Here is a 72,089-nt window from a genome sequence, read left to right as displayed (position 1 = left end):
AACACTCATGGTGTAAAGAGCACTTCTTATTTTCCTCCATTGTGAAAACTGTCCATTTATGCCATCCCTTTCCCCCCTTTCCTTCAGTCAGTTACCAGTCCACACATGTACCTTTCCCCTTATCCCCTGACTGCCACATTTATTCAAGAGCCTTTGGTAGGGAACTTTGTCAAATGTTTTTTGGAAGTCCAAGTATACTATGTCAACTGGGTCACTTTTATCCACATGCCTGTTGACACTCTCAAACAACTCCAAAAGGTTAGTGAGGCAAGACTTGCCCTTGCAGAAGCCATGCTGCTGCTGCTTCTTCAGCAAGGCCTGTTCTTCTATATGTTTTTGTCCTTAAGTATGCTTTCCATCAATTTATCCGGCACAGAAGTTAAGCTAACCAGCCTGTAGTTTCCTGGATCGTCCCGGATGCCTTTTTGAAAATCTGAGTTACATTAGCTACCTTCCAGTCCTCTGGTACAGAGCCCGATTGTAGGAACAAGTTACATATGTTTGCTAGGAGATCAGAAATCTCACAGTTGAGTGTCTTCAGAACTCTGGGGTGGATGCCATCTGGCCCTGGCAATTTGTTAATTTTTCATTTTTAAAGACAGCTTAGAACATCCACTTGCATCACCTCAAATTGGCCTAGGTAATGTTCCTTGTAATGTTCCATTACTTCCTTGGTAATGTTCCACTTGCATATAATCTGAGCTGGATCACACTATGGTCACTGTTCCCCAGTGGTTCTATAATTCTGACATGTCACACTAGGTCCTGGGCACTACTCATAATTAAGTCCAAGATTGCCTTCTCGCTGATTGGTTGTACAACCAACTGTTCTAAGGCACAGTCATTTAGCATGTCTAGAAATTTGGCCTCTTTGTCAATACCCGCATGTGAATTTGCCCAGTTTGTGTTAGGGTAATTGAAGTCACCCATTATTACAGCTCTGCTCTTTTTGACGGAAGGATCATTTAAGAGCCCCTGGTGGTGCAGTGGTAAAACTGCCACCTTGTAACCAGAAGGTTACAAGTTCGATCCTGACCAGGGGCTCAAGGTTGACTCAGCCTTCCATCCTTCCGAGGTCGGTAAAATGAGTACCCAGAATGTTGGGGGCAATATGCTAAATCATTGTAAACCGCTTAGAGAGCTCCGGCTATAAAGCGGTATATAAATGTAAGTGCTATTGCTATTGACAACTCTCTGATTTGCTTCCCCAACTCCAGGTCACTCTCAGCGTTTTGATCCAGAGGGGGATAAGCATGTCCATAGTAACACATTTACTTTCAGTCCTTGTATTGTCACCCATAATGATTCTGTGGAGGACTCCAGTCCTCCAAGGTTATACAGTACTATTCCACCCACAGTCTGTCCCTCCTTGTCCTTTCTGTAGAGTTGTATCCAGGAATAACAGTGTCCCACTGGTTCTTACCATTCAACCAGGTTTCCATTATGTCCACTTTATCTATGTTTTCATTAGCAACCAAGCACTCCAGCTTGCCCATCTTGGCTTGGAGGCTTCTGACATTGATATATAAACACCTGTACACCAAGTCTCTGGCATTGGCATGTGCCATCTCCCTTACTGTCATTTGACCTTTTTGATCAGTTGTCACATGCTTGCTTCCATCTGCTCTACTTAGTCCTGGTTCTACTCTGTCCCCTTCCGGTTAATCTGAAACCTTTTCACCCTCACACCTTTGGGGATTTTGCTTGCTGAACCAGATACCAGCCAGTTCCTGTCAGCATTCCCCCAGGTGTCATTTTAAAAGCTACTCTGTGACCTTTTTTATTTTAAACATCAGCAGTCTGGTTCCATCTTGGTTCAACTGAAGCCCGTCCCTTTTATACAGGCTTTGCTTGCCCCAAAATATATCCCACTGCCTAACACATCTAAACCCCTCCTCCTGGTACCACCGTCTCATCCATGCATTGAGACCCCTCAGCTCTGCCTGTCTTGCATGGAACAGGTAGCACTTCAAAGAACGCTATACATTGAGCAGGTAGCACTTCAAAGAAAGCTACCCTGGGGGTCAGTATGCTACCTAGCAGCCTAAATTTGGCTTCCAGGACCTCTCAATTACATTTCCTAACATTGTTGGTGCTAACGTGCACCATGACAGCTGACTCATCCCCAGCACTACCTAACAGCCTATCTAGATGCCGTGTGCAGTCCGCAATCTTCACTCCAGGCAGGCAGGTCACCATGCAGTCTACACACGGGTCACAAACTCATCTCTCTATTCCCCTAACAATCAAATCACCCACTACTAGGAGGCCCCCAATCTCCAGAGGAGCATCCTCAGTATGAGACGGTATGGGCGCATCACCCAAGGAAGGGGAGCATTCCCCTCTTCCACAGACTGTTGTCCTACTTCCCTGAGACCTTCAGTCTCCTTGACAGCAGAGTAGCTATCAGCCTGGCAGTGGCATACCTCTATTACATCCCTGAGGGTCTCATCCACACACCTCTCTGCCTCCCTGAGCTCCTTCAGGTCAGCCACCTTGGCTTCAAGGGAACAAACTTCTTCCTTGAGAGCCAGGAGCTCTTTGCACTGAGCACACACCCATGACTTCTGCCATTCAGGCAGACTTCTGCCCCTCAGGCACCCAAGGCTTCTGCCCCTCAGACAACACTCTGTACAATACACTGCTGGCATTCTAACTTCTGGTATCCCCTGCTGACATTCATAACTGGTTCTACTGGCTATTTAGAATATATAGAGCTTGTTTACCTGAAAACTAAGTCTTAGCTGCAGCTCTCAACTAGTTAAAGGATTTAAGTCCTGTCTTCACCTTCTCCTGCTCACTTCTTCTCGTGTTGAGTGTCTCCTTTGTTATGAAAGTGGACCACCTGAGCACCTCCCCACATACTTCTCCACTGAACTCCACACAAAATGCCTTTGATATCTGTTAGCAAACTCCTATTCCCAAAGCTCTGGGTAGCAAAACTCCCTTGATGCAAACCTTGCCTTCTCAAGAGCTGCTTCCAAACTAAGCCACCTCAGGAATGTGGCCCCTCCCACAAGCTAGATGACTCAGCCTCACCCATTGCTTCTCTAGGCACAATCTCCACCCACAGCGTCCTTTCTCACAAGCAGTAAGAAAGGGCAAGAGGGCTAGCAGGAAGGAAGCCTTAAAAAGCTTACCTCCCCGTAAACAACTAAGGGCTCCTTCGGCAGGTGGATCACCTGCCTAGATGATTATCGACTGTTGTGATTACCGTCATCCCAATCGCTCCTCCTCTCAGAATTCACTGTGAGTGCATGGTGCATTATGGGCCCCCCTCCCCTCCCCGAAGCTGGGATCCCCGCAAGCAGCCATGGCTGGCAGATGATCACAGAAATGGGGTTAGGAGAGCACTTGCGTTTTAGAAGGTGGCTGCGGAGACGAGTTTGCTGCCACAGTGCCACCGGGACTGTGATTAAGCCCGATCCCAGAGGTACACAAGTGCAGACAAAGCCGTGCTGGGCTTTCTTAGCCTGCTTTTGCCTGCACATCTGAAAAGCTTCACTGTCTCTCTAGGCATAGCTGCAACTGCAACTGCAACTGCCCTGTCAAGAACCTCTAGCCAGCCAGAAATCAAATCTTAGAAAAGACTAGATATAACCAACTTACCTTAACCTTTCTCCTGTGTTTTCTTGGTTATTTATTTGCTTGCTTGCTTCTTTAGAAAAGAAAACAGAAGCCGGTAATCATGTGGGCAGCTGATCCAGCCACCCAGGGAGGACTTGCTGCTCATGTTCAGGGAGAGAGGGCTTGACCTGCTCTCCCCAACAAACCCCATCTGGCTCGCCACACTGCTCATGTGGAGAGCGTCTGTGTTCTACCCAGGTTTGGGAGCTGTGTGTACTCCTAATTTTTGGTTATGTGGAAGCAAGGTAGAAGGAAAACCTGAATAGAAGTGATTGTGTGAAAGCAAGGTAAGAGGAAAACCTGGGTAGTATGTATGTATGTATGTATGTATGTATGTATGTATGTATGTATTCATTTATTCATTCATACATACATACATACATACGTGTATATCCCACTCTTCCTCCAAGGAGCCCAGAGCGGTAAACATGGTTATGTTTATCCTCACAACAACCCTGTGATTTAGGTTAGGCTGAGAGATAAGTGACTGGCCCAGAGTCACCCAGTGAGTTTCATGGCTGAATAGCAATTTGAACTCAGGTCTCCCCAGTCCTAGTCCAACACTATAACCACTACACCTTGCTTCCATACAATCACTTCTATCCAGGTTTTATCTTACCTTCCACACAACTGAAAATTGGGAGCACACACAGCTCCCAAACCCAGATAGAACAAAGTAAGGCTATTCACACAACCACTCTAAAGCGGGCTAAGGGAGCCCAACCCACTTTTGAGTGGTCGTGAGAGCGCCACTGAGAGCTGTGTGGCTCCCAGTGGTTAGCCTGCTTTATCCCCCCACTTTAAATTAGTCAGCGTGGCCGACTCATTAATCCTAATCCCGCCTTTAAACGATTGCCACATTTTGGTGATGCCACGACTCATGAGGAGACCCCTGACCGGGAGGCTCCAACAAGCCTCCCAGCCTCAGTCTCCCCAGAATGCCCCTCAGTTGTGTGTACTTGTGTGGGGCATTGTGGGACGGCCTGGCAGCCCCCGATCCCCACTGCCCTTACCGGCTCTGTGACAGAAACGGTAGTCATGTGGGTGGCCAATCCGGATCATGGATCATGGCCAATCCGGATCATGGATCATGTGTAGAGCCTCCGTTTTTGATGGTGTGAATGACTTCAATCTCTAGCACTGATCAGACCTACTTTTCATGCTTTAAAAAATGGCTTCTACCATTATTGCCAATGTTATTTCTCTGTTCTGCCAAGCTCACCTCCAAACAAATTTTCCAACTGAGAAACTGGATATGTGGCATGAAGGACCCTGAAAAAAAAGAAGTACTTAAGTTGTGTGACTGTGTGTGTGTGTTATGCAACAACTGGGGGGCAATTCTTTGTTTTGACTGCTCATCTTTCCTTTGACCAATGAGGATTTGCCAGTTGTTGGGTGTGTTCAAAGAGCTTGTCTGTTACTGGAAAATTCTCTGCCTAGAACCACCCAACACCAACAAGGATATTCTCAAAGTAGCCATGCAGGTTCAAAGGAGTGGCCGTGTTCTGACCAATGTTTTCAGTTAGGGGACCATTTCCAGATCATTCATGTGATTCCTTTTTTCTTACTATTAGCTAGTTATCTAACATACAGAAAGTTCACAGTCTAATCAATGTATGTTCTCAGCAGCTAGTTATTTCCTCACTGTTTTGTTACTATTAGGACTCTGATCAGAATTATGTAAGTGGCTGGTTCACCATTTCCCCCTCAGATTAAACTCACTTGAACTAAAGCCCGTTTGCCAAAGGATTCAGAACACAGGGAGATCAGAGATTCTGGACAGCTGTGAGGTGAGAACACCACCTTTTTCACTTCCTCCTTACCTCCAAGTTAACTCAAATGCATTCTTTGTTACTTTGAAGATTTAACTAATACAAAGATGTGTTTGGTTTCAAACAGGTGTGAAACCAGTCTTGCTTCTGGGCAGTGGTCCAGAAGAGGGAATTATTGGCTTAACAGATTTAATTCTTGCCTAGCAAACCAGTGCTACACATTTTTACTCAGAAGTAAATCCTAATACAACTGGACTTTCTTCGCAGTATAAGTGTGGAAAAGATTGCAAATTTAGTTAATGAATATCCCACCACATCCAGTTTGCTTGAGACGAATAACAAACCAAGCATAAAAACTTAATTACAATACAAACAAGATTAACTTGAAGAATTTTAAAACAATGTGTTTGATACTGTCCAGGGAGTATTTTCTATACAGATAAAGGTGGGTTTTGAGAAGATATTTGAAGGAACAGAGGGAGGTAGCACAGGAAGGTAAAATGAGAACTGAGAAAGAGGTTTCGCAATAGGAGGAGTGCCACAGGTTGCAAAAGTGCACCCTGTTGCAAGCTCCTGACTTAGCGGAACTAGGTAGTGCAGCATCCTTACACGAGTGCAACATGTTTGCACTAGCACAGTGTTCATCTAGATGCCAGCCAATTTGAGGCTAGGATCAGGAAGACTCAGGTTCAAGTCCCCTTAGCCATGAATTTCATTAGGTGAAATTCATTTAAACTGCAACCCTTCCAGAATAGATGCCACATGTTCTCTAAATACACACTTTTCTAAATTTGCAGACCCAAGACAAACTTATTTAGTGCACAGATCTCAGCTGCCCTGTATATCTTTTTCTTCTTTAAGTAACATTGGACTTATTTTCAGTTCTCTACAGAATCAGTGACCATTGTAAAAGACACTTTTAACAGACTAGTAAGGTAAAGTGTGCTGTCAAGTCAGTGTCGACTCCTGGTGACAACAGAGCCCTGTGGTTGTTTTTGGTACAATATAGGAGAGGTTTACCATTGCCTCCTCCCATGCAGTTTGATGCAGTATGAGATGATGCCTTTCAGCATCTTCCTATATTGCTGCTGCCTGATATAGGTGGTTCCTGTAGTCTGGGAAACATACCAGCGGGGATTCGAACCGGCAACCTCTGGCTTGCTAGTCAAGTCATTTCCCCGCTGTGTCACTAGCAGCCTAATCTTATTAACCTGCAGTCACTATGGGAGAACAAGCAGGAGGTAAAGATGAACAGAGCTATTATCCTTGACAGACAAACCCTCCAATCCATGTGGAAAGAAAGGGGCCATCGCTGAGGTCATAAAACAGACCTTTTCAATTACGATCTACCAAATGCAGTTCACCAGCCATATATTGTGTCCTGCCAAGTGTAGGACAACACCCCCTCCCTGTTTCTGTAGTCCTAGACAGGCAACAAAAACAGGATGCTTTTTGAGCCATGGTAGGCAGCCAGACCTCGCTATAGGGTTGGGTTTAGGAACATAGGAAACTGCCATATACTGAGTCAGACTGTTGGTCTATCTAGCTGAGTATTGTCTTCACAGACTGGCAGCAGCTTCTCCAAGGTTGCAGGCAGTGTTGACACCATTGAGACACCTAACTAGCAGCAAGACCAAGTTGCGTGAGTTTCTGGGCTTGGAAAGCAGTTCATTGGATGGATCAGGCTGTTCACTTTCATTGTGCACATAATGTTCAGAAGTGGAGTAAAAGGCAAACCTTATTAGCAATTTAAATTTATATCCATTCTCTCTCTCTCTCTCTCTCTCTCTCTCTCATTTTTATACTGCCCCAAACTCACATCTCTGTGTGCTTTACAATAAAAATACCATTAAAACAAAATTAAAACAATCTAAAATTTATAACATGTTAAGTGTTTACTATTACAATTGTAAATCTAATCAAAAGTCAGGGTGAACAGATGTGTCTTGACTAATTTTTTAAAAGTTGTCAGAAATGGGGAGGCCCTTATTTCAGCAGGGAGTGTATTCCAAAGCTTCGGGGCAGCTTCAGAGAAGGCCCGTTGCTGAGTTGCTACCAGATGGTCTGGTGGCAACTGTAGACGAACCTCTGTAGATATTCTTAATGGGCAGTGGGGGTCATAGTGAAGAAGACGTTATCTTAAATACCCTGGGCCTAGGCCATTCAGAGTTTTATAGGTTATAACCAGCACCTTGTATATTGTCCAGAAACCTATCGGCAGCAAGTGTGGTTCTTTCAATACAGGAGTAATGTGGTCTCTCCAAGATGGCCCAGAGACCAACCTGGCTGCCGCATTCTGGACCAACTGCAGTTTCTGGACTACGTACAAAGGCAGCCCCACATAGAGCGCATTGCAGTAGTCAAGTCTAGAGATTACCAGCATATGTACTGCTGTTCTGAAGTTGTTTATCTCAAGAATTGACACAGCTGGTGTATCAGCCAAAGCTGATAAAAAGCACCTCTGACCACCGCCTCAACACCGCCTCTTTGACACCAAAGAGAGGTTAGGATCCAGAAGCAACCTCAGACTGCGCACATGTTCCTTCTGGGGAAATGTGACGCCATCCTGAACCGGCAGATCAAAATAGTCTCTGGAGTTCCAACCCCACACAATGAGTACCTCCATTTTATCTGGATTCAGCCTGAGTTTGTTATCCATCATCCAGCCCATTACCATCTCCAGGCAGGCATTTAGATCATGACTTCTCCCCATGATGTTGATATGGAGAAATAGATTTGGGTGTCATCAACATACTGATAACACCCTGATGATCTCTCTCAACAGTTTCATGTAGATGTTAAACAACATCAGAGACAATATGGAGCCCTGAGGGACACCATATGAAAGTTCCGATTTTGAAGAACAACAGTCTCCAAGGGACATCATCTAGAATCTGCCTGAGAAGTAGGAGCAGAATCACCGTACTGCAGTGCCTCCCACCCAGAACCCCCTCAGACGTTCCAGAAGGATACTATCGTCGAAAGTCTCGAAAACCGCTGAGAGATCCAAAAGGACCAACAGAGTCACACTCCCTCTGTTGATTCCCAATTGGAGATCATCCATCAGGCTGACCAGGGCAGTCTCCATCCTTCCTCTGAAAGCCAGTTTGATATGGGTCTAGATAATCAGTTTCCTCCAAGACTGCCTGGAGCAAGGAGGCCACCACACTCTCAATCACCTTGCCAAGCCATGGAAGGTTGGAGACAGGCCTGCAGTTGTTTAACTCAGAGGGATCCAATGTAGGCTTCTTCAAAAGAGGTCTAATAATTGCCTCCTAGAGACAAGGAGGCATCCTGCCCTCCTTCAAAGAAGCATATTTAGCACATTAAGAATCACAATGTCTAGAATAAGATCATATATCTTATTAGGCACTCCACAGTATATCTACACATTCAATTCAGAACAAACAGCCGTTACAGAACTTTAGCTTTTACTGAGTAAATAGACTGGAAGTTTGCGAAGGGAGTTCTCTGTTTGGCAGGAGATTACTAGAACACCGCCTTCCCAATGAACTAATCAGAAACAAGCAGGAGATGTGAACCTTTGCACTTGTAGAAGACAGGAACCCATAAAGGGAATGACAGCATTGCAAAATACGTCTTTTTATAATAGCTTAAATGAGGACCACACCTCTAGGAAGACACAATTCTCCCACTTATACAAGTCATTCTAAAAGCTGCTTTAAAATATCACAGTAGTCCTATGGGCCTTAGAGGCTATAATCACAAGCTACAGACCTTTTATGTACACACAAAAGGGATTGCATGCACCCTGTGAGACATATGCTTTCTTCCCTCGTTGAAGCAGCAGCCATCCTCTTCCCCATGCCATATCACAAACTCTTTTTGAAACCCGAGTGCATGCCAATCTTCTGCATGTCTGCTTGGAAATAAGTTCCACATTGTTCAATGAGGCTTATTCCACAATAAATACGTATATGATTGCATAGTTTCAAAAGCAATTGTGAAGGCTGGAAGGCTTCTGTTGAAGAAGCCTAAGCCCAGGTCCTTGTAAGACATGTGGAGTTAGTTACATAATTCTTTGGATTGTGGAGTAACTGATATATTGCTGGTGAGTACATCAGCACAGCATTACTTGCACAGTTAAGGCAAGGGGTGATCATTGCTTTTCTGAACATTTCATCAGTCATAACATCCAAACCATCTGTCCCATCTGCATGAAATATGGCACAGTGTAACTAGATGACAAATGCCGATAGCCAGGGAGTAGCCAGGGTGTACCTACACCCCTAAATTTTCCTCTGCCTCTGTCCCACCCCCTAAATTTTTCTTTGCCCCACCCCAGGGCATGTAATTTTAAATTATGGAATGTTGCCTTTAGAAGGCCAGATAAGCTGCCCCCTTTTAGGGATTTTTGTTCTTTTTTGCACCCATTCTTTTTTGTGGCATCCCCAGGCAGTATGCCTGGCCACCCTATGTCCAAATACGGTGCAGATCCATTGATAAATTACATGCAGCAATTTGAGACAACACATTCAAGAGGACCTCTTACAATGTATATGAGGTGGGCAGATACGAGTGGGAGGAGGTGGTCCTTTGCCTCAAGCCATTTAGGCCTTGAAAAGTCAGCCTCAGAACTTTGAGTTGCACACAAAAACAACAGTTAACCATTGCACAGGAATGCTATAATATGGTCCAAGAGCCTTGCCCCAGACAAGACTCTTGCCACTGCACTGCATTCAGGAACAGCTAATTTTTCTAATGCATCTTCAAGGGCAACTCCATGTAGAGTTTGTTGGTAGCTGTCCAGTCTAGAAGTTATGAGGTTATGGATAACTATGGCCTGGTCGGATTGAATCAGGAATGGATGCACCTGCTACATCATCAGAACAAAAACTCCTCCCCCAGGCATTGGCCACCACTTGACTATCGAGGCATATTGCCAGGGAGGGATGTTCATAAACAGTTCATGCACTCCCTGGGGAGGCATACAGGGAGGGTACCTTTCAGCAAGCAGGTAAGGCACTCCTTACCCTGTTCGCTCCTTCCGCACAGCTTTCCCTCTGCTGGCACTCAATTTTGAAAGAGACATGTGGGGCTGCAGTGTTCCTTCCTGCAGCCCCAATCAGCATTGGCAAATGGCGGACACGTGTGTGCCCTGGCCATGCGTGTGCCTATGCCAATTGGCGCTGCAAAAAAGAACGCTGCAGCCCTATGTGCCTTGTTCAAAATTGAGCACCAGCAGAGGGAAAGTGGCAGGGAGGGGGCAAACGGGTAAGAAGCGCCTTACCTGTTTGTTTGTTTTTAAAGGCACCCCCCACAGACATGGCCTGTCAAACCAGCTCAAATGCCAGCATTTGAACAGGTTTGGCACTCCAGAAAGGGAGCACCAACCTGTTCATGGGCATCCCTGTTGCCAGGTCCAGGAGCACTTTCAGGTTGTAAGCCTCCGTCAAGGGGAGTACAATCTCAAGAATAGGCTGCCATACTACTGCTGAGTCAGTGGCCCTCTTGACCACTGACTAACCAAGAAGGTGGGGGCAGGGTTTGTTCTTTCATGTCAACTTACAAAGCCCCATTTCTGGGCCTGGCTCTAGAGCTGCTAACCAGCTGCAATGGAAATTTCATATGCTCCAATGTTCCCTTTTTACTAGGGGCAGTCCTTATTGCCTGGTACTTTGCCCTGCTAGCAGAGTATCCTTGTTTTGCCTCTTGAGGGGTTGCTGGGAATAGTTTTTAAAAAGAATGCTTAGTAACGCTGCATTTGAGTAAGTTGCACAAACAAAATTTCTGCCCATTGTTTCCAATTAACCTAAGAGTAAACCCATTATTTCCAATTAACACAATTTGCATGAATTTGCATTTGCACAACTTACATGAATTGTGCAAATGCAACGTTACTAGGCTGACGTACTCTTACAAGGTATATCAGCCAGTACTTTTAGGGATAACTGGGGCCAGAAGGGTTTGGTTTGGTTTACTTCATTGCGGTCCAGCTTTCGTCTCAAGCAGATGGTGCTTTGATCCAGGCCGAAGTAAAAAAATAGACCCCTGAACCTTCACACAGTGGTGATTATCATCACTTTGCTGCAGCTGGGGAGCTGAAAGGGACAGCTTGCCTAAGGTCATAAGCACGTTCATGGCAAAGGTGAGATTCAAACTGGAGAAGTCAGCAATTGTCTCTTAGTTCTAGAGTTCTTCAAGTTCCACACTATCCCTGCTCCTTTGGAAGTTAGATCGTTGAAGTGGAGTAGGTAAGCATATTTCAGCTTTAGTGCAGATACCAATAAATGCATGCCCATAGACACAAAATGCCAGTGCAGTGATTCCCTTCCAGCCCTCCAAGAATAATAAATAATACATGCAGGTGACTGTATCTGGGCTGTTCTTTAATAAAGACAGCCCGATGGCATTTAGTGCCCCTGGGCATATGTTTGTGTATAGCTGCACTAAAGTTGAAATATGCTTACCTGTCCCCTAAAGAGATTTATGTATACAAAAAAGTCCCTAGGCGGTTCACAATATCAATATTCAATATTCTTTAGTTTTCTTCTTAAGTAACTGGTTACTGCAGGTTTAACACAAAGCTTAAACACAGTGGAACCCTTTTAACACAGTGGAACCCTCACAAGAGATAAAGGTTGGGGATTTGGGCAGCAATCTTTGGTACAAGAATGGGGACATTACACAAGCATGTCCCTATTTTCATTTGAGACACCTTAGAAGGTATGAAGCTGCCAGCTGTATGCCACACTTTGGAGATTACCTCCTTACGAGGTAAGGCTACAACATTTATGGCTTTTTTACTTTAGGAAAAAGGTGATTAAGGAGAGACATGATTGCTGTTAATGTAACTATGCATGGTTTGGAGAACATGGATAGGGAGAAATTCTTCCTCTCTCACACCAGAACCAAGGGTCATCCCATGAAACTGATTACCAGGAAATTTAGAACACACAAAAAGGAAGTATTTTTCCATACAGCCATTCATTAATCTATGAAATTCTCTGCTACAGAATGCGGTGATGGACACGAGCTTGGATGGCTTTGAGCAGGGCTTTCCATATGAATGAAGGACAGATATATCACAATTAGCTTTCTGAATCCATCAAGAATCAGTTTGCAAGATCTAAGATCTTTTCTAGCATAACCACCTTGCGCTCTGGAAAAAATTGCATATCTTCGTCTCTCAAAGCATCTGATGGGTCACTGTGTAAAACAGGGAGATAGACTAGATAGGTCTTAGGAATGATCCAGCAAGGCAGTTCTTATATTGCTTTTTAGGTCACCGAAAGGCACTATCAAAAGTGTGGTCCTTACAGGTGAAACTCGAAAAATTAGAATATCGTGCAAAAGTTCATTAATTTCAGTACTGCAAATTAAAAGGTGAAACTGATATATGAGATAGACGCATTACATGCAAAGCGAGATAAGTCAAGCCTTAATTTGTTATAATTGTGATGATCATGGCGTACAGCTCATGAGAACCCCAAATCCACAATCCCAGAAAATTAGAATATTATATGAAACCAATAAAACAAGGATTGTAAATAGAACAATATCTGACCTCTGAAAAGTATAAGCATGCATATGTATTCAGTACTTGGTTTGGGCCCCTTTTGCAGCAATTACTGCCTCAATGCAGTGTGGCATGGATGCTATCAGCCTGTGGCACTGCTAAGGTGTTATGGAAGACCAGGATGCTTCAATAGCGGCCTTCAGCTCTTCTGCATTGTTTGGTCTCATGTCTCTCATTCTTCTCCTGGCAATGCCCCATAGATTCTTTGTGGGGTTCAGATCAGGCGAGTTTGCTGGCCAATCAAGCACAGTAATCCCATGGTCATGGAACCAGGTTTTGGTACTTTTGGCAGTGTGGGCAGGTGCCAGGTCCTGCTGGAAAATGAAGTCAGCATCCCCATACAGCTCATCTGCGGAAGGAAGCATGAAGTGCTCCAAAATCTCCTGATAGACGGCTGCGTTGACCCTGGACTTAATGAAGCACAGTGGACCAACACCAGCAGATGACATGGCTCCCCAAATCAACACAGACTGTGGAAACTTCACACTGGACTTCAAGCATCTTGCATTGTGTGCCTCTCCATTCTTCCTCCAGACTCTGGGTCCTTGGTTTCCAAATGAGATGCAAAAGTTGCTCTCATCAGAAAAGAGGACTTTGGACCACTGAGCAACAGACCAGCTCTTTTTTTCTTGAGCCCAGGTAAGACGCTTCTGACGTTGTTTGTTGTTCAGGAGTGGCTTGACAAGAGGAATATGACATTTGAAGCCCATGTCCAGGAGTCGTCTGTGTGTGGTGGCTCTTGATGCACTAACTCCAGCCTCAGTCCACTCCTTGTGAAAGTCCCCAACACTTTTGAATGGCCTTTTCCTGACAATCCTCTCCAGGCTGCGGTCATCCCTGCTGCTTGTGCACCTTTTTCTTCCACACTTTTCCCTTCCACAAAACTTTCTATTAATGTGCTTTGATACAGCACTTTGGGAACATCCAACTTCTTTTGCAATTACCTTTTGAGGCTTTCCCTCCTTATGGAGGGTGTCAATGATGGTTTTCTGCACAACTGTCAAGTCAGCAGTCTTTCCCATGATTGTGATTCCTAATGAACCAGACTGAGAGACCATTTAAAGGCTCAGGAACCCTTTGCAAGTGTTATGGATTGATTAGCTGATTGGAGTGGGACACCTGGAGCCTAGACTGTTAAACCTTTACACAATATTCTAATTTTCTGGGATTGTGGATTTGGGGTTCTCATGAGCTGTACGCCATGATCATCACAATTATAACAAATTAAGGCTTGACTTATCTCGCTTTGCATGTAATGCGTCTATCTCATATATCAGTTTCACCTTTTAATTAGCATTACTGAAATTAATGAACTTTTGCACGATATTCTAATTTTTCGAGTTTCACCTGTATAAAGGAAACAGTTGAAATAGTGTTATAAGAATTACTCAGTATTTACAGGGAAGTAGATTGCTACATCATGGGTTACTGGCAAGAACATTTGAATCCAATCATTATGAAAACCATGCTCTTAAATTACTATACACAAATTGCCAAACCATTTGTTCAGCATGAATGGGTTTTCAAATACCATTGCTTAATAATTTTTTTTAAAGTGATGTGGAAGTCATAGTCACTTGTTCAGACAGAAATGATAGGAAATATGAGTTTCCAAAATGATTTGTTAGGTTAGTTCATTTGCAACAATATTTAAATAAATGTACATGTAATCACATATTCATCTTTCTCCTGCATCTGTTGACTTCCGTATGTCTTTTTCCAGATTGCAAACTCCTGTCCTCTCACCTTCTACTAAGCACCAGCTATGTAGATGGTGCTTGGAACCACTCCTGGTTTCAATAATACTAGTTGTAGGAATTACCACTTTAGAAAAAAAAGTTGGTGCTGAAAAGTAATCTACGCTGACTTAGTAAACATCCATGTGTGCAGCTATTTACAAAGTAGAAGAGGCCCAATTAGATACTTTTAATTTGTGCAGGACCAAGCTTGTGACTGGGCTAAGACTGCTTGAAGGACTAATTGAATGCATCATTTCACCAACTAACAGCTCTTTCCAAAGATGCTGAAATCACACATACGTGGAGATTCAGAACCAACCAGTGTTGCCGCTAACAGGGATTCCCAGACGTTGTTGACTACAACTCCCAGAATCCCCAGCTGCAATGGCTTTTGCTTGGGGATTCTGGGAGTTGTAGTCAACATCTGGGAATCCCTGTTAGAGGGAACACGGGAGCCAACACATAGCTGTCCAGCCTCTGCTTGGGTAGGGGAGCAAAGCCCCCTGCCCCAACAGTTGGTTCCATTTTCAAGCCACTCTTACCATCAGAAAAAATTTCTCCTAAACATTCAGTCAACATCTCCCTTCCTGTAACTTAAGCCCATTAGTTCTAGTTCTAGTTCTGCCCTCTGAGGCAGCAGAGAACAAATCTTTGCCATCTTAAGTGCAACAGCCCTTTAGGTATTTAAAAGTCTATCACATCCTAGATGTGACAGCACACTGAAGCAACAGCACACTTCACAAGTAAACTTCCAAAGGTTCTCAGCAGGTGGTCACCAACCACCACTGCTCATCTCCTCCTACAAATGGTACTTGAGCGCTCTTTGTCCTTAAAGGATTGAAAGTCTTCCTTCCCACCTAATGAAATCTGCTGTAGCTATCTTCCATGAAGATACTCATGGTTGAAAAGATCCTGAAGTAGTTCAGAATTCTTTCTACCTCTACTGCCCCTAGCCGTCGACGTCTTCCATGCAATTTCCTCCCAATTACAAATATAATGTTTTGAGCTCCTTGCTACTGTTGTTCTTGCTGCTGTGTCCCATAGGATTTGTATAAGCTGCCTTACACTGAAGGGAGACCATTGGTTCATATAGTTCAGTACTGTCTGCTCTAACAAGCAGTGGCTCTCTAGACTTCAGGAGGGCAACTTTCCTAACCCTACCTAGAGATGGTGGAGACTCAACCTAGGACCTTCTGCATGCAAAGCAGATGCTCTAGCAATGCACTATGGCTCCATCCCCTGTGTCTTGTTAAAGAACTCTTCATCATCAAGTCTAATGAGGGAAAGTATAGAAATTTGCTTTTCCAGTTGTCTTACCTTGTCTTCCCACCCTGAGCCATTTTGGAAGGGCGGTATATAATTTCCCACTTCTTGTTCATACCCTTACCTCACCTTTTCTAATGAGTCTTTCTTGAACATTGCCTGAGGTTCTGTGATGTGTTGCAGTTTAGGAGATTTCAGCCCTCTAGCGTAGCAAGAAGCACAAGTCCTGGTGAGCTTGCAAGCAATCTCTGGCATCTTCAGCAGCAGCAGCTGGAATAATATGCAGACAAGCTACTGCCTCCCCAGACCTCAACAGCCACACATTTGTCCTCCCACAGAACTGGCCATGTATGCAGTACTGACTAAGGTGATAAGCTTACAAAACTTGATGAGGGCAGAAAAGACGACGTGTCCCAGAATCAGACCTGGTTATTGCCTAGACCAGCCTTTGAAACTGAATCCAGACCCCCCTCTTCCCTTCAAAACAGATACTGTCAAGACCGCCTATGCTCACCCTCTGATCTGTCCTCAGGCAAGAGGGCACTCATCAGCCTGAGCCACTGTAGATCAGGTCTACTATGAGAGCCAGTGTGGTGTAGTGGTTAGAGTGCTGGACTAGGACCTGAGAGACCTGAGTTCAAATCCCCATTCAGCCATGATACTAGCTGGGTGAGTCTGGGCCAGTCACTTCTCTCTCAGCCTAACCTACTTCACAGGGTTGTTGTGAGGAGAAACTCAAGTATGTAGTACACTGCTCTGGGCTCCTTGGAGGAAGAGCGGGATAGAAATGTAAAAATAAATAAATAAATAAAATAAAAATACTATGTAACAAATATGGAGTAATCTCAGTATTGTCAAAAGGTCACTTTTATTAAGTCTTAGAGAGCTTTAAAATTTTCCTTGAAAAAAATGTATACAATGCTTTAAAATAAAACTGTCATCACTTCAATGAACATTTCCAAGGACTGAGTATTTGCTGCCAAACCCAAACACAGAAAAAGAAAAAACAAACAAAATCCCCCCAACAAAATGCATTTCTGTCCATAGTAGGGTAGCAGAAAAAATTCCAGCATGATTACTTTGAAGTATACTTAAGACAACTACAACAAAATTACTACTTAGTAGGCTGTAACTACTTATAGGAATCTTCATAGTATTTCACCATGCACTGCATATGCTCACAAAACTGCATTTCTCTGTAGGCTATACCATATTTACTATTTATTGTAAAGACTTAAATATGGAGGACACATCGTAAATGCATTCCTCATAGGAAGTTAGAAACAACTGCTTATGAAAAATGTTACAACACAATTAAGGGCCGGAGCACTGTACGTTTACAGCTCAAGGAAAGAAACATTTGGTCCACATTGTAAATTACAGTAACTAAAGCCTGATCCTAGAGTAAAGCACATTTCTTCCACCTTCTACAAACACGTTTGATTGCATAACATGTCCCACAGTTTATCTTTAATAATTTACATGTATCCATCTTAGTCACATTAAAAAAAAAATTAAGCAGTTATAGAGGATATTTAGAATCCTGCAGAAATTTGCACCATGGTTACAGACTGCATAAAACTGACTACCTGGAACAGTTCATTATTATTTACTCTAAGTCTGGTGGCCCCATAGAGTAGTCAAGATTTGTTGTTGTTTTTTCTTCAAACTCTCTTAACTGGCATGATTTAAAGCATGATTACTTTGAAACACTCTTTCACAGTATTTCCTAGAGAATTTTCACCAGTATAAGAGTACATGTCCTCTTGTATGTGAAATCAATTTTAAAATATCATCTGGACATTGAATATGTTTTTAAATATAGGGAACCATGAAATGTAGCATGTACTGGAGAACAACCAGCCTAATCCATGTTTGACACAACAAATATTCTGTTTATAGAAAGAAAAGGAGGTGCATGTGATATACAACAGATAAGTATAGACAGATTTAAGATATGACTTGCTTCAACCCAATACTGTTTAAAAAGTACAGTAATTCAAAATATATATTTCAGGAATTTTTCTACAAAGCAGGAAAAAAGGCAGTTTAATCTCTCCAATTAGGAAAGTGATTTCCAGTATCTTCAAAATACTACTGAGAATTCCAGTCAGAGCAGGGGTTGTTTTGGGCAGGCAGGAGGAGGGAACAACTTTATGTACTTCTCTCTCACATCTCTTTCATTAATACTTTGTTTATATTTATAACCAGCACACCATACTAAAGGGCCAAATGTTATAATAGTAATGGCTCTTTTATAATGTGGGTTGCTAAGCAGGTCTAAAGTGTGTATGTGTGGTAGAGTGAGGATGGTAAATGCAACTTTAAGCAAAGAAGCTGGGAGTGAAAACTCTTCCCCAGTTCTTCCCCTGCTCCTCACTACCCCACCCCTTTTTCAACTAAGTTCATTTCTGGTCTCTCATCGCAATCAAGGTTTTCTCTCCTGCCTGCCATTCCCCTCCTTGAATCGGCTGCTACTTTTGCTTTTGCTTTGCAACTTTTAGTACAACTTGCATTCTAGGACATAGGTCTGTGGCCTTAATATTTCTTCTGGGCATAAACAAAAAGTTACAGTCAAGCCACCCAAAATGTTATTTGTTTTGCTTTTTCAAGTATTAGTTCAAATTGAGATTGCAAGCTTACTAGTAATCATTATTGACAAGGTTTGGTGAGTTTAAACAAACAAATTCTTTTTCACAGCATTTCATAGACAGTCCTGCACAGCAAAGATTATAATATTCATATAACTAAAAGAAAGACCAGCTGATTGAGAACATGAGCTGAATTACAACTTCAGGCTCACAAAATAAAAAGATGAGCTGTAAGGAGACAACTTAGATCAAGGTCTTGTGGGCTATATGGTAGTTACCTTTATTCACTATGAAAGAAGCTTATCCATGACAGAGATCATATTTTACTGAATGGAAGAGTGAATCACAGACAAAGTATCTTAATATGGCAGCAGCTATAGGGTCCCAAGTTTGAATAGATTTTGTCCACAAGTGTGGTTTAACTTAACAATTCTCATAAATACACATACCCACTATTTCTTTTGTGAGATTGTACCAAAAAATCAAACTACAAAATTGGATTGAGATGGGCAGTAATTGGAAACAGAGAACTGCCTGTCTTCTAATTCTCCTTACTGATTTTATTGACTCAACAAAGCTGTTCTCATGAGCAGCCAAGCCTAGGCTTAGGTAGCCAAACCTGGGCTTGGCTGCCCTTGAGAACCACCAGGATCCATGCAGATCCCAGCGGTGCTGCAGCACCAAACCCAGCACCAAAGCCTGGCTCAAATGCACTCTTAACCTGGCTGCCAGGTTTGTGTGTCAGAGTGAGCTGCTTGCTTGCAGCTTGCGCTGACACAGAGAGGGGTGCCTAGAGTGCCCATCCCCTGGGGGAGTTCCCCAGTGCACCACACTCAGAGTGATCAGTCTTGTTCCGCACTGCACGGTGCAGCGCTGATCATGTGGGAGAGTGCTCCCTGTTCTCAACAAGGACAGGATGCAAAGGCAAGGTTTGCAAAGCCTTTCCCCCGCCTGCCAGGTCGTGTGAATGGCCCCAACAACTTCTACTCAAAACATCCCAAAGAGCACTAAAAGTTCCTTTTAAAGCACCTATCTTCAACACTGTTGTAAAGCACCTTAAATTCTGATTGAGCATATTTAATACAAAACCATTTTAAGCACTAAAAGATAACACTGTGCAACATCCAAACTAAGTTAGTCATGACTAACTTATCTTATTTATTTTAATGGTGCTTAGTCATGACTAACTGTTGTCCACTAAATTTGAAGCTGTGGCCCGATCAGCACAATTGTTTAAACCTAGATTCAGTGTGGCTTGCATTACATTATGTTACAGGCCCAAGATGAATCTGAGATCCCGCCTTGGCATGAACTTAACTTCCATGTTTTCACTCTAACCTGCATAATGTATACATAAGGGGAAGAAGGTCATTGCTTGATGGTAGAGCACCTGCTTTGCAAACAGAAGTCCAAAGTTCATTCCTTGATATATCCAATTAGGACTGGGAAAGACTGCCACTTGAAACCCTGGAGATTTGAAGCCAGTCATCATATACAATACTGAGCTTGATGGACCAATGATCTGATTCAGCAAAACAGCTTCATATGTTCATATGATGAGATCTGGTTTTGCCTATTTGTTTATGATGTTTTAATATCTCTCCCTCTCTAGCATGATTTTAAGCAGCAACTCTTGTTAAAATAAGATTTCTTCAAAAATAGTAGCAATACTGTATAAAAGTGACTAATCCAGTTTCAGGAAGTGGTAGAGGGGCTGAGGCAAAGCTATACAGAAACTAAGGTCACTGCTTTTTATTGCTCTTCTGTATTAAGTTTTTGCTTAAAATGCATGATTTTTCTAATAAACTATATCCTCGCAGAAGGAATTAAGAGATTCAAAACAAGGAAAGCACAAAATGCAGCAGAAATCATGTGAAAGCATCACACACACCCTCTACAATGTGCACTATATATGATTCCTTCTACCTGAACACTTTGTTCTGTTGGGGCCTACACAGAAACCAGTGGCCCTTCATCTTCACTGCTGCTGTAGAAGGATCAGGACTACTCAATACCCCGCAGAATGGCCCAAATGGCAAACACAACATCCATTTTTTTTATAGTCACATGATTAGTAATAAAGAGCAGCTGTACTATTACCAGGCATAACCGAAGCAAGCTGAAAAAGTGACTGCATTAGATAAAAGAATCAAGTGCTATCAGTATCTTCAACTGCTGTGCAGATTTTGCTGTAGATTTCCACTATGTTCTGCCTAAAGAAGAATTATATATGTAAATCATATGTGAGGACAAATAACCCCAAGGTTTAGCCAAAATATATCAAAAAGCCACTTGGAACAAATATAAAGATTTTTTTTCATTGTATTAGGCTGTTTTGGGGAACAATTATTTCAATGAAGCAGCTATTTTGATCCACCATGGTTTCCAGACTATTCACACTAGATAACAGGTATTGCTGTGGAGTAATCTGCAAACTAAACAGCATTTGCTCATTCTTGATTTCAAGTACAATCGTTCTTTTCCAGAGACAGAAATACTCAATGGGGTTGCCTGAAAGTTTTTAAGTTGTTGTTGTGTGCACCTTTGAACAGGCAATCTTTTTTGGTGCAATTTCTGAGCTGCAAAAAAAAAAGTTTAAGAAGTTGCATGCCTTCCTAATCAACAGCAAAAGCAAGGTACATTTTATCAAATACTTGTACACACAATGTTCATGATACTTTCTCTACTGCGTCATTTTTACAATTCATCAATAGTTGTCGTATTTGTTGATATATCGCACACTTCAGCAAAGTTGCAATTTTGGAGGTCTTTATAGTGGTTTTTCAGGTTGGCATACAAGGAAACAGTTTCCCCTGAATGTGGAAATCGCAACAGCTTCTCATTGAGCAATATCTGAATCTTGTATTCCTCCTCAGGAGGCTTGGCATGATCACAGTGATAAAGCACGAACAACAGGTTTGCAGCATAAGGGACAATGCGGCCACTACGAAATGCCCGATGCATGTGCCTACGATAGTTGTAAGCTTTAAGAGGCTCCTCATCCTTGAAGTAGCCCATGAGTGCAAGAAGTGGTTGAAGAGTCTCTGCATGTCCAAAATTGAGGATCACAGGTGAAGAAATAGACTTTGCACTGGAGAGAGAAAAAACCAAGCAAAAGAACATTAATCAAAGGAATCCAGGAGGCAAGGAGTTTATGGACACTCTGATGCCAATGAATTTGTACAACCCCCTTGCTGCTGCATGGAGGTGGCTGTTCCCTGTGCAGGCAATGTTACTCGAATCTCTTGCACTAGGAGACTCTTCTGCTGCAACTGGAACATGCAGGGATTTCTAGAAGAGGCATGGTGACATTATCTGGGACATCTGGGAAGTGAAGTTCCTTCCAGTGCTTTCCTCATGGGGATATTGCTGCATGCCATTCCCATGCACTCCAGTTCCAGTAGCCCCCACTTCCAAGTTTCAGAAATGCGAATAACTGCGGAGATGTGCATGCTGAGAATGGCCACCTCCTCCTGGTCCATGCATAGCCCTAGTAGTCAGTCTACTATATAGCTAGCAGAATGGAGCTGCCAGCTACCTTATTCCGAACGTTACTGTCCATGTAGTACACAGGCCATAGAGGATGTGGGTCATGTTTTATTATACTGTAATTTTTATAGGGATTTGCATGAATCATCAATTTTACCTCTGATTAAGGACCTACCAGGCAGAGGAGATGAAGCATATATTTTATTTCTCTCATCAGACCATCAAGCCCCCGTTACTCATAATGTGGCTAGGTTTTGTGTAATAGCAATGAATATACGATGGCATCTAATGAGTAATCTAATCTACTATACTACTGTATATTCATAAAGTTATTGTTGCTATATTATTGTACGGACCTGATTTTGTGCTCTCCTTGCCCCCTTCTTGCTTCTGTAGTGGTCAAAGACTGTAATAAAGTTTATCTATCTAGTTTACCAGCTATTGTGAGAAAAGCTATTGGCCACTGTTAAAATAAAAATGCTATGTTACTGTTCAGATGATGCCTGCCATTAGAGACATCAGGAGAAACTAAGCCATGTGGTTTATGTGTGTGGGGTGGAAAGAACTGCGGGACATTAGTTGTGTGACTTCAACTCCTGCAGATTTGGAGAGAAAAAGACCCTTATTCTGCCACTGCTGTCAGACTGCTTGATAGCAGGGGCTCCCAACCCGTTGGACTACAACTCCCACCATCATCATCAATGATGGGACAATGGCCTTCCACCACTGTGGCTAAGGATGATTGGAGTTGTCCAACATCATCTGGGGCCCCCAGCTTGGGAATCCCTGCTCTGTTGCATAAACAAGTTGTTCTAGTAAGAACTAATCTTCCTACTTTCCTTCCACTGCCCCTACAACAGGACCAAATTTGGTCTGAATGGGTTAGGCAATTCACAAATTAGCACAAATGTTCATGCACCCACTGTCTTGAACTGGGGTGGATAACATCACAAACATTCTATTCTGTTGGCTCTGATAAAAGTTAGGTTTATGCTCTGGTGAACTCCCACCTGGCTACTGCAAACTTCTTATCCATTCTTCCTCTTTCACACATCAGTGATCTTAACTTTGTCTAGAACTCCACCACCAAAATGATTCCTCTGTTCCACTGCTCTCATATGTCACCACCAGCTTTCTTCTTGATCTAGAACAAACCGCTTGTCCTTGCTTTCAAAACTATCCATGACCTTGTTCCACCCTATCTTTCAACCCTTTTTTCTTGTTATATCCACATCTATGAAAGCTGTTCCTCTAGCATTACCACACTCAGCTGACTAAAGGTCACTTGCTCCCTAAACTGGCTCCACTTCTTCTCTCTCACAGTCCCTACAAGGGGAACTCTCTCTCTTGAACATATGTCACCTCTCCCTTCCTTTTAACTCTTATCTGGATTTGGGGTAGCTTTCCACCCCCAGCTCTATAAAAGTGTGTAAACAAGCAAACCACTGCACTCTCAGCTATGATCTTGTGGTAAAACACTTTCCTGGACTCTGGAACACAATATATCCACAAGTATGGCCTCTCACCAGTTATTATATATATGTTATCAGTAAAAATTTGACACGGTAGAAAATTACCCCAAATTGAATGGGCTTCCTGCGGTGCGGCAGTTTCTATCCCATTTCCATTATAAGTCAATTGAAAGTGTTAACTCGGTGCGTGGCAGCTGTGAAAAAGGCAAATTCCATGCTAGGGATCACTAGGAAGGGGACTGAAAATAAAAATGCCAATATTAAAATGCCCTTATCCAAATGTATGGTGCAGCCACATTTGGAGTACTGCATACAGTTCTGATCACCATATCTTAAGAAGGACATTGTAGAACTGGAAAAGGTGCAGAAGAAGGCAACCAGGATGATGATCAGGAGCCTGGATCACCTTCCTTATGGAGGTGAGGCTACAGCATCTGGGGAGTTTTAATTTGGAAAAGAGGCGGCTATAGGGAGACATAATAGTGTATAAAATTATGCATGGAGTAGAGAGAGTGGATAGAGAAAAATTATCTCTCTCACACAACATTAGAACCAGGGGTCATCCCATGAGACTGAGGGCCACACCATTTAGGACCAACAAAAGGAAGTACTTTCTCATACAGCACAGAATTATCTATGGAATTCCGATGGCCACTAGCCATTAATCACCAGCCATGGGATGTGGTGATGGCCACTAGCTTGGATGGCTTTAAAAGGGGCTTGGACATGGTGAATATGTCTACGAATGGCTACTAGTCTGGTGGCTATAGGCCACCTCCAGCCTCAGAAGCAAGATGCTTCTGAATACCAGTTGCAGGGGAGCAACAGCAGGGGAGAGAGCATGCCCTCACCTCTTGCCTGTGGAATCTTGCCAGAGGCATCTGGTAGACCACTGTGAGAAGCAGGATGCTAGACTAGATAGGTCTTGGGCCTGATCCAGCAGGGCTGTCCTTAAATTCTTAACTGGGAGAAAAACTACCCAGAAATGAATGGGTTTTCTATGGTGGGGTGGTTTATATCTCATGCTCATGTTAAGCCATCTTGGAATGGGGGAGAACACCCTGTTCCTCTTTGGAAACTTCAGTTTTGTTTTCCCCATGATGCTATTGTTTCAAAACTAGTCTGAGGCCATTCTGTGCTCCTGGGTTAGGGCAGATGAAACCAGCCCCTCCCACAATGTCAGACCTAGTGTTTGGAACAAGTAAAGCATTCAGAAGCATCTGACTTCACAGAAGCAGGGATTTTAGCCAGCAGCAACCACATCAGCTTCAGTAAGCCTGGCATCAGTGGATCAACCATCTGCAGTACATCTCTAGTCTTTTCCCATTTTTTCTAGTGAGATGCAGTCCAGAAGTGGTGGGGGTTGGTTCCAGGTGGAGAGCGCAAGATGTAATGTAGAGGTGGGATGTGTGGCATTGAACAGTCTGCTGAACCTACTCACCTGCCAGTGAAGGCACCAAGATAATGGGGTACATGAAAAATAGCAATGGTGGTCTACAACCATTCTATCATTTACCCACTACACAATGGTGAGGTGGGGTTGGGGTCCTCCATTGAGGCCAGACCAAGGGAAGCTTAGTCTAGCAATGAGTGAAGCAACTTCCTCCCCTACAATCTAAGCCCAAGAAAGGACCAATGTGAACCCTGAGGGAGGAATCCAAATACTGCCTGGACTCCTGGAGAGTCACTGCTAATCAGAATTGACACTGCTGCTTTAGAGGGACCAAAGGTCTGACTTAACAGGCAGCAGCTTCCTATGTTCTGATGGAAACAGCTTGACCTAATAGAACTGAATGTGCATCTTGGCCTGTTAGTTCTGTCTGGTGTGTTTCATTTCATAAGTGCTGCATGGACTGTGGGCAGTACACTAGCAGTTTTCCTATTTCTGTGCCAGAATGCAGCTGAGATGATTTGATGAGATCACAAGCAATTTAAAATTTAAAAAAATTAAGATTTGATGAAAAAGCCGCATAACAGGAGAGAAGAGTGATTGCCAAGCTGGCAACCATTAGCGGTATCTGGACCTTGTTTGCGGCTACATTCCTGGGTCTGACCAATAGTTCATGAGCAGCTGTTAGGTTTCTGAGGCGCTGTCCCTTCTGGCAACACATGCCAAGCAAGCCAAAGAGGAATGGTCTGAAAATATGATGGTGCTGTGATGCAAAAACATCGTACCCACTGACAGAGAATGTTTACCTTGGGAAGCAAGCTGGAGGAGGACTGCAACAAAGACAAGTAGGCCTGAAAATTGTGCAACAATGTTTACAACCATGGATCAACACTTGGGGATCAACCATGGATCAACACTTGTTGAAGCATGTGTAGAGGGGTGATTCAGATGAGCACCCTTCTCATGTGATTAAAGGATGTGCCAAGAGCGCATTGGTGCATCCACCAATGACATCAAGACAGGAGCGTTCTTGCCATAGAACTGATGTTCTTGCATGTGCAGGGCTATGTTCATCTGAACCTGCCCTCAGAGAATTGTGGTGAGGAATAAATCTCATCCTGCCCACCCCCCAATAAACAGCTGACAGATGCTCTCCTGAGCAAGGGGTTGACCTGTGTAGGCACTATGAAACACAAGAAGCCAGACATACTCCCAGAGTATGGAGCCTTCTTCATGAACCCTGTCGCCTATAAGATTGTTGTGGGATGTCTGGTTACAGTTGCCACTGGCTTGTTTAGTGACAACCAAAAATCAGGCTCTCTCTAAGGCTGCCCCATGACTTTGGACTCAAAACAAAACTGGAGCCTCTGAATCTCTGGTTGCTTTTACGAAGAACCTGAAAACACACCTGTTTAATCAGGCTTTTTTGGTTCATAAATTTTTAAGTTTACTGATATTTAATTTTCAAACTGTTTTAATTGTTTTAGTGTTGTCTTGTGCTTTCATATTTGCAAATTGCCCAAATCTGCTAAACAAATTAAATTAAAAAACCAAGTATATGTAACACATTCTTCCTTCCCTCTGCTTCCCCATAATCTATTTTTCATTGCAAGGAACAGAAGCCTATGTAATTCTATAAGGCTCCAAAAGTAGCATAATATAAAGATTAAAAAAATAGTATTAGTTGTATTTTAAGAAATTGTCTGGCGCCCAGTCCAGTTTCCGCAGCACGTGAGAACCACCAGGAGCCGCATGGCAGCAAACCTTCTTGGGTAGCCCGCCACTTAACCCGGGTTTTGGGCACAAGGGCACCCAAAAAGTAGGCTAGGTGATAATGTGTCACCACGACACAGCTCTGCATCAACTCACGAGTAGCCCCCCCAACAGGGAGACTACAACAAGTCTCCTGGAATCAGGAGGCTCCCCAGAATGTCCCGCACAGTCACGTGGGGCATTCTAGGACTTCCGGGAGCCAGTAGGCCTCAAACCGGCTCAGTGACGGAGCTGGTTATCGTCTGGGCAGCTGATCTGGCCACCCAGGGCGAGCTGCCTGATTGTCTGTGGGGAGAGCGGGTCAAGCCCGCTCTACCTGCAAACCCCCTTTAGGCAATTCACACTGCTCGTGTGGAGAGCCTTAGTGACTTTCACAGCATAAGACACTGTGTACATTACATATTGTATGAGGAGTAATGTGAATGGGATTTAGATTAACCCAAGACTAGATGAAGAAAGCTGGACAAAACCCACTTTTGGAATTTACAAAATCGGCGTTTCATCACAGTTAATTGTTAAATTATAAAAGGCTAATTCTGTATTTTCAACAGCTACAAACATACAAAGGTCAAATAGCAAGCCAGGGCTAAGATAAAATTTAAAATTAACAGTGGAAACCAATGAGCTTTTTAGGTTACTATGTAATACCAAAAAGGCAATACAATCCCACTACATGTTTGACCTGACCCATCTGGCGTATAGAACTTTAAGGTATCTTTACACCAAGTGACTGTTTTTAAAAGAGGGGTTGATGTAAAAGAAGCCATGCAGAATTTGGTGATGTCCTCAAGTTTTAAAACTGTCCACAAGCTGTAGGTCCTATCTTAGCACAACTCCCCACTTTATACTAAAGATCATGAAGATTTGCAATCAGACTGCACTCTGCATATGAGAAAGTAGGAAAAGCAGCATCTTTTGCTAGTCAGGTCATTTCCCCTTTGCACCATTAGGTGACTCTTGAGGTCTAATACCTGTTCATATAAATATCTTCCTTCCCACAAACACACATATGACTGGCTAGAGTTTTTACTAAGAAAATACACATTTAGTGAGTCAGGAGGTACACATCAGGTCTATGCCTCCTTACCTGAAGCCATCCCTCTCCATGTTGCTGCTACTTTCAATATTAAGGAGTTCTCAAACCAGTAATTAGGTTATTGACTGGTCATATGCAGCACAAGAACAGACGAGGCAGCTCTTAGATAACTTTATTAAGCACATAAAATGATAATGAAACCTAGACCAGTAAGACAGCACACTTTCCCAAACAATAATCAGAAATTGATAATTCAAGTTACTTCAGAAGCAGAGAGATTTCTAGAAACCAAATCTAAATTGCTTTCCATTTAGTAAACTGACAGTGCAGACAGATACCTGTTCTCTCCATTTATGCAAAAGGGATTGTTGGTCATCTGTACAGTGCCCACATTCAAAACATTCCCAAAGGCAGGCAGTGTTTGATTGGTTTACAAAAAAGGTGTTTCTCATAAGTATTATGTTACTGAGTTCATGCTTATCTTCCACTCTAGATTGTGTGGCTTATGCAACAGAATGCAAAATCAAGGTTCAAGACAATAAAGCAAGAAGTATCTCAAAAACCAAGGGCAATTTTGCTTTTACATGCTGAGCTTTAAGTTACATCCTTTTTCATTTCTACTTATTTCAAAAGAGGAAGCTTTACTACTACAAATTACAATGACAATTCTTTTTGTATTAAGCAGGGGGAGAGAAACAAGCCTGATCCAGCCCCAACAAAGCATCCCTCCAGTGGCTGCTGCTGGTTTCTACCTTGTGTTTTGTTTAAGACCATGGGCACTTTGGGGACAGGAACCATCTTATTATTAGTATTCTTTTTCTGTATCAACTGCTTTGCAAACGTTTTATTGAAAAGTGGTATATAAATAATAATAGTATAGCAGTAGTAGTAGTAGTAGTAGTATTTCTAAGATTAAGATGCATGTCCTGGAGACAATTCAGCCGACAGAAAACTTCTGCACCAAGTTACCATGCTTTATTTTGCTACCAAGTCATTCCCTTTACTTTTGAATCCCGGAGGTCTGCTGCTAGTCACAACAGTCAATTAAGCTAGATGGACTGGTAGCCTGAATCAGTATAAGAAAGCTTCATAGTTGATAAACAGAAATTATTGTTTGCTGAGCTTCAACATAGTTATACGACACCAGCATTTCTTCTGCAGTTCTTGATAATACTGTGGCAGCAACAGCAAATATATGTTGCTAACTCAATCCTTTTAAGTATTTATAAACATCCAAAAAACAATATTCTGTTGCTTTCTACATAGTGAGGTTTGGTTATTTACATCCTAATAACTAGTGGTAATTGAGGTAGAACATGACATCCCATTCCCCCTACATCTTATCCAAGAGAGCCTTCTATAGCCACAAGGCTATATTTGGTTTGTAGCCATTTGGTTCAAAGGAAGTAACAGTCCAAGGAACAGTTCCTGTTCTGGACCAAATAGAAAAAACTCATCCATTTGCATTCTGGTAGTCTGTAGTATAGTGTTGGGAGATGAACACTGGCACCATTGTTACCAGATTGGCCCAGAAAACAGCACAGTTTTCCACCCTCCCTTCAACCTAATCCTGGCTTAAGGTCCAGTTGCCCAGTAACCTCTTGCAGTTTCTTAAACATGGCTCCTTGACCAAGCAGGGAGGTGATAGAGGGAGTGAATTAGGAGTCCGCACAGACTGATTGCTGTGGTTCGGTCTCAATTTGGACTGAAATGCAGGTTCCCCCAATCAGTTCGGTTGAACCCACCGGTTGGGCCAGTCGGATAAACAAACCAGCTTGAACCAGTTCAAAGTAGTTCACAATCAAACCTCTCTAACCGGCCCGGCTTGCAGCAGATTCCCTAGAGAAAATTCTGAACAGAGATATGAGAGGCCTGCACAGAACTCATTGTTCCCTCTAATGGCCTGGCATATCAGCTACATGTGCACACATGGAAGGGGGAAATGTGCTTCTATTAAATGTACTCTGGGGATTCCTTTGCATGGGTGTGTTGAGTACACGTGAGGAAAGATTAGGCTCTGTTACAAAAACAGAGCCGTAAACCAATATCCATCTAATAATCTCCGGACACGAAAGGCTTGGCAAAATAAAAGCCACTTGTAGAAGATAATCAGGCTTAGAATTTGGCAAACATCTGAGGGGAGCTCCAAAGCTGCAATGAGGAGAAAAACCACCGAAAAGCCCTCTCCATCTCTGCTCACAGTTTGTACTTGAGGCAAGAGAGGAGACTATCATCTTACCATACATGCAATGCAGTGGGAAAGGGGGGGAGAATATAGATTATGGAGTTATATTTGCCTCCTTCTTCCATATGAAACACACCATATCATCATCATCAGGTTTGAAGTCCAATGCCTCCTTGTCCCACAAAATCATAATCACATGGATGTCATTTCAGCTTCCACATGATCACATGGAAGGATAAAACCATAGAAGAGTCACTGTATTTATCTTCAAGCTGATAAATATACTCAACACCAAAAGGGGTTCAGGAGACCCTGAAACATACATATCAGGGAAGACATGAAATTCTTGCATGTGCATGTTCGAAGTATGGTATGTGTACAGATTTCTAAAAGAAGTCATCCCCAATAAAGCTCCTGAGCATATCTGGGAAGCGCTGCTAGATGAGAGGCTTTTATCAGAATAGAAAGTAAATAAACTCAAGGCAAACACAGATCTTTCTTTCCTTCAGATTCTTTGAGGCATGAAGTGATGGTGGCACAATTGCTTTTGGTGAGCCTGGGACATTAGGAATGAGAATTACTCAATGCTCTCCCAGATTTTTCACTTTACTAAAGATGAAATTCTACACTCTGTTAATGTTTAGACAATGCCACACAAAACCATGTCCTTTACCATTTAGATATCTGCAGGTTTCCCAACACGTGCTGAATGCTAAGCACTAATGCCAATATATTTTCCTTGAACCTCATAGATACTCAGAGCTTAAGCATAATGGGTTACAAGACATCTGCTTATAGTTCTGCCTGCTGCTTTTCTGGAATCACTCCTAAATGATATTAAAATAAGATTTTTAGTCAATACCAATGTACCTTTGTCAACAACCACTACTGACATGCCAGCCAGAAGGGTACTGCAAGCTTATATTCCATAATTTTGAGCACACACACCCTGCCCTTCCAGGGATAAAAAGCTATTATTTCTACCTGCAAACTCAATAACTGATGCTTATAATTTTGTAAACAACAGAAGAAACCCTCACTAAACTTAAACATCAAGGCCCGAGTTTAGAGACAAAAGCAGCTATGGTCCTTTGGGTTAACCAAAGGGATCAGAATCTAAACAAGTGGAGAAAAATGGGATTCCTGATGGACAAGTTAACATTCTGTCATGTTAATATGGGAGCAGGGAACAGAAAACAAAAAAGGGGGGGGGGAAGAAAAGTGAAGATGTAAGAGGACTGTACTTCAGAGCAGCAAAAAGCAAAGTATTCCTAAAGCCCTAGCTCTGTTCATGCAATAAGAATTTGCCTTGGGAACAATTCTCTACTGGCTTTAACAGGAAGCTGGTCTTAACCATGAGGAGCAGAAGGTAGAATCAAAGAACAAAAAGATCTCTTTCAGAGATGAGAATCCTCCAGGTTTTAGGAATTAACTCCAGATGACAAATATAATCCTACACTGAAAAGACAGGCAATCATCCCAACAAGGAAACATAAAGAACACACATTGTACAACAAGGCAGAGGAGAATCCAACATTATCTCCCCAACCAGCATCTGTTCTGGGGGAGCCATGCAAACATAAGCAACACAATCCACCTGCAGTGATGGAACATGAACGAACACATACACACACACACCCCACACTGAATCTGCCTGTTACCATGCGAATCACATAACAAATCCAACTTCCCTGTACTCATGTTAACAAGAGTCTACTTGCATGGTCAAATCTACAGATGCCATACCAGTTCCTTGTCTGCGACTACACATCACTTCTACAAAACGATTTTAGCATCTCTTAGGTCTGGTGCAGACGCAACGCTAACCAAATGTTAATCACCATTTAGAAACTGGAAATGAGCCGTGGAATTGTGTTCCCTCCCACTCTGCCCTCTTCACTCTGTTGCACAAGTCCTCATTCTCCACTCAACAATGGTTTGATACTAATCCTGATCAGTCTTCTCAAGCTTCAATTCAAAACCACTCACACATTCTAAATAATGTTTAGTGTTATGTTTGCGCCAAACCCTACAGTTTCTTTACCTCTTCCACCAAGATAAGGATATTCTGTGGCAAAATTAAGCAGCTAGTGATAAGTCCCATATTATTCACAGATAATTGCATTTTCTTTTGTACTACTCAGTGGAGGGTACAATCAAGGAATTTAGTCATGTCAATGTCACAAACATTTTTCTTCATTTTTTATACAGACGAATGAAGGAGCACAAACCATTGAATGACACTGAATGTCTCCTCCCTTTTCATCATCAAGTTGTATACTGGCTACACTGATGTGAAGATTGTCTCCAACTTTTGCTCCATTTCCCCTGACCTCCTAGGAGCACTGTTTAAATTGCCCTTCTTGTAGCTTTCTACTGGAAGACAGAAACAAGGTAACTTAGCACTCAGCTTTCCTCTTCTAAGAGTCACAAGGTGATAACAAGACTGGCACATTCATCAAGTGTGATAAACTACTTCCACAAATCATATAAAGCATTGACAACAGGTGCAGTAGAATTTGGTACTAAAAGCCCAACCCTTCAATCCCATATAGACCTTAAGGCTGCCCTATCCTGCCTACCACCTGCTGCTCCAATGATGACAAAGTAATCTCTTATCAGTGTATTTTCATAAACAATGAAGAGAAGGAAGCCTATATTCCAACATCAATTGACAATGCTCAGCAAAGGAAGTCCTTGGGTTTACAAATATGTGTAAATCATTATGAGTATAGCACTGATCTCAGAACAAGATTTAAAAAAAAAAAATTAGATAGACAATGCTACAATATCTATAGCTTACAAGGAGGACCAACATTTGCCTTGTAGCCATAAACAGCACCCACAGTTGGAAGCGTAATTTGATTTGTATCTCATTCTACAAAACTGAATTGTTAATAGTTGTGGCAATTCAGTCAAGTCTAAAGTTTACAAAGAACAAAGGGAACATATTTTTTCAACCTCAGCTTTGCAGGTGGGCAGTCTAAACTGTGATGTAATGTATTATAAAACAACAACACCCTTTCTTACTTAGGAAGCATGATAAAAAGCAGCACTAAGTATTCCATAAACCATTTGGGGAGGGGGCTCTCAATGCACTAGCTGCCATCTTGCATAGTGCTACGAGGTTGGAAGAAGGGCTGAACCCTTGTACAGCAGCAGGAGCTTAGCTGCACTGAATCCTTGCTCCTGCAGAGCAGCATGGAGAGAGAAAGAAGCTATTTTGGCCTCTCTGCCCTCCCTCCAAAATGTCTTTTCACTGCCAAGCATACGTTCCTGAGGGCTGTGCAGCCCTCAGAAATATATTCCTGGCAGAGAAAAAGTCTTTTGGGCGGAGGGCAGAGAGTCAAAAACACTTTCCCCTCCACCAGGCTGCGGAGCAAAGCCTCAGAACAGCTAGGCTACTGCCGCTCTGCAAGGATGGAGCCCTTCTTCTACCCTTGTAACACCGGCCCGTACAAAGAGGTTGAACCTTTGATTAATATCTTGTCTAGCAACAAAACCCCGGAAGAAAACTATATTCCTGGGGAGGTTTTTAAATGTAATGTTGAATGGTAGATACCAATCCTGGTCAAATTATACAGGTATATTAACCTAATTGGGTACATTTCTGAAAGGTAGAATAACGGTATAGAAATTCCAATTTTTAAGAAGGGGGATTGCAATCTCCCCTTAAATTACTGACCAAATCAGCCTTAAAAATTCACAAACTAGAAGACTGGGTCATTCTGAACAGCATCCTGGTTGAAGAGCAAGTGGGCTTTAGATCCAGATATTCTATTCTAGATTCTAGTTTTATTTTGGCCCATTTAGTTAAAAAAATATATGACAGAACGTAAATCAAAGATATAGGTGGCATTTGACTCAACTGACAGAAACATGCAGAACGTTCCAAGTTCCCACCCTGGCATCCAAAGACAGGGCAGAGAGAGAGTCCCTGCCTATAACCCTGGAGAAGCCGCTGTCCATCTGTGTAGACAATTCTGTGCTAGATAGACCAATGCTCTGACTTGGTAGAAGACAGCTTCCTGGGTAAACAAAGTTGTGGACCAAACTAGTTGGACGTGGGACACCAAGACTAATACATTCACATACATGCTCCCCCAAAGTACTGGCTAATAATAATAGCAAAACCTTCTGGTGTAAGACAGTGTTACCTCCCAGTCTTTGCAGAAAATTCACTCTCTAAAGCTATTCCCCCACACACCAAAAACCTGGCTAAGGAAGCCCAGCCCCATTTTCGGTGTGCGTGTGTACTCCCAGAAGGCATGCAGCTACTGGCGGCAGCCAGCCTGCTTAGGGAGCCCACTATTTAGTCCAGGTTTTGGGCACGAGGGTGCCCAAATAGCAGGCTAAATGCTATACACAAGTAGCCTCCTGTCTGGCTTTGGGAAACTCCCCATAATGCACTGCGTACTTATGTGGTGCATTGTGGAAGCTCCAGGGCCTCCAGGCCCTCAAACCGCCCAGCTCCCTCCTGGCTACCGGCAGACACCAGCAATCATTTGGGCGGCCAATCCAGCCACCCAGCAACATGGATGGGATCATCTGAGGGGGAGGTAAGCTTTTCACCGCTTCCTCCTTTTGCCCCGTCTGAGCCCATTCTCCAAACGTGAGAATGGGATGTCTCTACCCTGGTTTAGTCATAACAGGAAATAATGGCTTCCTGCTATAGGGACAATTCCTAGAGAGGTACAGGTTTCTGTGCTCCCTCTCCCTTCTGCTCCTCTTTTTCAGACTCAACAGGGAGACTGAAAGTTTCTGCTTTTGATTTTAAACCAGGTATCTGGTCCACATATTCAAATTTTTGGAACTGTGGTTAGTTTTAACTATGGTTTGTTCACAAACCAGAATTTAGAATTATAGTTTGATCTTTGCTTGTTCAAACAATCCATTAGCTAAACTTCTCCATAGTTTCTGAGGTTTGGGACCAACATGTGCAGGTGCAGTTAGATCATGAAAGTGATTAAAATCAAAAATATGTTATTTGCTTATTACCTTGAATTAGCTATGAAGTACATATTTTACTTTGAATTAGCTACAGATTGGGCCCTTTCTCATGATCAGTGAGAAGGGCTACCAGGCGCAGGGGAGGAAGGTTTCTGAAACTTACCTCCCACACAGATGATGGTTGCGTCCATGCTGGGTACGCATACTGTTCACCTAGATGGACAACGTCTACCCCCGGCAGCATGGAGGGTCGGGATGATATGTCCCGGCCCCTGGAAGTTCCATAATGCACTTCGTGAGTGTGCGGTCCTTTTGGGGATTGCCCTGGCACTGGCCAGGAGGCTGCTCTTGTGTCGGCTCCATGCAGTGTCAACAGTTAAGATCACTTCGGCTAACAGACAGGCTACTTTGGCAGATTTGCCACTAAGGCGCTACCAGCAGTTTTTACGCACAGCCAAGCCCGATCTTGGCTGCGCGCGAGAACAGCCTCAGTGTATATTTTACACTGCCTCAGCCTCAGTGTATATTTTACTCCCCTTGCCCACCATATTCCATTCATCTGCAGTTTGATCTGGGACTAGCCGTTAGACGTTAAACAGTCATCATTACCTTGACTGGCTCAGATGCAACACTAAATCATGGTTTAGCGCTATGTGAATGAATCTATCATGGAGAATGAAATCTCCGCTCTCATGTTAAGAAGAAACTGCAGTTTCATGCTAGGTATGAACTTTGGGAACTCGTTTGAGAAAACAAGCCGGGATATCAAACCAAAAACAAGCCATTATTTGATATCCTAGTTAGTTCTATCTAGGGATGGGCCCAGACTGGTCCGGAGGCCATTGAAATAGCCTCCGGAGCGGTCCGGACCTGGGCGGTCCGGTCCGGGTGGGGGGGTACCTTTAAGGGCAGCAGGAGGGTTTACTTACCCCTCCCGCCGCTTTTCCGCTTGCCGCCGTAATCCTAAGTGTAATTGGGGCGGCAGGGAGGTATCCTGCCGCCCCAATTACACGTAGGATTACGGCGGCAAGCGGAAAAGCGGTGGGAGGGGTAAGTAAACCCTCCCACCACCCTTAAAGGTACCCCTCCACCCCAGTGCCGGACCGCAGTAGGTGGTTCCGTGCACACCTCTAGTTCTATCTAGTTAGTTAAACTTCTCTCCTTAGAGTTAATATGTACTGCAGAACTGCAGTTAGTTCTTCACAGTGAAGGCAGAAGTTTTCACTCTCTTCTTACACATGACAAGGAAGCGAGGGGAAGTGTACAAGCCCATAGCTCCCTTAAGCTCGTGTGCTAAAGCATGGTTTATTGATATCGATAAACTGGGTCAACGTGCAACTAGAATCACTATAACAAGTCACTTAATCCGCACATGTCTTTGCCCGTTTGTAGAATTCAACCATGACTTACCTCAGGTGGGTTATGAAATGCTTACTGAAATAGCTGGAAAGGCAACAAGGCACTTAACATTATGCTTAATAAAACTGTATTCAAAACTTCTACCAACATCTTGGGTTTATACTGCCATCAACTGTTATGAGATGGAACAACACCAAGTTCCTCACTAGCCTCAAGCCATACATAATGAAGGAGATCCATAATCAAGATCTCCTCCCATAAAAATAGGATTTTTAAAAATACATATATATTCTTACTAATTTGCAGTCTCACTTGGCTGCCTTGAAGATTTGGAAAGATGCACAAGATGGGGTAAACCCTTCCTCCTAGGTCATAACCTCACACTCCAAATGCTACTCGCTCCACGGGAGAAAATATACTGGAATCATACAACTATATGTATGTTTTGTCACAGAGCTCATAGCAGCATGGGGGGAGGGAGGGAGGGAGTATAAGCAGTGTTATTGAGACTGGGCAATGGCAGGGGATTGGAAAGATTAAACACACTTGCCTTGTGCCACTTCTCTAATCTTCTTCTAATTATAAACAAAAAACCAAGCCCAAAAACTGAAGATCCTAACCGCGGTTAGGAGACTGGATCTCTCTCCTCTCTCGTCAATATTCCCTCCTCCCTTCCATAATTTCTTATAACCATCATGCAGTAGGGATGTGCAAACTGGTTCGACATTGAACTTGGCTGGCTCGAGGGCTCACTCCTGGGCTGAACCAAGCCTAATTTGGCTCAAGATCAAGCCAACCCCGCCTGCCCCCCATCCAGTCCCGGGGTTCTAATGCGATTTAAAAAAACAACAACTCACTGCCTCCAGGGATTGCTGCCATTCCAGTGGGTGGGGTCTCCAGCAGTTCCCCCTCCCCCCGGTCTCATAACAACCCAGTTCTGTGGTTTTCAGTCTATTCTGGGCCTCTTTGCACTGGCAGCGGCCATTTTGGAGGCTGCTGTGCATGTGCACTGGCCATCTGTGAGCTCATAGCATGGTTCCTAGCTCTGAACCATGATTAGAAGCATTATGTCTGCAGTTCTGCACCAAGCAAGACTGGTTCACTATCCAATGTAGTCTACGGGCGACCACTCTGATTTAAATCCTTATAAATTAAGGTAAAGACAACCAATTTCTGTGTTCTTGTGGGCCAGTGTTCTCCAGAGAGGGATCAGCAGCACATTCTACAACGCAGCTTGTCACCCTCACTTGTAGTCAGGTTCTATAATAAAATCTAGAGCTGTGTGGCTGAAAATTTTCCATTTCTAAAAATTCATTGGCTGACATCCAGACAGGCACTGCACACAATACCGCTGCATGCAACGGGGGAAGAGGCCACTTTTGCCAATCCCCCCCATCCACTGAAGCCCACTGTGCATTACCAAAATATGTCCCTGAGGGTTGCACTTTTCCAACCAAATGTTGCATTTGCTTCAATATAACATTTAAACCACATTAAACGTCTTTGCTGATTCCCACCTCCACCCAATCAAATATTTCAGATCACAACCTATTTAGGACATCAGAAAAAATTGCATAGTAAGATTGTCAGGAAAAGAGGAAGTTTTGTGTAAATGAGAAAAAAAGCGGTATGGGAAAAAATTCCAGAAAACCCACATCTCTGATAACTAGCCGTGATATATACTACTAGCTGTGAATAAGTCTCTCCTATGGAGGACATATTCTCAAGGGTGGCCAAGCCAAAGCACTGCATATAAGTTTTACAACGATTGAAACTGGTTTTGCTCAGGTGAAATTAGGAGATCTTTTTATTTTTTATTTGTTTTTAAAACAGACTGATTAAAATTTGGTAGGGCTATGTAAAATTTTACTGTGCAGCTCAATACCAATTGCACTACCTTGTGCACTGCAAACCAGTCCATAACTATGCAGGCATGGGCTGGGTATAAGAGATCCGCAATTTCAGATACAGGTGGGGACTCGTCTCAGATGTATTTATATTACACTTCTCTTTCATGAGCAAAGTGGTATACACAGTTATTAACAACAATAAAATAAGCAAGCCAAACTGCAAAAACCATTAAAAATATTACGATAGAGCAGCAAGTATAAAATCAAATGCTAACTGTATAAAATATCTTCTGAAAGAAAGATGTTAGAATAATCAGGTTTTGCCCCCATCCTAATAGTATTCCCATGCACTCTTTATTTACCCTTTATGAGGAAAGAATGGCTGCAATTCACCCCTATGAGAAAAAGGAAAGCATTACACCAGGGTAAAACTCTGATTTAAGAAATTTGTTTGAGAGCTACACTTTGCCGCATCTGGACCAAAAAAGACTTATTTGTTGCAAACCAGAAGGAGCCTCCCCCCTCCCCCATGTCTAAAGGAGATGCAGGTTAGACTACTGCAATGCTCTCTAAGTAGGGCTGCCTTTGTACATCATCCAGTAACTTCCAAATACGGCAGCCAGATTGGTCTCTGGGATAACTCAGAGGGGCCATATTATGTCTATTCTTAAACAGTTACACTGGCTACCAATATGCTTCCAGACAAAACTAAAGTGTTGGTTGTTACCTTTAAAGCCCTGAAAGGCTTAGGACCAGATTACCCTAGAGGACATTTTCTACATGATCCCCAACACACATTAGTGTTATCTGGAGAGGTCCATCTCCAGCAGTTACCTTCAACAGTATCATCTGGTGGCAACTCAGGAATGGGCCTTCTCTGCAGCTGTTCTTAGGCTGTGGAATGCATTCTCCACAGAAATCTAAAGTTCAACATTACTGGCCTTCAAAAGAACCCTTAAGACTCATTCTTTTAGTCTGACCTTCCAAGGTTTTTAAAATGTTAAATTTTTGTTGTTTTTATTTGTTGTAAATTGCCGAGAGCTACTAATATGGGGCGATATGATTTTTCAAAAATAATAATTAATTAATTAAAATAAAATAAAGGGGGGAGGGGAATCGCGTAAGCCTGAGGCTTGCGGAAGCTTGTCCTTGTAAACAACAAACCATAGTTTCGTAGTGTCTCAGCTGGACCTGTGTTTCAACAGAGTTCCTTCATGAAGCAGCACAGAGCACCACTTTAAAGTATGATAAATGTTTGTGTTAAGCATGAAAAGTACTTCTGGCTCACTAACACAACCTACATCCCAGTATTCAGCAGTTATCAAAGTATGCAAAGTATGCAGAATTTCCACTTCAATGCCCCAAGTGGAAATTCTATCGAAATCAATGTTTTCAGGCTCAGGTGCTAGCTAATGCAAGAAAGCGACTGTGTATAAAAAGAGATGAAGCTTTTTGAATCTGCTATAGATGCAGAAGACACAAACTTTTCCATTATCTTAGTAGTTCCAAGATATTCTGCTGTGGTGAACCCAATCCCTTCTTCCCCACCCCTTATGTACATACCTATAGTATAGTTATCCCTCGCCAAATGCAGGTTTCCCAATCACGGTTTTATGTATCCGTGCCTGGGAAATTGTGGCAGGACTCGCCAACCATGGCCCAAGTATCCACGGTTTGGAGATATTTGGGGGCTATGCAGGGAGGCTTTTTTTTGCAATTTCTGGGGCTCAGGGGGTGATTGTTTCTATTTTTAACTGTATTTTGCAGCCTTTTTACGACCGTGATTGCCCTAACCCTGTTTCCCATTGGTTTTAATGCCTTGCCAACCGTGAATTTCCCAACTGCAACATTTTCCCGGAACGGAACCCTCACAGTTGGCAAAGGATGACTGTATTATCTTCAACACCACAAAAGACTCATGTTGATACTGGCTGAACCACAAAAAGTAGCTATGAACCTGTTAAAAACAACAACAACAGAGTCTCCTCTGTCAGGAATGGAATCACAAAAGAGAGTCCCCGCCCCCCAGTTTACCTTTGACTCTCCATAACTGCTTGGTCCAAATGTTTGAAGATATCCTGGAAAAGAACGCAGCTGGAGCGACTATTGATATCATATCCATATGCTCTCTTCCAGTACTGCTTTAGGTCATTCAGATATTCAAGTACCTAGAATCACACATTAAATGTTTGGTAACACAAGGAGGATTACATTATTGCAATAAGATCTAATTCAGTGGGGCTATTCTCACGACCAACAAAAATCGGGCTAGCAGTGGTTAGCCCGATTTCTGTTGGTCGTCAGAACCACCGGGCTCACACCGGGCTCCGCGCCGTGGCGACTTGCGAGTAGACCCCCAGCGGGAGGCTTAAAAGCCGCCTCCCTGCTCGGGGGTCTTCCCAGTATGCCCTGCGCACTCGCACAGGGCATACTGGGGCTTCCGGGGGCCGCGCGGCCCCCAAGCTCCCCAGCGGATCCGTCTCGGAGCCGGCCATCATGTGGGCAGCCAATCTGGCCACCCAGGGCTCCCTCCTCGCTCGTGAGCGGGCTTAGCCCGCCCTTCCCGCTCCCTTCCCAAAACTGGGTCTCATGGATCGTGAGACCCGGTCCAGTAAATGTAAGCTAGGGAAAGACCTGGCTTTATGCACACCAGCGGTTTACTCCCATCCACAACCCTTTCACTACAAATGGGGTGAGCAACTGAAGTCTGTTGCTTGGCTTGAAGTATGTTGTGATTTTTTTCATTAAAGTGACAGACACATGCTTAGCACTTACCTCGGCATCTTCTTTACTGAAGAGTGAACACCAGGGGGAGTTGGCATTTTTTAAAGTTAGCCCAAATGAACATGTGAAAAATGCCACTTGAATCAAATCTGTAGTAGAGATAAGCAACAATTGATGTTAAGGTTATTTATTCTTCTCCTCAAAGCCAAATAATATGTTGGCAATAAGATCAAGCCAGATGCCACTGGTCACTAAATGCAATGTCTGTACAGAAATGGCAGCTCGCAAAAATCACCTGAGTTGTCTGAAGAAATGTCATGCAGGTGCAGAACAAACAAGAGGCAATCCTAGAACTAAGCAGAAAGCAAGCCAAGAAGCCCTTTCCCTCTCTCTTGTGCTTAACATTCACCTGTGGAACTGCAGGCACACAGCCTACTACATTTTCCATAGTTTTCAGCCTGAAGCCAACATGGACATGTGCTGAACCCTGACTTTGCAAAACTAGAGGCATTCATGAAGCCAGATTTTCATAAACACTTAACTGTTATTAATATATGATCTAAATATGGTGTAAAAGGAATATGGTACAAAGCAGATAATGGTACGTAAGAAATAAAGATGTTTTAAGTTAACATAATTCCATATACGAATATGCATACATACATATTCTTCTGGAAATATTCACAACTTTGTCCAAAAACCTTCCAACTGATTTAAAATCAGTTGATGCAAATGAATGCAACTCTTGTTTGTAAGGCCACAAAGCAGAATTTAATACAATAGCCTTCCAACATTTGCAAAAATCTTGATACCTTTCATGATGCCATAAAACATACTGGCATATAGCCAGACAAGTGTTACACTAGTATGTGCTGATGTGGTACTGTTAAGGATATAGCACGATTATGTCAGGCAAAGAAAGGAACCTGTTTCCCTGACTAGTTCTTGTGGTAGCACAATGCCTTGTACACCCTTGTATGGGTCCTGGAGAAGGTCTTCCACAAGTGGCTGTGCAACACTGCTGAGCACTGCAAACTACCTAGAGGTGCATATCTTTCCCTATTACTCTAGTGTTACACTAGTCTGGATGTAGATCATGTTCGTATATATTCTGACAACAGCTTGCTGCAACTCTTACTTGAATTGCTTAAAATTTAAGTGATTAAAGTGAAATTCAAAACATGAATCATGTTAACATTTGCTTATCTATGGAGATAGAGAAGTTGAGTCTATAACTCATGTTTTATTATTCTGTACTTTTTATCAATATTCTTGTATTTCTCTTATAGCTCCTTTACCAAGACATTTTCCAGGCTGTTTAGATGAGTTTTTTGTTTGGTTTCTTCTCGCTGACCACGATTCTGACATTACATATAATATAGCCACGTTTTGTGCAGTGGCTAATACAATCTGACAGTCTCTAATACTTAATCCAACTGTAATACTTTAGGATGAATTGTTATTAATGCTTTAAAAGGTGGTCTAAGGACCGTAATAAACTTACTACTAATAATAATAATGCTTAAAGTTTTTAATCTGTCTACTTTCTGTTTATTCCAGAGACTGAAATAAAACTGAACTGGATTTGGTTATCTTTAAGAAGCCAGTTGGCTGACAACCAGGCTAAAGTGTGTGCCAAATAACTTTTGTGCATGCAATGACAGAGGATGGAATTTTTACCAGTCCCTCCCCCTGCTTCCTTCTGCAGCCTTTTGTGCCTCCCAAGTCCTGCATTACTCAGGGACATATTTTCAAGATGCACAGAGGCCTGCAGAGGGAAGGGGAGATCAGCAAAACTCTCCCCTTACCCATTGCACATGTGAAATGTTATTCAGTGCATGCAATATTAGCCACTGATAATTTTATATTACTTGAAGGAATTATAAGTACATACAGGTCCACTGAAGGGACCTTACTGTTCTTACAGCTAGCTCAAATCGCCAAGTGAACCCATCCTGTAGTGAAGACAAGAAACAATGATATTCTCAGAACCACACCTTTATACATTTAACAGCAACAACATCCCATTTTGTTAAAGGATACCCAAATCTCTTTTCTTAAAGCTATGAGGTGAGAAATGGAAGTTATGATGGCTCAATACTAGAACATACTGAAACAACCTCTCCTGCTTTATTTATATTTACACATCTAAGACAGCATCTCTCTGGCATGAGGTGCACCACCTATTAAATCTTCAACTGCGTTCTTGTTCTAACTCCCCTGCCTTGCCTAATGAGAGTGATAGAAGCAACAAGACCTTTTGAGCTTTAAGATGAGCTCCCAGAGAACTTGTGCCATCACACCACCCTTTCCATATTCATCAGAAAGAAGCAGCAGGCACATTTGTTTGTGTTGCCTTTTTAAGAGCCAACAGTGTTGCTGCAATTACAAAACTGAATTCATTTGTCTGATAAATACTAGGCTGCTTTTACTCTTTTGTATTTGATTGTCTTTGTGTGATATTCTGTTGTATTTTAAATGTTGAAATGGTTGGAAAATTAAAATTTGCTAGGGATATGCTGTACATGCACTCATTTTAGAGGCCCCCTTAAATGCAGGGTACAAACAAGTGTATTACTGTACATACATTGAACATACAGGGCTCTAATTCATTTTAGGGAGTGTGACCATATGAAAGACATTATTAAGAGGCACAAACATTGAACAAATTGTAATGTGACCAAAGTTGGAGCACAATGGATTTAGGTTTTTAATTGCTTGGTCTCCTTTGGAACACAGAACATAGGAAGCTGCCTTGTATCAAGTCAGACCATTGGTCTACCTAGCTCAGTATTGTCTATTCTGACTGGCAGTGGCTCTCCAAGGTTTCAGGCAAGAGTCTTTCTCAGCCCGACCAGGAGATCCCAGGACTGAACCTGGGACCTTCTGCACGCAAAGTGGATACACTACCACTGAGCCTTGGAAAGGCTACCGAAATCAACATCTGATATACAGTGATGCAAAGATTATTAAAAGGAAATGTGAGCAATGGGTGGTGGCAAAAATGTTGTTAGTTACTACCACTACTGAACTTGCTGCTAGTGGATGTTTTGTCAGCAGCACTGCAGCAGTTAAATATTTTGTGTGCACTGTTACCTGCAAATTGTATGAAAGAGTTCCCAGGTTTATTTTTCTTTCTGCATTCCACAGTTCGCCATACAAAGTTTTTCCAGTCATCTTCAATACTTCTAGATGTGGCTCAGTGGAAAACGACTGCCTGCTCTCTCCAAGCTACCACATAAGCATGAATTAGGTTTCAGTTTCTGCTCTGGGTGGAAAATGTGAGTATGTACTTGTGTGCGCACACACTGTGCATGTCTTCGCACACACAACTGCTGTGTTGTGGAATATGTTAACACAAACATTTTAGCTCACGTCAGCCAATCTCTAAGAGTGGTGAGGCACTAAAAATACACAAGTATTACATGTTTCCTAGTCACATTTTACAGACTACGTTTTTCAGATCTGTTCCACATTTAAAGCTGGGTTTTTTTCATCACAATAGAAAGCAAGTAGCAAACATAGGCAAGTTTGTAGCATTGAAAGATAGTGTGATACCTGCATTTAAGTCACTGGTTGGTAGACACAAGGTATTTGCAACTTTCCTCACAATCTTCATCATCTCAGGACCTTCTTTGAAGGCATCCACCTCATGCATAGCTGTAATATTGTCTTCCACATCTCTTACAAATTTTTGACAGCTATCAAAAAACCTCATCAACGTATCATTAATTTCAAGGGCCTCTGTCATTGTGGCTGAAAGTAAAAGGCAAGAAAAAGCCTCGTTAACCTCCTTCTCTGTGTACAAGCTTTCTATGCAACTGAACGGGTTGAAAATCAGATTGCAGGCAATGAAAAACTGAGTTTTGAGGGGTGGTTTTAAAAAAGCCTTCAATGATAGAAGGCTCCCTTTTTAGAAGTCTGGCATAAATGAAATATGAATTTAAGACAAGCAAATATTACAGTCCAGAGGTAATCTTTTAAAACGGAATCCATTACCTATCAGAAATTGATCCGGTTCAGGAACAACAGGAAGCCATAGTTTCCCACTACAAGAACAAGCCTCAGAGAGATCCAGGCTCACCTGCTTCCCCTCCTCATGTTTGCTTGGTTTGCATGTGAGACGAGAAAGCTTCCTCCTTTGGCTTTAATAACTAAGCTGCAGTTTGCAGAGTTCATAAGTAATGTGGAATTGTGGTTTAGTTCAAACTAAAAAAGGAAGCGTCACATCTCCTCCTCTTGTGCACAAAAAGAGAAGGCAGGGTCCTGCAGCTTTCCAAAGCACATTCTTGTAGTGGGAAACCATGGCTTCCCATTACATCTGAACCAGGTCACTGAATTAAAGGCTACTGTTTCAAAATAAGAACAGCTCAGAGTTGGGTGAATGGAGGATAGCTGCCTCTTGAGAACAGGCATTTTATATATTGTTCTCTTGCCACAGGTTTTTACAAAAGGGAACTAAAATCAACCTCTGTGGTATACACCAACACAAAATTTAAAGGAAATGTGAGGAAAGCCTCATGTAAAGAACACTGTGGGATTGATACTAGTAGCCAGGGACAGGCAAGTCACCATCGTCATTGAGATGCCTCTAACAGACCCCTAATATATCTTGCCAGAATAACCCACTGAAGCAATCTGAATGAGCCAGCGTGGTGTAGTGGTTAGAGTGCTGGACTAGGACCGAGGAGACCCGAGTTCAAATCCCCATTCAGCCATGAGACTAGCTGGGTGACTCTGGGCCAGTCACTTCTCTCTCAGCCTAACCTATTTCACAGGGTTGTTGTGAGGAGAAACCTAAGTATGTAGTACACCACTCTGGGCTCCTTGGAGGAAGAGCGGGATATAAAATGAAAAATAAAATAAAATAATATTTATATACTGCTTTTCAACAACAAAGTACTCAAAGCAGTTTACAGAGCAAAAGAGAGAGAGGCTGTTCTCACGTGCAGGCAAAACTGAGCTAGCAAAGCCTAGTCTAGCCTGTGCATGAGATCGCACCCAATCCCGGCAGCACCTCAGCGGCAAACCTGGCAAGCCAGCCACCCTCTTAAATGGGGTTAAGAGAGCAAGCATCTCTTTTGTTCCTGATCGTCTGCCAGCCCCGGCTCCTTGCAGCCAGGGCTAAGAGACTGTGGGGCCAGCATCAGGAGGATCCTCATAATGCACCATACACTCACGCGGTGCATTATGGGAGTTCCGTGGGGCAGAGCAACACTTCCAGGCACCCTGACTCGCCGCGCTGCCAGAGAAGCCAGCTGCATGTCTGGGCACATAATCTCTGCGCCCAGACCAACAGAGAAGATCGTCTGTGGGAGAGATAAGCTTTTTGAGATTTCCTCTCCACCTCCTCAAGACCCTTCTCATGGATCATGAAGAAGGGCTCAGAGATAGAGAAGGCATCACTATCCCAAAGGGTCTCTCAATAATGCATAGACACACTGCAAGAGCCAGTGACAAGGGTTTAACAGGGATAAGAAAGCTATCACTTTGAAAGGTGCCTCTTTGCTGTGTTAACAGGGGTTACTCGTACGTCTTCTATGTATGTATGAGTTCTTCAATTTGCTTAAATTCTCAGATTATTATTGTCTTCCCAGGTAATTACTAGCCCTTGTTTCTGAAAGTTCAAAACACTTAGTATTTAAGGCACACTTTGATTTGAACCAAATTGCAGATCCTCACATTCACATGCAATACTGTTGTGCATAATTGTTGTTGTTTTTTAAATTGTGTACACTGCCTAGAGATAAACATATCAGGTGGTATACAAATATGAAAAACAATATATGGAACTGTGGTTTGATTCAAACCAAAAGTGCAAGCTTTGAGATCTTCTCCTTTTACACACCAGAGGGAGCTTCACTCTTAGTGACATGTTCTTATACAGTAGCAGGAGCCCAGGTGCTGGGATACCTATCTAAGATGGAATCAAGACTACTTTGTGGTAACGTGTATCTGAAAGTAATAAAACATATCACCAACATTATCCACTTTTGTTTTAAAATTACTGAATTACTAAATTTATTAATCTCATAAGTTGTTGGTCGCCTCTGGAATGAATTTTAGGCTTGACTTACACACCGAGTGTGCAAGAGAAAGCTGAAGCAAGTGACTGGCAGATTCACCCAGGTCCTTCCTACATTCCTTAACAGGTCTGGAAAAACAACAACACTTAAATCCCTTGGAGAAGCATCAAGGTAATCAGTGATTAGGATTCTTATTTCAGTCTTGCTTCCCATCTTTCTAATCCACAATACTAAGAAACAGTTATACGGCTGATGTGAGTCAGGGCATATCTACACCAAGCAGTTTAATGTGATTTCCCCCTTCCCAAGGAATGCTGAAAACTGTATTCTCAATGCAGATCTCAAGGTTCCTTCGGGCAGGGTTGCACAACTTTGGCACTCCAGCTGTTGTGGGACTACAGCTTCCACCATCCCTAACCACAGTGGCCAATAATCAAGGATGATGGGAATTACAGTCCAACATCTGCAGGAAGTATAAAACTGCTAGATGGCTGCCTCATGGATAGGCCCTGAGTAACAGGAACACAGGAAGCTGCCTTATACCAAGTCAGACACTAGTCCATCTAGCTCTGTATAGTCCACACTGCTCTCTAAGGTATTATGTAGGATCCTTTCCCAGCCCTTCCTGGAGATGCCAGGGGTCCAACTGGGGACCTTCTGCAGGGAAAGCAAGTGTTCTGCTGCTGAGTGGCAGACCCAGGACTGTAGTACAGCTACAGTCTTTTTCTCTCATTTTTAGCCCAACAGAAGAGCACTATTTTTTCAAAGACAGTATCTAGGCCAAGTACTATTACTAGCCCATAAGACAAATATATTATTCATTTGTTCAATGGTACACACAGAAAGGCTTATTGAGAATCAGACCTGGAGACCAACTGCAGTAATTGCTGCCTGAAATCAGTCCCAAGATATTGCACATTTTATTTATTTATCACATCTCTATACTGCCTGAAATTTGCATCAAGCTATATACACATCAATATTTTACAAAGGAAAAAGACGCACTTGTTTTAAGTTATGCAAAACAGGGATACATGGTGTTGAAAGCACTAAATGTCATGATCTGCCAAAAAGGTTTTGAAATTACAATATGCAATTCCTTTCACAATATTGAGAAATACATTGGTCTGGTTTAGGGGTGTGCACAAATGGTTGGTGGCCGAACCGGTTTACCTCAAACCGGACTGGTTCAGAGGTTTGATCATGGACTAAACTAGGGACGTTTGGTCCACAATGAAACCGAAACAGGCCTGGTTCGGACAAACCAGTTTAGCAAGAATGAGCGGTTGGGCGGGGTCAGCGAGGGAGGTAATAAGAGCCTTACTCACCCTCTTTGATGTGGCCCCAAGCACGTACTCTGCCTTCTTCAGAAAACTACCTGCGCAGTGGCAGAGCGGTTCGAGCATCTGTGCATATGGCGCAGATGCCAATGAGCTTCGCACATCCATGGAGGCCTGAACCGCTCCACCGCCACGCAGATGGTTTCCTAAAGAAGGCAGAGCACATGCTTGAGGCTGTGCTAAGGTCAGTGGCATAACTAGGGTGGGGCAGCCATGGCACGTGCCCTGGGCGCAACTTGAGGGGGGGTGACCACTACCAGTGCCTGCCAATGTTTCCTTCCAGTTCCACCATGCCATGCAGGCAGCCACCAGCCACTCACCGTTGCCCTCCAGGCGCCCCGCACTGCCCGAATCTCTGTGACTTACTAGTTGTTGTGTGCATGCCTTGCCTGCTGCTGCAGTCTTTGGAACATTCGCAAGAAGGCCCCCCCATCATGTGACTTATGTTGGTCATTGCCCTCCCATGTGTGTGCCTGAGGAGCCTCGTTCACATGCTCCCGTCCTCGCTGCTGCCTCCATCTTCTCCCACTGGCCGGTGGTGCCGCCACCAGCCAATGGGAGCAGTGAACAGAGGCAGCAGTGAGGACAAGCACCCAGCTGACCAGTTTGCTTTACCCAGCAGGCAATTTTTCCCACGCATGCCTGCAGCAGGCTGAGATGACAGAGCCTAAAGCCTGGTGTGCTCTCTTCTCTCAAACTCCAAAGATCGACAGCGTAGCAGGAACAAGGCGCTGTGGGGAAAACAGGTACTGGATTCCCCTCCACTTCCTAGGGGTGGGGAGGGCTGGGGGGTATTGGGCAGCAGGAGGCAAGCAAAAGTTGTGGGGTGAGGGAGAGGGAGGCAACTTTGCTCTCTCAATCCCCACCGCCGCTTCTCCTCCTCCTCCCTCGAGGGGGGTCTCCCAGTCCATGTTCATGCGAAGGACTAACTTGCCCTTGTACAGTACTGGGATTTCTCACTCGTCGCTCCCTATCTGGAGGAGATCTCCCATTGTAGGCAGCATTGTTGGGGCACATGTACCCCTACCTTAGACTCAGAGGTAACACTTTAAAACCTTTTTGGGATGAGGCTAGCAAATCTGGGACAAGGGAAGATGCCCATTTGCAGCTCAGAGATGCAGATTTGCTTTGGGCAATGTCCCCCCCCTTCTAAGCGCACAGTTTACAGAAGATGAGATTCAGATCTCTCTGGACAGGCCAATATCCTGAATAATTAAATAATATCCTGAATAATTAAATAATTAATTTCAGGCTCTTCTGGAACAGATCCTGCCCCCTCCAGATTCTTTAGCAAGGCTGGCTCCAGAGGGTGCCAAGATTGGGTGTTTATTGGGACCCCCTTAACTGGCCAAGGAAGACCCACTGCTCCAGTAAGGACTCTGTTCTTTTTTTCCGTGAGGAAGTCTGGAGGCAACATCTGAAGGATGGGTGTCAGATGTTTAGACAGGGGCGCAATTTCAGTGCTTGCCCTAGGCGCTATTTTCCCTAGATACACCTCTGGCTAAGGAGGGCAAGCAGCGGCAGCCACACCGGCCAGGTAAAGATATTACTACCTCTCTTGCCCTCACTAGCCAACCCTTACCATTGCCAGGGACCCCCACCCCTGGACTTGTAAAGGGGAATCCCCACCAGATTCCCCTTTACAAGTATATTAGCCGCCTAAACTGCTGAACCGGTTCAGCCAAACAAACCAGTCGGTTTGACTGATCCCGTACGGCATCACGGTTTTTTGTTTGTGCACACTCCGAGATGTCATGCTGATCCATGGTTTAATCTGGTTCTACACAACATTCATGAGCTTCAGGCTTGTGTGCACCACCCCTTGACATACACCAGAGAAGAAAAATTTAAGCTTCGGTGCTGGTTGAACATATGCTAAGTATGCTCTAGTGTCCAAACCCAGCAAATCCTGCCTTTTTCTAACCAGGGTTTGTGAAGAAATCAGGATACAAAACCAGAATCCAATTAAGGGTTTTCACTACCTCCCTAGGATCAGAAGCTGGAGATGAGAGGTAGAGTTCTCATCAGCATAATCAGACTATCTCCATCCAAGCCTCCCAATTCCTTACCCAGAGGTTACATATTGATGTTTAAGAGCATAGAGAACAAGATAGATGCCTGTGGTATTTCATAAACCAAAGACTATGGGATGGAAGAGCACCACCTGGGACTGATCTCCAGGAAGGGCTGAAGCCATCACAGAACGATGCCCTTCTAGCCCCTATCTGCATAAGGTGACCCAAAACAACCAGCAGGGCAGAATTTCCCAGTCCGCCTCTGGCACAGATGATCCACCAAAGTGCTGCCAGTACCAAACCCATGCAGGAAATCTGATCAGAAGAGGTTCAATACATCCAGAAACACCTGGAGTTGAACTGCCACCATGCGCTCTGCTACCAGTTAAAGCAACTGGCATTTTATTTATTTATAGCATTTATATACCACTCCACATAAAATCTCTGGGTGGTTTACAAATTAAGGCACCACAGCATACAGTATAAAACACGTGAGTGAAGGGTGCCTTTCTTTCAAGCTTGCTTTGACACTTTTGCTTCAAATGCAAATAGCTATCGTTAAAAGGAAGAGGCGGAGGAAGCGGGGAAGCAAGCGGCTCACCGTTACTTTCAGATCCAGACTGCCGGCCGTAGAGCGCCTGCCGGAGCCCTTCCCTGAAGGCGGCGGCGCTGTCCTTGCACCGGTGCTTGGAGCTCGTGACGAAGGCGAAGCGGCGCCGCGGCACCAGGAGGCTGGGGAAGCGGGCAGAGAGCCGCTTGGCCAACATCTCCATGTCGCGGCGTCCGCGGGAGGCCAGCTTGCCATCCATGTCCGGCCGGTACCACATGTCCCAGCGCGCCAAGGGCTCGGCGGCCGGACATGAGGGCAGCGACGGCTCGCTCTCGTTGCTGCTGCCGCTGCGGTTGCTGCTCTGCAGGATGAGGCGGTGCAGGGCGCCCAGCTTCTCGATCTGCTTGCGGGTAGGGAAGCGGGTGCCGTGGCGGATCACGGCGATGAGCTGGAGCGGCGTGCAGGAGGCCGGCGGCAGCGGAAAGCCCGGCTGAGGCGGGCCGAGCGACAGCGGTTCTTTCAGGAGGTTCGGGTGCAGCTCCTCGTAGCGGGACTTGGTGCCGAAATAGGGACTAAGCCGCTCGGCCGTCTCGGCATCCGCTTCAGCGGGGCCCCGCGCCAGGAGGAAGAGTAGCGGCCAGAGGAAGCCGGCCACATGGTAGGGGCGGCGGTGGCTGCCGCTGCCCGACATTTAGGCGGCGGGTTGTGTTCGTGAGCAGCCCGGACTGGAGCACCCGGTCCCGCTTAGAGGAGGCGAGGCTCTACGCGGCGGCTGGAAACGGCAGGGACGCCTCGCAACTTTGTTCCTCTCCCCTGATTGGGCGGGAGGGAGACGCTGCTCACCTACCGTTCCACTGCCCTCACTGAACATGGCCGATCGGCTCTCATTGCTAGGCAAGCGCAGGCGCCCTCGGTTAGAAGCATGCCCGTTGCTCCTCCCCTGCTATAGACTCGAACAAAAGCTCCAGAGAGTGGTCATTTCTGCGCCGAAGATGGGTTCCTGCTTATTAACAACTGCCTAAACGAAACCATGAAGAAACACTGGGTATTAGTTTCGCTGTGATTGGACAGCAACGCAGAGAACCATCAGTGGTACTAGCCATGACTGCAAGCCCCAAATGTTTACCCAGGTATCCCAGATCTCTTGGCCTGACCTCTGACCCCTCCACCATCAACTTTGTTCGCTGGGGTGGAATCCGGGGGGCTCCCCCTCACTGCCTTCTCCACGGAGCTTCTCCACTCCCTGTGCTTGTAATCGAAAGGAGGAAGGACAGAGTAGGCTGTCTTCTCCCCATTCCCTTTCCCCGTTCATCGTCGTATCTATTTGTTAATGAGGGAGAGCCTTGCACTGGTGGCCAGCTGTTTTGGCCTGCAGGGCCTTCAGCCTGAAGACAGCGGCTCTGGGCTCAGTGGCGGAAGTGATAGGCAGCCCTCGTGCCCCATAAAGTCAGCAGCTGGGCACAGACTCACTGTTCAGTAGCAAGAAGGCTGCTGTGCTGACAGGGCCGGTGCTAGGGTTTTTTGCACCCTAGGCGAGATCACCTTCTGGCGCCCCCCACCCCAGCCACAGACATAGACAGATAAATAGACGACAAGTGAGGGAGTAAGGGAGAGCGAGTGAGAGAGAGAGAGAAGGAAGGAAGGAAAGAGGGAAGGAAGGAAAGAAAGAGATAGATAGATAGATAGATGATAGGAAGTGAGGGAGAGAGAAAGAAAGAAAGAAAGGCAGAGAAGAGGGAAGGAAAGAGAGAAGGAGTGAAGGAGTGAGAGAGAAAGAGGAAGGAAGGAAGGAAGGAAGGGGGAAGGAAAGAGATAGATACTTAGACAGATAGCTAGACAAGAAGTGAGGGAGTAAGGGAGAGCGAGTGAGAGAGAGAGAGAAGGAAGGAAGGAAGGAAAGAGATAGATAGATAGATAGATGATAGGAAGTGAGGGAGAGAGTCATCAATCAATGACTATCAAACACTAAATAAAGGTCATGAATTATATCCAAGTGGACTGATTTTAGTACCATATTATTAATTTTTCTTTAAAGCTTTTCTAGTGCAACACAGCTCTCATATCAGAAGTGCTTGGTTATTATCTGCTTTAAAAATAATTAAAAATTATTATTATCTGCGCAGGGCTGCCTGCCTGCAGTGGAGCCGAGCCAAGCCGGGGAAGGCCCTCTGCACACGCTCGGAAGTCGGAACGACTCCCCGACGCCAAGAAGTTTAGAGCGCGCGGCGGCGGATCCACCTCCTGGACCGGGAGCGGACCACGGTGGGTCGGCGCGGCCGGGGGCTCCGCGATGGGGCTCCCCCGGCGCGCCTTCTTCTCGCCGAACAGCCTCCTCCCAGCCCGCTCACTGCGCAGTGGGGCGCTCTTGGCGGGGCTGTCCCAGGCGCCTCCTGCCACCGCCGCCTCCGCGCGCCCCCCTGCTCCTCTGGCCCGGCTTCATTGCGCGGCAGCTGCTCTGGCAGCGGCGGGGCCAGGGAGGGGCTTTTCAAGGCGGAGAGGTGGCGCCCTCCCCGTCCCGCCCGACGGGACACACCCCCACCCAGCGCTGGGCTGACGGGACGGGAGGCCCAGCCAGCCTCTTCTTGTCCCCGGATCCAGATCCCGAGGGCAAGGCTCCTTCGGGGCGAAGGGGCGCCTCTGAGCACATGCAGAGGGCCCAGGGGTATGGGGGAGGGCACGCGCCGCTGAAGGGGCAACGAGCATTTCAGAGCGCGGGAAGGAGGCTTTGTCCCGGCGGGGGGACTTTTTGGCGCCAGAGCCCCCTCCATTTTGGCGCCCTAGGCAACTGCCTAGTTCGCCTTAATGGACACGCCGGCCCTGTGTGCTGAATAGGGAGATCGAAGCGTGGCCCTCTTGCCCAGCAGCAGTATAGCAGTATAGCTGCTGGGCTCAATAGAGGGGGTACCGCGAGTGGTTCTCACTGAGAGCCAACAGAGCTGCTGGGTTCAATGGAGGAGACTATCAGTGGCTCTCCTCTCCAACAACAAGACAGCAGGTGGGCTCAATGGAGGGGGCGGCGGAGGCCTGATGCCCAGCATCCAGCGTGGTGTAGTGGTTAGAGTGCTGGACTAGGACCGGGAAGACCCCAGTTCAAATCCCCATTCAGCCATGATACTTGCTGGGCAACTCTGGGCCAGTCACTTCTCTCAGCCTGACCTACTTCACAGGGTTGTTGTGAGGAGAAACTCAAGTATGTAGTACACCGCTCTGGGCTCCTTGGAGGAAGGGCGGCGGGATATAAAATGTAAAATAATAACTAAAAACTGCTGATGGGCATGGGCTCAGTGAGGGGGTGGCAGCCGGCTCTTGTGTCCAGCAGAAAGACAGCTGCTCTACTGAATGAAGGAGGTGACAGGCAGCCCTCATGTCCAACAGTGTCTGTCTGGTTGAAGGAACAGTAGGCTGAACCTGGGGGCTAGCCAGCCAATCAGGAGGAGAGAGGAAGGCTGCCTGACACTCACGCCCCCCTAGAGAGGATTTGTCTCTTTTAAAGCCTGTGTGAATGATGAGTCTTCAGTTCAGGAGCCAACAGCACTGAGGTGAGATCGGGAGAGTGAAGAGTGAGCTGTTGCCCAGAGTGTGCCCTTCAGGGCCCAAGAGCATTTGTCCCCCACCTTGTTCAATTATAGCTTTTTAAAACTCTGAGGCTCAAGTGCAGAATGTTCATTTGAACCCACCCCTCCGTTTCTTCTCACTGCATCCTGGGTCAATGTAATTTCCCCCCCCCCAGTTTCAAAAAATTTCTAGACATGCAAATTATCTTTTCAAAGACCATCTATACTGACATCAGAATTAACATAACATAACATTATTAACATGTTTGGGCTGATGGGTGAAGTTTGTTGTTGTATAACATCTACGGAATAAAACTCTCCATCAGCCAAGGGCAGGCAGCAAGACAACTACAGGAGCCCAATAGGTGCACAAAGACAAACCAGAACCAGCATAGATACCATTTGTTCTTCTTTAGAGGCCTGCTTGATCCTCGCCTGTTCTCCTCTTGCCCAATACAATGCCAAGCAGGATCTTCCAGAGTGGCAGCTCTCTTGCAGCAAATAAAGCAAAGAGTACTGTGGCACATCAAGGACTAATAGATTTATTGTGGCAGAAGCTAATGTGAACTAAAGCGCACTTCACCTGGAAATAAGGTTGCAACATTTGTTGGAGAGAATTTCTGGACACAACTGTCAAGGGTGGGTGTGTGTGCCCATTATAAAACCTTACTTTCAACCTGGATTGGAAACTTGACAGTGGAGCTTGACAGTCATTTCACACACTTTCCCCTATCATGTTCTTTGGGGCATAGCTATAATTGAGTGAAAGGGTTCAAAGAACATGCTCCCGAGGGCCCTCCAGGTCCACCCCTCCCTATTTTCTTCATTATCTCCCTCACTCTGGGGGGCCGCCAGAGAGAGGGATGAACACGGGCCCCCTCTCCCCTAGCTACGCCCCTCAGGAGCAGTGCCTCCAAGGTGTGTGAACATGCATGTGCTCACATGTTTTTTGACGTCCACTCAGTTAATTTTATATCTCACTCAGGTTGAATCAGGTAGGCCCCACTCTGAATGCATGTGGGCACACACTGCCTTGATACTGCTGCCCAGAACAAAAGTCATTCTGCATACAGATGAAGAAAATTAGAGGGAACACTGGCCAGGAGCATTTCACATCAATAAACATGATCAAACATGTGAAATAAATATTACAGTAACTCAAATATTTGGTGAGAAATTAAAGAAATCTATATTAAGTGTTGTTTAAAAACAATTTATAAAATGACTATTGTTTAAATGCAGTTGGACTTGGAACATTTTGATTTTTCTTCTTCTGTACTTAGTGTCCCCTATGGCTGCCTTCAGCAGATCTATTTATTTGTGGCCACTTGGAAAGGCCTGGAAAGAAGCCAGGGGCGGAGCCACCATTGGGCAAATGGGTTCAAAGAAACCTGGTTGTGCCCAATCAGGGGCCGCACCTCGCGGCCCCAACACCACCACCCCAAGTCTGATGTCAGATGCGGGGATGCTGGTTTAGCTCCTGAGCGGGGGCCGTGTGGCCCCCGTTTGGAAGTTAAACGGCCGCTCCTGGCTGCGCTGCGAATGCAGCCCAAGCCCAAGCTTAACTCCCAAAGGGGCCATGCAGCCCCTTCGGGAGTTAAAAGGCAGGGAAGAGCTGCGAACACAGTGCAGCCCCAGTCTAGCTCCTGAGGGGCTGCATGGCCCCTTTGGGAGTTAAATGGCCGGCGCTGTGAACGCAGCGCGGGCCTGACTCCCAACTCCTGAATGGACCCATGGGGCTCCATTTGGGAGACAGACCACACCCCTGTCTGACATCAGATGTGGGGGCGGGGTGAGTGGGGCCGCCGCCATGGCCACACATGGGTCACTGGCGGTCAGGCTCCGCACCTGAGAGAAGCATCAGCAAAATTGGTACAATTCATTCAGTCTTCCCACTCAAATTCCTGGAGATTTTATATCCAGGACAAGAAGTCCCCTACATCCTGGACAGGACATCCAATTCCTGGACTGTCCAAGCAAATCCTGGACATATAGCAACCCTATCTGGAACAGAGTGTGTCAGGGTTGATTGCAATTATACTCTTTCTTGACTTTCTAGCCTGGCTTTTTGCATCTCAAAGCAAAAGGGTGGGGTAAGGTGAAATTCCATTTTTGCTAAATTATTGGAATAGTTGAGCCCACTTAATTTGGAGTGGGGGACAGTTATTTTTGTTGCTCAGTTGTGGGAATAGCCGATTGTACCTCTAAAACATTGTGTCTAATTGGTGATGCAACTGCCACCAGTGCCAGCCACAATTTGTGTTTCTATTGTGTGTTTAAATTAGGTAGTTCATGACATAATGACAACACTACTCCATTACAGGGGTAGGGTGGGGTTGGTGATTTTCCCCATTAAGGCAATGACTTATCGGTTGTATGTTGATTATATTTGCAGGTCAAACAATAGGACCACCATTGTCCATTGAAGCCAGTGGCCCAGTAAATGGAGTGTGTGCAGGGCCGGATTAACATAGTAGCAAATGTAGCTACGTGCCCTGCATTTTCTAGGGCCCCCGCAGGCCTGGCTTGAATGTCTGCCCCTTCTTTTGCTCTCTATTTGGTGCTCTCTGCTGACTCTCCTAATTGTCTCCTGCTGCCCATTCTCATATCCACATCGCTTGAGGGCATTTAAACAAGGTCTTCCTGGCACCATGGTGTTGATTGGGTTATCTATGTTACCTATTATGTTAAGCAGCACAGGAGGGAGTAGTAAGAACAACAATAGGAACAGATAGCTTGCAAAGGGGTCTCAAAGATAACTTAACTCTCCTCATAGCCTCCTGCTGCCCATTCTCATCTCCGCATTGCTCGAGGGCATTTAAGCAAGGTCTTCCTGGCACCATGGTGTTGATTGGGTTATCTATGTTATCTATTATGTTAAGCAGCACAGGAGGGAGTAGTAAGAACAACAATAGGAACAGATAGCTTGCAAAGGGGTCTCAAAGATAACTTAATGGCCAGGGAGTTGGTCCTTATTTGTTTAAACTGTAAAAGTTTTTAAAAAGATACACAGAGAGAGTAAAAGAAATAAAAGCAGTTTAGATTAAAAAAACAACCAACTATTAATGCCGGGCGGAAGAAAGGAAGCTAAAGAAAATGCTAGTGGAATGTTGCCAGCGTTTTCCGACTGACTGAGAGAGGGTAAAGATAAACAATGAGAACGTGTACCTTTAAGAGGAAAAAGAAAGCCAGAAGTAACTCAAATGCACGGCAAGAGGAGTCTCAAAGTTTAGTGGATCAATTGAGGGGAGCTTGGAGGGAGATTATATTATGGTCTTGTTGGGTAAGGTCACTTACATCCTCCTTTAGTATCTAGTGCTGTTGGGAGGGAATTTGTGATCATTGCTTTTCAAGGAACTGCCAAATTTAAGGTGAGCTCCTTTCCTCTCCTCTAGAACTGAAATAACTACTGCTGCGTTGCCAACTTCGTTAGCTTTACATTGGGATGCCCGTTGAAATTGTCCAAAGATAAACGGAGGCTGCAAACCTAAACACACTTACTAGAGAGTAAGACTCATTGAGTTCAGTGGGACTTACTTCTGAGTAAACATGCTTAGGGTTGCATTGAATGATTTGTGCATTTCCTCCTTTTAATATTAAGCATGTTAGTGTAATTTAGATTGAAAGAGGCTGTACCTCCTGCCAAAAGATTGTCTTTTGGATACTTCTGTTTTTATGGAAAAATGCACCTCATCATAATCACATTCATTTGCAATGCATCAACTATTTTAAATATACATCTGCCTTCCTGTCAGGCTTGCACAAGAGGTTAAACATATATTCTTAATATTGTCAAATGGCCCTTTTAATGTGATGGCTGCTGGGATCCAATATGTTCTGCACACATTGGAATCAAACATCCACTGTTGTGTGCCAAAATTGCTAATAGGTTCAGATTTCTCAAAGTACAGAATTCCTGAGAAACTTTTAATTTAAACATTCAGAGTTTTGTTCCCCACCCCCTTTCTCTTTGTGAAAATAACTCCAAAGGAAAACCCATGGTCAGGAGTCACAAAAGTGTGTGTGTGTGTGTGTGTGTGTGTGTGTGTGTGTGTGTGTGTGTTTTGCAAAGTTTGTTGACTGGCTGGCTCAGCTGAGTGGAGGCATGGGCTGGTTGGTGGTGGTGGGGGGCACTAGGCAAATGAAAAAATTGAATTACTTTACTATGCAAGTAAATAATATATGTTTCAATATTTATGTGCATTTTTTAAATTTGGGGCCCCTTCATAACATATGCTACAGGCCCCACACTAGCTTAATCCGGCCCTGAGTGTGTAAAGAAACCCAAAATACTGAAATACAGTAACTCTTGATCCTGGGATTATCTTTTAACTGATCAGTTTGACTGCCTTAAATGAGAGCCAGTGTGGTGTAGTGGTTAGAGTGCTGGACTAAGACCGGGGAGACCCGAGTTCAAATCCCCATTCAGCCATGATACTAGCTGGGTGACTCTGGGCCAGTCACTTCTCTCTCAGCCTAACCTACTTCACAGGGTTGTTGTGAGGAGAAACTTAAGTATGTAGTACACTGCTCTGGGCTCCTTGGAGGAAGAGTGGGATATAAAAAATGTGTTTAAAAAGGAAAGGATTGACCTGAACATATCAAATATTGAACCATACTTTGGATGGGGCTTCCCATGTGTGGGGCTCAGAGCAATTGTCCTCTCTCTGCACCACCACCCCCCTAAAAAAAGGCCATGGCTATGCCTCTGGTCACAGCTTACCAAGGATTCCCCTGATATCTTGTATTTCAAAATCAAATGGTTAAGAAAAGGAGTGGCAGTTAGTTCTAGAAATGCTGTTTGGTAAATTCTGCTAGTGTAGGAAACCTAGCAAAATGCACAATGTGGTTCATAAAAATAAGGAAGTGCCACAGTTTAAACTCAACCAAAAGCAGGATGAGGCCTTAGACATTAATGAGGAACGTGGACAATCCAATTAATGTATTGTCCTACAAAGAGGGGGGAAGTGCATAATTTAAGAACATACATATTTACCATGGCCAGCTTACTGGTTGTTATTGTGCTTTTAATTAGAATTAATTTTAACAATTTTAATTTGTTTTATACTATTGTTTTTATTGTGTTTCATATATTTTAATCTGTGATTTTAAAATATCTTAAATTTTGTACACTGCCTAGAGATATACATATCAGGTGGTATAAAAACATGATACATAAATAAATATAACAGCAAGTACTGAAAACAGAAGCTGTGCTTTGTTGCAACACATTGTTATAGTCTGCTGATGCCTGCATATCCAGTCAGTCTACACAAACTGCTAGCTCTATAGTAAAATTGATCCAGCATTCTATGCCACTTCGGACCGCAGGTGGGCATCATACTTAAAAGCGCACCCATAGGAAAATCTCCCCACATAGGAAAAATTGTATGCCAGGGACCCTTTTGGCCTAAAATGCTAATTTACTATGGGCGGGGAGGGTTTTTCATACCCTCTTGTGGGAGGTCTACTTATGCAGAGTGGGCCAAATGTATCAAACCTGCTGTATCTCAGCTGTGGCTCAGGCTATGAATTTTTTTAACATAAAGGACAACTTGTAGGTAAAAAGTACAGGAACAAGATTTCCCATATTGAAGTTGTACACCAAGCTACAATTCATTGTGACAATATTTAACTTCTTCTCTAAACAAGAGATTATTTACATCCATTCACCAAACTTCTTCCCAGAATAAACCCATACAGAGGCTGCCTAATAATAATGAGGGTGCCAGCTCAGAGAACCAGATTGCTGTTATTAGTGGGCCACAAACAGATGATTAAGCATTGAAAACATCCTCCCTGGCATCTTATAGTGAAGGTATAATTTATGCACTTGGTGGATAATAAACATCGAAAAGCTGACATCAGTGTTCAAAAATAACTAGAATAGCTGAGTGAAGTTTGGCCAACACCCTCAGTGGGAGGAATGTATAAAGAGCTGTAATGGGAAAGCGCGGAACACATACCTATGTATGAAAGCAGTGGTCTCTCTTGTAGCACTTCAGGCAACACCCACAACACCACTGGCTCTCACTATCATATACCTTGTCAGTGCTCTCATATACTGTTGAATATGATAGGAGACAGCAAGTACCTTGCTGTCTAATGCTTACTGTGTTCTTTCTATATTTTCTTCTTTTTATTTTCTGCTTCTTTTGATTTTTAAAAAAGTCTCAATATAAATTAATATTTACCAAATTAATAACTTTGTTTTTGCATATTACAATGTAATATTAAATATGTTTTGCAATCAAACTGAACTTAGGGGAAATTTTAAAATTAGAGAGCAAGGCTGAGTTTGTATGCGAGGGCCTTTAAGATTTCCATCTTGACTGGCTAGCATGTTCTATTTAACCTCTGAGGACAAACCATTTCTTGACTTACCAGATGGTTACTAGCTCCAATATTCTTGTCTTGATAGCTGCTCATGACAGTGGTTTAACTGTCACCCTGTCTCACTCACTCTCTATCACATATATAAATATGTTTTCTATTTTTGTTTTATCTTCAAACAAGTGATTCATGTTAGTGTTACATTATGTGCCCTTGACCGGGCGGGGGTGGGGGAGACTCACACTGCAGCTTCTTGTAATACATCCCATGTGGGAGGAACTTAGTTCCACACTCATGAGCCTTGGTTTCTCAAGTTACCTAAGAATGCAGGAAGGAGTGCCCTTTAGTGGTTTTCATACTGCCAGTGTAACTGGGACAGACTGAAGTAGAACACAGAGAAGGATCAGGAGACAGGAGCCTAACTTCATATCTCGGTGGGCACTCCACCCAGAACCCAGTGTTATTGACACTGATTTTCACGACTCTGGGGATTAGACTACAGAGATAGTTGATGTTTCTAACAAATAACTTAGTTAAGCCAAAGACCAGCCTCTTTCTATGGAACCAGACTGAAGATGGCACCATCCTTTTATTTCTATTAAGTGCAGGGTAAAGGTTTGCAGAATCTTCCGCCCCTACTTACTGGGGGTGACGAAGAGGTGTTTTGTTTATAAATATACTTCCTTGGTTGCCAACATGTAGACTAATTATAGGTTGCCAACGTGCAGAATAATAATAGTCTAAGGATGAGAAGAACACACCTTGAATTGCATATCAACAGAATAAAAACAATGCAGTAACAATAAAAAGGACTGTTGCAGGAGATGCCTTGGGCATGACAGCCTACAACAGAGGGGGAGCCCAAGATACCCATCAAGAAGAACACTATAACCACTTCCAAATGGACTCCTTGTAGCATTATCCAGTTGCTGCTTTTAGCTTTGAGTCACAAGAAGAAGGCATAGCTTCTTCCACATCAGCATGTTTTTGTACACTTTCATGGCACCATTTTACATCCACACTAGTGGGCAGTCCATCGTGTAAGATGGGGTGATTGACCCTCTTGCCCCCCCCCCATGTTTAAGTTGTTTCTGGATATGTGCAGATGCAGAAAGTACTTCTGTGCATCCTCCACAAGTCATTTCCCCACCTTGGGCATGGTTGGTGCTGTGTTGCCATACTGAATTGCAGCTGTTTAGGTGTTCCCCCTTACCCCAACCCAGATAAAGTTAATATAGGCACAAATATAATGTGAACACAATACCATATAAACACCAATACACTATTAAATCCATCTGGAATTAAGCTTTAATTAAAAAAAAAGTATGGCTCCCCACCCCACCCCACCAAAAAAACCCATCTTCTAATGGAAGAAGAGAGAAAAGAAAGGATAGCAAAGACGTGCCAGGGTGTGCAATACAGCTCAGTCCCAAACAGTACAGAACGCATCAAAACCATGCTTGTCCAAAGACAGAATGGTAAAGCTACCAACAGTCCACTCAAACAGTGGAGTGTCCAAATTCCACCTGTAAGAGTCAGTCACAGTAGCTGGATGAGCACAGACCAAGTGGACTGCTGCACCAGCAATCACTGGTTGCAATTGAGGCTCTTATATAGGAAGCCCACTGTGTGATTTTATTCAGATCCATGCCTTCCAGCTGGGCATACGCCTGTCTCTTCCTGAGTGGACTCCTCTGCCTCATGAGGTTTTACCCTGATAGCCTATTTGGGAGCTCCCAGGAGCAACCCTATACCTGATTTGGAGCTACAGGCTTGTAGTTTCCATTTTGCCTCTTTAAACCCACGGGATCACGATTTCACCATTCGATTCACATGAACTCACTCATGGGGTGTGTCACTTGGCCCATAGCATGGGAAAGGTGGCTCTAAGTCAAGTGTATCTCTCAATTGCAGGAAGACTTTCCCTCTGCTTGCTTCCCTAATTGCAACTCAGGTGAGGAAGCCAAAGGACACACGAGTTAATTAAGCACTATTCTTATAAAGAACTAGCCAAACACTCTCCCCCTATGTTGGCACATTGGACCAACTCAAGCTTATCACCTTAGCAGGTAGGGCTAGATAAGAAGTAACAAGCTCATCTCCTTCCCTAAAAGTGTTAATGGCTCGTTTGGGGGTGTGGGAAGCAAGCTTATTAAAACATTCCTAGGCACTCCCAAGGTTCTTCTTGCCCATGAGATAAGCTCTGATGCACCTATTTCATTCCACACTATACAGGTTTCTTAACTTATTCACCTCATTGTGCTGCTAGAGCAAACCCAGCAGTTTGAACTGGACACAATGTATTCCTTTGTTCATCACCATTGTCACCCTTTTCAGCAGAAAGGTGTGGTCAGCTTTCTGCCTCAGGGCAAGATGCTGCCTTTTTTTAGCCCTTGAGACCACCAAACTGTGTGTTTCTTCCTTGGGATTCACCTATTGTGTGTTTGTGCGTTAGGGCATTAGCCACGCCATCTTGCTGTGCCTGGACTCTCATGCCCATCCCACTTGTTGCCTTCAGATTGGCCTTGCTCCAAGCCTGATCTATAAAGCACACTTGGCTGCATCTAGATTCTGATCTCCTGAGATCATACCCTCTTTGGATTTTTCCTGGTTCTTTGAACCTTTTGTGGCACTTGGGTCCCCGCTCCTGCCTCCCACCTGTCTCTGAGGAAAGAGGACCCTCGACATCGACTGAGCTACAAGGGTCCACACACTCCACTGGACAGACTTAGGTATAACTAATCTCTGCTCTAAAGCCTCTGGCTCCCCTCTTCTTCTGCTCTCTTTAAATCCAAAGCTGCTCTCTAAGTCTGTTTCTCTGGTCAGCCTTGAGTGGATTTAATTCAGATCTCAAGCCAAATTGCCTCTTCATGAGCTTCAATTTAGTATTATTAATATTATCAGCCTGGTTAGCTTTGTTAGTTAATATTGTGTTGCTTGCTAATTAAGATTTATTTCCTGTACCCCGAAACCCTAAAATAAACCTGATTCTACTTTTTGCACTTATTTCATTCATTTATTCATTTACTTAATTTATATACTGCCTGACTCCGAAGGCTCTAGGTGGCTCACAAAAGTAAATACAATAAAGGCAAAATAAAACAACCATTAAAACAACCATTTAAAATAATTTAAAACATTCACAAATGACTAAAAGCCAGGCCAAAAATATGTGTTTTAAGGGCTCTTTTAAAGATGGCTAAAGATTTTGAAGCAGCCACCTAATAGTGCAGCGGGGAAACAACTTGCCTAGTGAGCAAGAGGTTGCTGGTTCGAATCCCCGCTGGTATGTTTCCCAGAAACACCTATATCGGGCAGCAGCGATATAGGAAGGTGCTGAAAAGCATAATCTCACATTGTGCGGGAGGAGGCAATGGTAAACGCTTCCTCTATTCTACCAAAGAAAGCCACATGGCTCTGTGGTTGCCAGGAGTCGACACCGACTTGAGGGCACAACGTTACTTTTACTTTAAAGATGTTGAATCACGAATGGCTATAGGGAGCGCATTCCAGAGCCCAAGAGCGACCACAGAGAAAGCCCGCTCCCAAGTCGCCACCAGACGAGCTGACAGCATCTGGAGACGAACCTCTCTCGATGACTTCAATGTGTGCTGGGGAGCATGCAGAAGAAGGTGCTCTCCCAGGTTCTGAGCCATTTCGGGCTTTAAAGGTAATTACCAGCACTTTGTATTTTGCCCGGAAACCTATTGATAGCCAATGCAATTGCTTTAAAACAGGCATAATATAGTCTCTCCAAGAAACCCTGGAGACTAATCTAGTTCCTGCATTTTTGACCAACTGAAGTTTCTGAAACACTTACAAAGGCAGCTCCATGGAGAGTGCATTGCAGAAGTCAAGCCTTAAGGTTACCAGAGAGTGCACCACAGTTCTGAGATCATTGTCTTCAGGGAACTGACACAGCTGTCATATCAACCGAAGTTGATAGAAAGCATTCCTGACCATAGCCTCCACTTGAGAAACCAGAGTGAGGCCTGGGTCCAGAAGTAGAGAGGTCCAAAAGAACCAACAGAATCACACACCCTCTGATTATTCCTTGGTAGAGATGATCCATCAAGCCAACCAAGGCTGTCTCCACCCCTTAGCCTGCTCTAAAACCAGTTTGAAATTGATCTAGAAAAGCAGTATCTTCCAAAACTGCATGGAGTTGATCAGCCACCACCCTCTCAATTACCTTGCCTACCCAAGGGAGATTGGAGTCATTTCCAAGACCAAAGCTTTGCACAAATTTATTCTGAAAATGAGCTGCTCCATCTAAACTCGCTAGTTCACCACACAAGCCCAAAAGTAGTCAGGAGTTTTGCCAATTCCCCAGGAGCAGTATCATTAACAGAGTAGACCCTTCCTGACCAAGCCAGCAGGCTGCCACCTGAGTACTCTGGCGCTGCTGCCTCTTGCAGCCATGTTCAGTGGTGGCATTGTTCCTGGCGAGTAGACAGAGACTATGGTACCAGTGGGAAACTCCCCCAGGTGTTCCACAGAGCCACGAGGGGTAGTATCAATGAGAAGAGGGGCTTCCTTCTCTAGATCAGGAACTTCACTCACCTTCAGCTCCTTCTTTGAGGAATCACCAGTGCCATTCTGGTGGGGGGAGGGCAGTCCCTGGCACAGAGCTATACCAATAGTCCACCCAGGCAATAACTGAGCAGCTGTACTGCTGTTCTAAAATAAATAGGATTTTCTATGTTAATGAATATGTCAATTAAGCATGAGGCAAGCACAGGCATATGACAATGTTATGTGAACCCCTAGTAAAGCACAAGTGAACAAGGAAGATGTGACAGTCCCACACATCCATCTGAAAGTGCCCTTTCACATAATCCAAATGTATGATCAGGCTAAAAGCAATCAAGCAAATTTCACTGATGGCTTCAAGCTAAGCTATACACTGAATGCTCAGCTTAACTGACTAGTTATGGGCAGGAAAAGAGAAAGGAGATGGACTCTTAAGAAGATGTGAATGATGTGCAGGATGCATGGCAAAAAGAAGTTTTAAAAAAATTATATGACTCTGGGCCAGTCACTTCTCTCTCAGCCTAACCTACTTCACAGGGTTGTTGTGAGGATAAACTCAAGTATGTAGTACACCGCTCTGGGCTCCTTGGAGGAAGAGCAGGATATAAATGTAAAAAATAAAATACATAAATAAAATAATAAATTGCAGTAGAACTCAGTGGGATTTATTTCTGAGTAGCCAGGAGTCGGCACTTGACGGCACAATCTTTCCTTTCGTTAGACATGCTTAGGGTTAGGCAGTTACTACAATTAAAGTATATTGCCTCAATATCAGGCGAATGTTCTGAGAACTTGTTGAATATGATGTGGTCAAGGCTGTCCTTAGAGAGCCCTGGCAGGGTGTGGGGCCCGGGACAAATCAGCCAGTGCAGGGCCCCCTTCCAGTTAATTCTAATGGAGGTTAAAGGACCGGGGCCCAGGGCGGTCCTTTAATTACTGCACAGGTAAGAGAATAAAACAGGATAGGATGCAGTAGGAGGTTTTCACAAACACACTATCTTTGTGCACTCTGAAGAAGTTGCAGAATCAGCAAAGCTAAGCTAACAATTCTGGCAGAAAGCAAGTCTGATCATCTGTTTTGAGTTCATGTGCCTCTGAGTCACATCTCTTCCCATTCAGTCTCTTGTGCTGGGTAATCTTTGTATTGATAACATAATGAACAGATCATCACATTTCTTTTCCAGTAACTCTGACCGAAGGGGGAGTATTGGACAAATATATGGATATTTGAGCACAAACGTTTTGAAAGCATTGATGTGAATTTTGATGTGCTACAACTTCTAGAAAGAATGAAAGGTCCTGTAGAATTCATTTTAAATAAAAATGGTACAAACAATTATGAATGTAATTGTATTTTGATGGAGTTTTTAAAAATGGAGTTTGTACCAAACAAGTTAAGATTTTTTCATGTTATTCCAATCTTAATAACTGGAAATTTACACGATATCAGAGAGATACACAATGGACCAATTCCACTGAGTGTACACAAGCTTTGCAGAGTTTTCTGCAGGAAGAACCCTGATCAAAATTCTGCATCATTCTCACTAACTGCATGCATGCAGGTATGTATGTATGTATTTTTCTTGCTCTTCTCTTTCATCCTCACAACCGTCCTGTAAGACAAGTTAAAATGAGAGACAATGACTGGCCTTTGGACATCCAATGAGCTTTAAGGTCAAGCACCAATTAGAACACAGGTGTAGCAGGGGTCTACCATATTTACCCAAATAGAAGACAAGGCCCCACCCCCACCCCGCATTTCTTTCCTGTTGATATACCCATGCAAACCATCCACGTTGGGAGGGCAGTCTAACCTAAAACTAAGGCCTAGGGAACCACAGCACAGCCATCTTAATATGAAGTCCCATAACTTTCTATGCCTCTTCCACACTGGAAACTAAGGGGTTAATTCCCCCAGCCCTCTCTGCCCAGGGAGGTAGCCTTTACCTCTTAAGGAGTTAATCTGCTGCAGCTGTTGGTATCTTACTCTATAAAATAGAGGGGGCCCATATAACACCTCTAAGGAGATAAGGGAAGGGGCAACGAACAATAGACGGCAGATGTTGGGAAACTGATACAAGTTAAGGGATGGTCAATTGTCTTGTTCTGATGTAAACAAAGGTGGATCTGCACTGATGATAGGCTTTGCATTCCTTCTATGACTAAGATACCCTCTGTGTATAGATACTTACCTGTAACTGGGGGTCTTCGCTCTCGATTTGGGTGCGCCCTGAAAGCCTTACTTGCTAGCACTAAACATCCCATAAGCTTTTCCCTGTGTGTGTGTGTATTATTTGGCGTCGTGCACCACCCAGACAAGAACCGGCTTTCATGGTTATATCACTGTTAAATATGGTGGCAGGCGTGGGGTGTCCATAGATTTGGAGTCTTCTTTGCGGTGGGGGGAAGTACAGACGTAACTTGTAACCTCTATTGAGGCGATTATCACGACTGCCAAAAAGCGGGCTAAGGAAGCCTAGCCTGCTTTTTGGCAGTCGTGTGCTGCTGAGTAGCTCCCGGCAGCAAACTGCCCTAATTACTCCTCCCCTTAGCCCAGGTTAGCAGAGTGAGTGATCCACTAACCACGGTTAACAGATTGTGTGTTGCCGTGGCACGGCTCCACAACACAGCTCTGCGGCACAGCAACTCATGAGAAGACCCCCAACCGGGAGACTAAAAAGCAGCTTCCCGGCTCGGGGGTCCCTCCAGCATGCTCTGCGCGCTCGTGAGTCAGTAGTGTTTTGGCATCAGTAGCCCTGAGGCCTGTTTGGCTGTAACTATGCCTTTTATATAATCCCTTGTAAAAAATAGAATGTAGGTAGTAAAGCAGGTTTATTTTATGTGGAATTGCACAGTTATCCGTTGCCTTAACCTGTGACCCTTAGAATCCTGAATAAAGTCCCTTCAGACAAAGTGCGGGTGTGCTTGCTTCTTAGGGATTCCTCTACCAGAAGTTTGCACATGGGGCCTTCATCCTGATTATGCCTTCTGATCAGTGATTCCAGAATTAAGGGTGCTCCTTGCCTGACTAAAGTACAATGGTGAAACAAGGAAGAGTGGCAGTATATCCATCAATCTGAGTCTGGATTATTTTCCTGTATTTTTCTAGTATCAGTGGAGCTCCTTACCTACCTGAAGGATGACCATATCACACAGGTATCACAGCCCAACTCTGATACAGTATTCATTACACTGGCTCTTCTGTTGACCTAGACATTCTGGCTTACCTACTTTGGTTCTGATCCACCTATTTATTTAGTTATGGCTAACCTACCTGGCCCCAGTCCTATGTGCTTGCTTTCTGCACTTGTGACAAACTTGTCCCTTGGTTTTAATGGAACTTAGTTGTGCTGAGACCTTTATATCTCTCATTCCCAAATTGCAACAACAGAATACAGCAAAATTTAACTGAGATTCCACACGACTTCTCGAAGGGTTGCCTGATTGGCTTTTTAAAAGCCAAATTCTGGGTTACGGCCCATTTGACCCACGAGTATACCCCTCAGGTTCTGGCCAACCTTACCTCAGCCTCAACAAGGGCAGCTCCCACAATGGACCCTGGGGGTGGGTGGGAGGCTAGAACTGTCAACATCCAGAGAAAAGCAACCTGGTTGTGTTTTGAATTGCTGGGCCAGTTGTCAGAATCTTTTATCGAAAAACTAGGAAGTCAGTCAGTGCCAGTATATTTAAGTAGAGCCATACTTTTGGAGGACAAGATCAGTAGCACCATTTTTACTTAGTGTGTGCAGGGCCGCCCCTAGGGAGATGCGGGGCTGGGGGAGAATCAGCATGTGCAGGGCCCCCTTCACATTTTGTATGATTACAAAATCATACTGACTGATGACATACTATGTAAATAGTGCAAGTAAGTGAGTGAGGTTTTTGGACATGTCCAACCAGCTTGGTTATATAGTTCATTTGTAAGGGGGGAAAGTTAAAAACACAACCCATGTCCCTTGCTTCACAGTTTTCACTCAGACATACTGGATTGCAAACCAACTTGAGCACAGTGCATGTACAAATAAAATAAATAAAGTTTATTTAGATGTTTACAGTCAGCCCTACTTTCACTAGTTGTGAAGTACTCTACGGATAGAGAGAACTCTTTCTGGCAGCTTTACTGCAGTAGGAAAATTTATGAAAAGTCATGAAACAAGCCACTTTTTAAATATATTTTTGTAGAAAAATAAAAATATATATATTAAGAACAACTTGTACAAACTATTTCAATTTCAATATTCAGAGCCCTCCTACCCTGCCCTATATCTGTGCCCGATATCAAAGCCCTATAGGAAGTCATTCTATAAATATACAAGGGGGTGGGGAATTATGAAAAAAGGGAAATCCCATACCTTTCTTTGCTGGCTCTGAGAAGGAGGAGCAAGGCACAGGTTCTCTGCACAGCCCAGGGCTGTAGGGCAGGGAGGACAGAGATGGTGTGCACAGCACTCTGGTGGGCAGCCAGCACTAGCCACTCTGCCTCCTGACTGGAGAGAGCTTCAGGAAACTGGGAGGCCTTCAGAAAGGCCTGCTCCACCAGAAAAACCCTTGGAAGTCCTGGCCACCCACCAAACAGCTGAGAGTCATTTCTGGAAGGGAGCTGTAGCAGCTTCTCCTCTTGTGCAGGGAGCCTTTGGATAGCAGGCTAGCCTGCGTGGGGCTCCTGCAGGCTGCAGCTCTACAGGTTGGTCAAGCTGGGAGAGGGGAGAAAGGTCAATTTTTTTGCAGGGAAGTCTGCTCCCCTGAGGGGCCTGTCCCAGTGCGGGGCCTGGGGTGATGCCCTGGTCGCCCCACCCTAAGAACGGGCCTGAGTGTGTGTGTTTGAAATGCACAGTCCACACCCCACCCCACCCCTGTCATTTAGCTCAAGCTCAGGGCACATTGAGCCAGCGTGGTGTAGTGATTAGAGTGCTGGACTAGGACCGGGGAGACCCGAATTCAAATCCCCATTCAGCCATGATACTAGCTGGGTGACTCTGGGCCAGTCACTTCTCTCTCAGCCTAACCTACTTCACAGGGCTGTTGTGAGGAGAAACTCAAGTATGTAGTATACCGCTCTGGGCTCCTTGGAGAAAGAGCGGGATATAAAATGTTTAATTAATTAATTAATTAATTAATTAATTAAAATTTCACATGCCATTGTGAGATTGCAGCATGCATGCATTGGGTTGCTCCACAGCCACTGCTGAGCAGAGAGGCAGTGCAGTGAATCCAAAAACCAGAAGAAACTGATTGGGACCTGTGGAGTGTCACTGTGTGGAAACTGCTTTCACACCCAGATCTTTGCATAGCTTCTCCATGCCATTTCAAAACCAAAGCAGAGTTTTAATATGCCATTCACTTGTTGAGTGGCATACAGAGGGCTGATTCATCCGTGTTCTCATATTTTGTCAAAGAAGTTCCCATCCTTCATCTACATACTTGTTTACAATGTACCTGGAACTTTTCTGAACACACCCCATTTAAATGGGTGTAAATTGCAGAGCAGAGGTTCCCATTACTACTTTGTGCCCATACGTACTCAACAAGAAGACATTTTGTTTTCCCTAGCTTCTCTGCTCTGGAAGTAAGACCAGTAGAATGTTTGAAAAGAGCAACAACTGAGGATTCAGAACAGGGGTGATGCTTCTTTTATAGGCAAATTTGTTGTAACAGTTTGCAGAGCAGGCCACTGTTAGATAATCCTTTTATTCACATTGCATATACTTTGTGTTGTAACCTTCAGTTCAAGGACGTAGCTAGGGGAGAGAGGGCCTGTGTTCACCCCTCTCCGGCAGCCCCTTGGAGTGAGGGTTTTTTAAACCCATCTGCTCAATTATAGCTACACCCCTGCTTCAGTTACATAAACTACATACCTTAGCCTTATGTTCTCTCAAGAAATGTATTAGTGGTGACTGAATAAGCCAAATCAATGTGTTTACCTATCTTTTGCAAAAGGACAGTGTATTTCAGATTGTGTGTGTGTGTGTGTGTGTGTGTGTGTGAAATAAATTAGGGCCTAGAAAATACTCTCTGTTGTCATGGATAGTACTACTACAACAACAAATATTTATATACCATTTCAGATATTTTGATGTAAGGGGGGAAAACCCCCCTACTTAGGGATAGTCTACTTAGTGATAGATCATTTAGATTAATAGAGGGCCAACATTCCATTTTAAAAAATTCCATTTATAAAATGAATTATACTTTGTCATAGACTACTTGGCATAGACTGAGAGACTGAATATTTCATTGGATAAATTTATCATGTTTTAGAAATCAACTTACAGCTTCTGAATGAATTGAATCACTCACATACATGCATTTACACAGAAACCTTACTGGGCATACCAACCTGGTTCCTACACTATGCTTTATTAGTAAGTAAGTAAGTGGGCAGCATCAGATGCAACGTGGAGCCAAGTTTGATCTTAACCAGGCTTTTAAAAACTAGCAAAGATTTGCTCCAGACAATCAGCAACAATGTGGTTTATTTTGCTTGCTGGTGGTTTGTGTGGCCCTTCCCTTCGCCCATTCCTCCCAAACACAATCCCAGAGTTCCAAGTCTGCCTGACTTCTGGCAATGCTTCACCCCATAATTTCCTCTCTTATCATTGGTTGCTAGCTTGGTGTGGGCGTGGAAAAGCTGCATGAGCTGCTTTTGTTCTTTTTGCTGAACTAGCTGCTAGTGTTCTTTTGCTAGTAAAAAAAATGGTTCCAAAACAGGAGATTGCAGGGAATTGGACTAATAGACAGGAAAGGCAATGAATCAAGGAGCAAATTGATGAGAGAAGGATGGGATAGGCAAAATGTGGCACTGCAGCGCTGCTGCGATCTACAGAGCCAGGTGTACATAGCCAGCAGTGACTGAACATCAGGTCGAAATGGTGAAGAGGGATGTTAGGCTAGAAAGCACAATTCTCGCATGTTGGTCATGGTTACTGTGAGGGAGAGGGTTAATGAAAGGAGGCAGGAGGGGGGAATTTTGGAAGAGCT

General features: G+C 44.1%; 1 protein-coding gene across 1 annotated transcript; it reads right to left on the bottom strand.

The window, feature by feature from the left end:
- Window positions 1-16,790: 16,790 nt before the first annotated feature.
- Window positions 16,791-51,382, bottom strand: MINPP1 (multiple inositol-polyphosphate phosphatase 1). The gene is made up of 5 exons (XM_053306402.1): window positions 50,743-51,382; window positions 44,319-44,516; window positions 40,812-40,909; window positions 40,071-40,204; window positions 16,791-21,623 (listed from the first exon to the last, which is right to left on the bottom strand). Exons 1-5 carry the CDS (start codon window positions 51,380-51,382, stop codon window positions 21,230-21,232), a joined length of 1,464 nt encoding a protein of 487 aa, XP_053162377.1. The 3' UTR covers window positions 16,791-21,229.
- Between the last annotated feature and the right edge of the window lie 20,707 nt (window positions 51,383-72,089).

Source organism: Hemicordylus capensis, chromosome 3 (genome assembly GCF_027244095.1).
Source record: "Hemicordylus capensis ecotype Gifberg chromosome 3, rHemCap1.1.pri, whole genome shotgun sequence".
Classification (NCBI taxonomy): Eukaryota; Metazoa; Chordata; class Lepidosauria; order Squamata; family Cordylidae; genus Hemicordylus; species Hemicordylus capensis.
Note: the sequence above shows the minus strand (reverse complement) of the source record. Positions and strands in the feature narration are given on the sequence as shown.

Coding starts and splice junctions, on each gene's coding strand:
- MINPP1 (XM_053306402.1), bottom strand. CDS start 51,382: ATGTCGGGCAGCGGCAGCCACCGCCGCCCCTACCATGTGGCCGGCTTC. Junction 44,517..50,742: donor GTCTGGATCTGAAAGTAACG/GTGAGCCGCTTG, acceptor TTTTACTTTCAG/CCACAATGACAGAGGCCCTT. Junction 40,910..44,318: donor AACCAGTGACTTAAATGCAG/GTATCACACTAT, acceptor TCTCTACTACAG/ATTTGATTCAAGTGGCATTT.